The sequence below is a fragment of the Stegostoma tigrinum genome, chromosome 34 (genome assembly GCF_030684315.1).
Source record: "Stegostoma tigrinum isolate sSteTig4 chromosome 34, sSteTig4.hap1, whole genome shotgun sequence".
Classification (NCBI taxonomy): domain Eukaryota; kingdom Metazoa; phylum Chordata; class Chondrichthyes; order Orectolobiformes; family Stegostomatidae; genus Stegostoma; species Stegostoma tigrinum.
Window position 1 is genome coordinate 9,823,732 of NC_081387.1, and position 72,089 is coordinate 9,895,820.

The 72,089-nt window shown below is 43.4% G+C and overlaps 1 protein-coding gene across 5 annotated transcripts; it reads left to right on the forward strand.

The window, feature by feature from the left end:
- Positions 1–8,861: 8,861 nt before the first annotated feature.
- LOC125467684 (netrin-G1-like) lies at positions 8,862–56,611 on the forward strand. 5 transcript variants are annotated; one of them, XM_048563842.1, is made up of 8 exons: positions 10,268–10,724; positions 12,069–12,166; positions 13,448–14,042; positions 36,810–37,453; positions 45,177–45,349; positions 48,205–48,231; positions 51,319–51,384; positions 53,703–56,611. In XM_048563842.1, exons 3-8 carry the CDS (start codon positions 13,800–13,802, stop codon positions 53,930–53,932), a joined length of 1,383 nt encoding a protein of 460 aa, XP_048419799.1. In that variant the 5' UTR covers positions 10,268–10,724; positions 12,069–12,166; positions 13,448–13,799; the 3' UTR covers positions 53,933–56,611. The 5 variants fall into 5 exon arrangements, with proteins under 5 accessions (XP_048419798.1, XP_048419799.1, XP_048419797.1 ...); XM_048563841.1 differs by lacking the exons at positions 10,268–10,724; positions 12,069–12,166 and adding an exon at positions 8,862–9,175; XM_048563840.1 differs by lacking the exon at positions 12,069–12,166.
- Positions 56,612–72,089: the final 15,478 nt, after the last annotated feature.

Genomic DNA, 72,089 nt, shown 5'->3' on the forward strand with positions numbered 1-72,089 from the left:
GCCTATTCAGCCTCTGCCTAATATTCAAGCACTCAAATCCCAGCAGTATCCTTTTAAATCTTTTCTGCACCCTCTCAAATTTAACAACATCATTCCGAAAGAATGGCAACCAGAATTGTATGCAGTTATTTTTAAAATGGTCTAATCTGAACATCTCCTGTACAGCCACAACATGACTGCTCAAGTTCTATAGTCAATGCATTAGCCAATGACGGCAAGCGCACCGAACACTGCCTTCACTATCCTGTCTACATGCAACTCCACATTCAAGGAACAAAACATCTGCACTCCCTAGGTCTTTTTGTTGAACAACAGTTTCCAGGTCCCTAACATTAACTGTTTAAGTCTTGCCCTGGTTTGCTCTATCAAAATGCAACACCTTACATTATTTACCTGCCACTCCTCAACCCACTGGCCCATCTGATCAAGGTCCCATTGTTCTCTGAGGTAATCTTCTTCACTGTCAACTACACCACCTATTTTGGGTGTCATTATTAAAACTTCCTGACCAGACCTTCTATATTTACATGCAAATCACTTGTATAAATGATGAAAAGCAGTAAACCCAGCATGCTTGAGGCACCCTCTTGTTAACAGACCTCCAGTCTGGGAAGCAACCCTCTACTACTACCCTCTGTCTCCTACCTTCAAGCCAATTTTGTTAGTTGCCCATGGATCCCATGTGATCTAACCTTACTAACCAGTCTACCATGCGGAACCTTGCTGAACATGTTGCTGAAGTCCATATAGACAGCGACTACCACTCTGCCTTTATCAATCTTCTTTTTCACCTCCTTAAAAACCTCAGTCAAGTTAGTGAGATACTATTTCCAACACACAATTGTCCCGAATCAGTCCATGCCTTTCCAAATGCATGCAAATCCTATTCCTCAGAATCTCCTCTAACAGCTTATCCATCACTGACACAAGGTACACTGGTCTGAAGCTCGCTGACTTTTCTTTAAACAATGGCACCACATTAGCAAACCTTCAGTTTTCCAGCACCTTCCCCATGGCTGTTGATGATACAAATATCTCAGCAAGTTGCCCAGTAATCACTTCCCTAGCTTCCTACAAAGTTAATCAGGTCCCGGGGTCTTATTAATCTTTATGCTTTTTATGACACCCAGTACCAGCTCCTCTGCAATATGGATACTTTTCAAGATATCACTGCTTATTACTAGAGGTCCTGTGACTTCCACTGTAAACACTGATGTGAAATATTTGTTTAGTATCTCACCAATGTTTTGTGGTTCCACAGACAGATGGCCATGATGATCTTTAATGTACCCTATCCTCTCTCTGTTTACTCTTTTGCCCTTCATGAACATACAGAATCTCTATGGATTCTCCTTATCTCTATCTTCCAAAACTACCTCTTGACCCCATTTGCCATCCAGGTTTCCCTCAAGTATATTCCTACTACCTTAACACTCCTCTAAAGATTCACTCAATCCCAGCTATCTTACCTGACAAATGCCACCTTCCTTTTCTTAACCAGTGCCTCAATTCCTCTAATTCATCCAGCATTCTGTACAGCTACCAGTCTTGCCCTTTATATTAACAGAAACATTTTGCTCTGGACTCTCGCTATCTCATTTCTAAAAGCCTCCCACTTCACAACTATTTCTTTATCTGAAAATAGCTTCCGCTGATCAACTTTTGAAAGTTCCTGTCTAATCCCATCCAAATTAGCCTGACTGCAATTTACAACTTTAGCTTGTTGGTCAGTTCTATCCTCTTGCATAACTATTTTAAAACTGACAGAATTTTGATCACTTGCCTGGAAGTGCTCCCCCACTGTCAAATCAGTCACTCACTTAGCCTTATTTCCCAATAAAAGGTCAGGTTTTGTTCCTTCTCTCAGAGGTGCACCCACATATTGAGTAAGAGAGCTTTCTTGTGCACATTTTGCAAATTCCTCCCCATTCAAGCCCTTAACACAATGACAATCCTAGTCTATGCTTGGAAAATTTCCTTACATATTTACGTCTCAATTACCCGCTGACTATTTGCGGGCCTATAATCCAATCTGAACAAAGTGATCATTCCTTTTCTTATTTCTCAATTTCACCCATATAACTTCAGTGGATGATCTCCCAGGAATATCGCCCCCTAAGATCAGCCGTAATGTTATCCCTAATCAAAAATGCCACTCCCTCTCCTCTCTTTCCCCCCTTTCTATTCTTCATAAGTCTTAAATCATTTAAATGACTAGATCCCTTTGCATTTTTCTACTGCCATTATCTGCTGAGGCAACACTCTGCTTTGATATTCTTCCTCACCAAGTGCGCAATTTCATTTTTTTCTCTCATAATCCTCCATCTGCATATTTTTATTTATTCTTTCATATTAGATCTATCCTTCTGCTACTTTATTATGTCTTCTTCACAGCATACTTTCTTATTTATCTTTTTTTCAGCTGCAAATTGAACTTCCATGCCTTTTGCTCCCTTCTTCAAAGTCACTGATTGTAAGATGTTGAGGGCCCAGTCATGCATTCTGACAATCAGAAAAGGAACGGCTTATGCATACTCTCTGCTTTCTGCCAGCCTGTCAATGACAACTTCAGAACTGGAAAGCAGGAAATGTAATCCCTCTTTCCAAGAACGGAAGGAGGCATGTGCTACTTGGTGCAACATATTTTGATGCAGCACCTTAACAAATGCCTTCTGGAAATCCAAGCATAGTATCTCAACAGGCTTTCCTTTATTCATAGTTCAAGTTACTTCTTGAAAGAACTCCAATAAATTCTAGAAACAGGATTTTCCTTTCACAAAAATCCTTCTTTCTGACTAACTGATCATTTTTCCTAAATAACCAGCTATAAATTCCTTATTGAATAATTCTAAAACTTTCCTCATGGCAGACATCAAGCTAACCATAATCCCTTGAGTGTCTGTCACTGTTTCTAGTTTTTAAATTCACACTAATTGTGGCCTATATTTTCGCAATTTCTGGCTCCTGCACTTCTTGGGTGGAAGTGTTATGTTTGTTATTTTATTGTCAGATTGAAACTTTCCAGAAACTGTGAATTCTGGAAAATTAATACCAATTCGTCTATTACATCAGCAGCCATCTCTTTTAAGACATGAAGGAAATCTGAATCCAAGCTTGATTGCCCATAGATTTAATGGCCTACTTTACACCACTATTTCAGTGATTTTAATTTCACAACATTTACCTGCTGACTTCTGATATTTCTGAAATGATTTTTGTGTCCTTGATAGCGAAGACAGCAATGCAATATTTGATCATTTCATCCGCAACTTACTTATCATTTAACTCACCATTCTCACTCTTTGGAGGATCAACACTCATTTTGTTTATTCTTTTTCTTTATAAATAAACTTTTGCCATCCATTTTAATAAGTCTAGTTAGCATCCTCGCATACTTTAATTTCTTCTTCCTAAGTGACCTTTTAGTCAATTTCAGCCGTCTATTATATTCTGACCAATCACCAGTCACTAATCAGTGTGCATTTTTCTACTTTTCCATTTGTTGTTTGATGTTTTCCCTCATATTTATAGTTAACCACTGATAGTGGATCCTGCCATTAGAATTGATCTTTATTACCAGAATATGCTTCTTCTGAGATATCCATTGAATGCATGCCACTGTTGCTATATGTTTTTTAATTTGTTGCTATGATGCAGGCTTTGCTGGCCAGGCCAGCCATTGTTTCTCAGTCCTAATTGCACTAAAAAAGATGGCGTTGGGCTGCCTTCTTGAACAATTGCTGTCCATTTCTTGTACCCCCCAATGTTGCTTCAGGACTTTGACCCAATGACAATCTTGGAACAGCTGTATATGTCTACATCAGGGCATTGAATGGCTTGGAGTGACTTGCAGTTTGGTGACACTCCCCTATACTGCCTGCCATTGTCTTCCTAGATGGTAGTAGTGATGTACTTGGAATGGGCAATGAAAGGGGCCTTGCTCGATTTCTGCACCTGCATTTTTTAGATGGTACGCATGTTGTTACAAAGCATCACTTAAGGATGCATTGTCAATCAAGTGTGTTGTTTTCTCCTGGGTGGGATCACACGTTTTGAGTGTTGTTGGAGTTGCCCTCATATAAGTAAATGAGCAGTATTCCATTACATTCCTGGCTTGAGCATAGTCAATGCTGGACAGGTTTTGAGAATTCAGCACGTGAGTTACTGAGTGCCTTATTCCGAGCTCTGACCTGCTCTTGCAGCAATAGTATTTCTAATGGCTGGTCAGTTCTCTTTCGTGATTGATGGTGCTGCTTTCCAAATAATTCTTACAATTAGCCTATATCACAGATCACTTCATTTAGTTAAATTTTTATGTCCTTGTGTATGTACTTACTTAAGTTTAAAAGCTTTGCCTTGGACCCAGTTTTTGCCTTTTCAATCTGGATGTAAAATGCAATAGCAATGTGGCCACTTCTGCCAATGGTGTCTTTACATTGAGGTCATTCATGAATCCTGTCTCATTACACAATATCAAGTCTAATATAAGCTAGTTGGTTAGTTCCAGGTTCTGACATAAGAGCCCAGGGTAATGGAGATCTTCCAATATTGATTCCCTTTTGTATTGCGTGTTCAATAAATACAGGAGCAGAGAAGGTTTCAAGTAAACTTAATCATGATGATCCAATTCAGAAACAGGAAGACAAATATTGGAAAATAGACAGAGATACAGAGAGATATAGACAAAGGGAGACAGTGAGGTAGTGCAGCAGACAGAGTGAAGGAGACAGTGAGTGTCTAGTGAGAAGCCAAAAGAGGCAAAAAGGATGAGAGAGATGAAAATACAGAGAGAGAGACAGAGAGAGAGAGAGGAGTTTAGATGAAAAGAGAATGATTTGCTCAGAGATAAATAGGCAGATAAACAGAGAAAATCCACAACAGAGTGACAGAAATGTAGAAGAGGAAGCGAACTGGAGAAAAGGGGTGAGAAGTTGATGGTTGTGAGAGCATGGAATGCGTTGCCAGCAGCAGTTGTGGAAGCAAGGTCATTGGGGTCATTTAAGAGACTGCTGGACATGTATATGGTCACAGAAATTTGAGGGTGCATACATGAGGTTCAATGGTCGGCACAACATTGTGGGCTGAAGGGCCTGTTCTGTGCTGTACTGTTCTACTGTTCTATGTTCTATGTTCTATGTTCCTGTACTGCCTCTCTTATGCTGTATGGTTGGGCCTGAGTGCATTGAGCTATCAAGTACAGTTACTTCCCTCGATTGAAAGCTTCACTTCTGATATGGAAGCAACAGATCCAAAAACCCTTGTGAAAGATATCAGGGCTTCATTCCTTCAATCATGCTCCTCCTGATTGCCCTCAAAGCTGTGGTCTCTGCTGATCTAATTCCACATAGATAGGCAAAGAAAAAAACATGTCTAACACCCTTTTCTTGTCATATTACTAACCTGAAACATGCCACTCTGTGCTCATTGATACCACAGTGCCTCCTACATCTGACAAAACATTTTATATGACCATTTATTTCACTCGTGTTTGAGAAATTGCGTTGTGTGCACATTGGCTGCCACCGTTGCTACAGTGGCCAAAGTCGAAAAATAATCGATTGGCTCTGAGAAGCTTTTGGAAAATCAATGTCCAGTTCCTCAGGAAAAGCATGAGGAGGCAGTAGCACAACGGTCATGTTGAGAGATAAATATCCTGAACACCAGATTAATGGTAATTAGGACATGGCTTCAAACCCAGCAATGACACATGGTGAAATTTGTAATTCAGTAAGACTGTGGAATGGAAAGTCAAATAAAAAGGCAAAAAAAGATTGTTGCAGAAATCCATCTGATTCACTAATGCCCTTTCAGGACAGGAGTCACTTGCCGTTGCTTTATCTGGGCGACATGTGACGCCAGGCCCAAAACAATGCATTTGACTCCTTACTGCCGTCACAAACCGCTCATATCAACAGGCAACTATAATGTGTAATGGCTATTGGCCCAGCCAGCAACATCCTCAAAGATAATTTTCAAAGTGAAGAGTTAACTTGAGCCAGATTGGGAGTTCGAACAATCTCTCTGAATGAGGGACAACCAATCAATACCGGCTTTGTTGGTAACGCTCACGTTCCCAGAAGGAATGCTTTAAAATGCCTTAAAAAGTAGAGGGGGAAAAAAATCACATACCGAACGCTGGTGTTAATAATTGATTCTGATTACCAATGGTCTGGAATATATAAACAATGCTTACGTTACCATATAAATTGCTCCTTCATTTCAATGTTTGGTGAATTAATGTGGTGTGTGAGAATCTTTAATCAGTTGACAAGGTATAAATATTTAACACCAAAACCTCAATATTCACTTTAACAGATGGCTGAAAACAAATGTGGTTGTGCAGGTTGTAAGAATGAGCTGAAATGTTGAAATATCACAGGCTGGAGGGAACCTGGGCCTTAGTTTTATGTCTTGTCCAGAGGCAAGAAAAAAGGCCCACTGTTGGTTTTATGGTTGGGAGGGAGCAGGGTCACTCTGGTGGGGAATGAAACAGAGCAGTCTGCTCTTTCTGAAGACAGTGTCAACAACTGTCCCACATATCATGCTCCTGATGCAGTTAGTGCAAAAGGGCTCTTGTGACACAGTGGTAGCATCCCTACCTTTGAATCGGTAAGCCTGCGTTCAAGCAGCACCTATTCCAGACACGTGTGAAAGCATTCCTGAACAGGTTGATTCGGACACAGCATATCGAAAAGTCAGTGACTAATGGTTAAACGTTTTGAGCCATTTCAGGAACAGGAGAGACAGCTGATTGAAATGTGTCTAGTCGAAGAGTTTCCGCCCCCAAACTTTGACTTTCCTGCTCCTCAGACTCTATCTGTCCGGCTATGCTTTTCCAGTTCCACGTTTATTGATTGAAATGCAACTTTATCCGTTCCTGAGTCTCTCAGGGCAAAGTCTCATTGATGCAATGCTCATATTTAACTTTCAGACCAAATACATCATCTTTTGAAGATGCAGGTCCTCACATCTTCCATCAGCAATTTGCTGTTAGTACTTCCTACCAGAACACTCAGAATTTCTGGGAATTGAAGGAATCTGAGCTGTCGGATGATTGGTACTGAGGGAGGGCTACATTGTCAAAGAGTCAGTACTGAGGGCGTGCTGCACTGTCAGAGGATCAGCACTGAGGGAATGCTGCACTGTCAGAGGGTCAGTACTGAGGGAGTGCTACACTGTCAGAGAGTCAGCGCTGAGAGAGCGCTGCTGTATCACTGCGTCAGTACTGAGGGAGTGCTACACTGTCAGAGAGTCAGCGCTGAGAGAGCGCTGCTGTATCACTGCGTCAGTACTGAGGGAGTGCTACACTGTCAGAGAGTCAGTGCTGAGAGAGCGCTGCTGTATCACTGCGTCAGTACTGAGGGAGCCCTTCTCTGCTGGAAGATCAGTGCTGAGTGAAGAGGTGCTGTATTATCAGAGGGGCAGCATTGAGGGGCATCGGAAATGCCATCTTTTGAATGGAATATCAAAGCATGGCCCTGTTTGTTTTAAGATCACACAGCTGGTATTTTGAATAAGACTATTGGAAATTTCCCTCGTAACCTGGGGCCAAAGTTTCTATTCCCAACAAAAATCACTCCAACACATCGTTTTCACTGTTAAACATTCCTCAACCAACTCACTGTATGGTGTTCCCTGATCAATTAGTGAAAGGTTAAAATATTATGATGGAGAGAAAGGTAGCTGACTGGATAATTATATGATTTGATATATTCTGGAATACAAAATCACCACTATAGACTGTGAGCCCAGTGAGACTGTGGGGAATAAATTTAGAGATAGAGCGAGTGGTAGAGATGATGCAGTCAGGGAAAGTAAAGCGGAATCTGATACATAACTGAGGGTTGAAATGGACATCACCCCGCACGGGATGTAAGAGAGGTGTAGCTCACAGGAGAGGCTGTGCACAGTACAACAATTATTATTTCTGAAGGTATGGGATGGCCTGAGGGTGTGTAAAAGGCGCTGGATAAATGAAAGTTCTTTCCGTATTTTGCGACGACAGAAATGGGCTGGTCTCAAGTCTGCCTCCTGTTCAGTGTAACTCTGTCTATGTGTCCTGGAAGCAGAAAATATATGATGCCTAGATATACAAGGTGTAGAGCTGGATGAACATAGCAGGCCAAGCAGCATCGGGGGGGCAGGGAGACTGGCTTTTCGGGCCTAGACCCTTCTAATTCCGCTCTGTCCAACAGTCCCACGCCGTTTCCCTTCACCCACTCGAGCCTCGGTCTCAACTGATGTTTGTCCTCATGCCCCTCCGCTCTGATTGACTTTATTTGAATAGATCGGCTGTCGCCGAGATTCATCAGCTCGGATTCCCGGTTTCCCTTCACCCCGACAGGAAATAAGTCATACGCGAGGGATGATCGACTTGGAGGGGAATCACAAGCTTATTAACAAGTTCACAGGGTGCTGACTGTGCAAACGGAGGCAGGAGGACCCAAATGTATATTGGCCCTACAACGAGACTGCACACAGAAATCGATCAACTTGTCCACCCCCCACCCCCAACTCCTCTTCACCTTGCACTGTCGGAAATGCCATCTTTTGAATGGAACATCAAACCATAAACTTCCCATCCCCACAAATACGCACAATGCTATCTGGGCGGATAGAGCATCTCTGCCTCTGCTCCCACACATAGGACTCTTGCCCGTACTCATTGCCCTGGTGGAAGCCACCCTGTAACATAAAAGGAGATTTCTCAGGGGTCAGTGAGGAGAGGGGCATTTATTTCAGAGTCCACTTCTCCGCACTGTCCGCATTCCTGTCTCCTGCATCGCCCAACCCCAAGAGGCAGTGTTTGAGCTCGAGTGTGTGTGTGTGTGTGTGTGCAGAGCTTTCCCCAGTCTCAGTACTTCCACTGAGCGAAAGGGATGTGAGCTCCCCAACCTGCCGGTGACCGCTGGCTTCTTGCGATTGACTCAGCGCCGACTCTGCTGCTGCTGTTGCTCAGGATCCGGGAGCTGAGGACGTGCCGTGCTCTGGGGAGGAGGGAACCTTCGGCCCGTCTCCAGTGACACACACACACACACACACACACTCACGCAGAGAGACGCACACGGGGTCTCAGCAAAGGCGACCTCTAACTGGGAGCTTCACAATGGAGCTGGCTCTCTTCAATCGGAGGGTGCAATCATTCGGACCAGGACACCCACTTCAGAGCGAGCCGGTGAGTAGGAAACGGGGGGAGGTGGGCGGGGGGAGAGAGAGAGCGAGAGAGCAAGGGAGAGAGAGAGAGAGGCGTTGGTGGGAGGGGAGAAGGTTTCTTGTGAATAGATTACTGCAGCCCGAGATCAGTGAGGCAAATCTGGGCCCTCCACGTGGACTATACGAAGTTACATTCATATAGCGCCTTTAACGAGCAAAAAAAAAATCGCCCCGCGTCGCTTTCACGCGCCAGAATTGGAGGATCTCAGAAATTCTTGTTTTTTTTCAGTAAGAGTAAACACTGTTTGTATTTCTGTGTCCTCAGATATCTTTTAAATCGAATCTGGGAGAAATTTACAGAACTTTTTCGACATCCCAATAATTCCCGAGTTATTGTTGCTGTTGACATGGGCTTTGGAAGGACTGACACTTTTCCCTGAGGAATGGTCACTGGACCCCGAAACGTTCACTCTGATTTCTCTCCACTGATGCTGAGCTTTTCCAGCAATTTCTGTTTTATTTAGCTCTCTCATTGTCCCCTGTTTAATCCGGGATGGGGGACGGTGCGTTTGAGGTGGCCGGGGGATGGGAGGCCTGGAACAGAGTGTGGGGAGACAATTCACTCCACTGGTAATTTTTTTATCCCAATCGATTCCAACCTTATTCCCATTTCCAGTCGGGGTTGAAACCTCTGGAATGTGAACAATTCGGGAGCTGGGAGGTGCTGAGGGCGGTGCGTTAGGAGACGGGAGCTGCTGTGGGCCTCTTTAACACACGTTTTCCTGAATAGGTGCGGCATTAGTCAGCTGTTCGGAGTGGATGGCAAATAAATCGCGGCAAGGCAGGTTAGGCAGTTCAGGCACCTGACCTCATCTCTTTGGCCTTTCTCACCGTTATTATTCAAACTATATGACTTCACGTTTTGTAGATGAATGCTGGAGAACACTTTCCACACTATAACAGCACGAAGCATCTCAGACAGTTTTGATGAGCCCACGTTTGAAGTCCGATAGTGAAGCAGGACTTTAGGACCATGCGGAATCCTCAGATAGGCTGCTTCCAGTCTCTCTCCAGGATTTACATTTGAAATCTCAATGTGCGAGTCTACGGCGCCGGGACCGGCTCCCGCTCTCTTTATCGCCTTCTCTCCATTTCTACTCTCTCTCCCTGCCTCTCTATCCATTTATCTGCCTTCATTTCTATCCGCATCTTTCCGTCTCGATATCTTGATCTTCATATCTATCTCTATCTCTCCATTCACATTACTTTATCTTCCTCCCCTGAACTTCATCCCTATCTCTCTATCTCGATCATTCCATTCATTCCCAACTCTCTCTCTGTCGCTGTCTAATTCTATCTGTCTATGAAGCTATCCATCTATATCACTCCATCTTCTTTCTCGTTTTGTTTTGATTATTCCAATTTCTCTTTGCTTTTCCATCTTTCTTTCTCCCAATCTTCCTTCGGTTTGTTCTACCGTCCTTCACATCTCTTTTTCCACCACTCTCATTGTCCATCCTCTTTTCCTCTCTTCCTTTCCCCACCATAGATCTCTCCTGCCTTTGAAGATGGTGAGTGTGTGTGTTGGGGGTTCGAATTGTTGAGTGTCTTGCAGTTAAGATATGGTGAGTGTGTGTTGGGGGTTTTGATGTGATGAGTGTAATGGGGATTTGGCAGTTGTGAGTGCATCTTGGTGGTATGGAGATGGGGAGTGTGTTGGGGTTGTGGGAAATGGTGAGTATGTGTTGAGGGTTCAGATTTGGTTAGTGTGTGTTAGGGATTTGGAGAAGGTGAGTGTGTTGGGGGGGTCAGGGATGGTGAGTGCATGTTGGGAGTTTTGATATGATAAGTGTAGTGGAGGTTGGTAGTGGTGAGTGTGTGTTGGGGGTTTGGAGATGGTGGTTACGAAAGTATTTTGCATGTTTGCCTTCATTGTTCACACACTTGAGTATCGGAGTTGAGACAATAAGTTGAGGTTACACACAATGATGGTGAGGCCTGTTCTGGAGTACTGCGTCCAGTTCTTCTCTCCCTGTAATGGTAAGGTTCTTATTAAGCTGGCGAATGTTCAGAAGAGGTTTATAAATTGTTAGGAAAGATGGGTTTGAGTTATAAGGAGAGGCTGGATAGTCTGGGACTTCTTTCACTGCTGCATAGAAGGTAGATGGAGTGATCTTATAGAGGTTTATAAAGGCATGAGAGGTATAGATAAGGTGAATGAGAAGTGTCTTTTCACCAGTGTGAGAGATTTCAAGACTAGGGGGTATATTTTTAATGCGTGAGGAGAAAGATTTTAAAAAGACGTGAAGGGCATATTTTGTTACACTGAGAGTGGTTCCTGTGTGGAATGAACTTCAAGACAAAGTGGATATGGGTACAGTTACAACATCTAAAAAACATTTAGCTAAATGCATGAATAAGAAATTTTTGAAGGGATATGGGCCAAGTGCTGGCAGGTGGGACTGGTTTAGTCTGCATTCTGGTCAGCATGGACTGGTTGGACTGAAGGGTCTGTTTCTGTGCTGTATGACTCTATGACTTCATGAATGTATGAGTGTTGTGTCAGGGTTTGGAGATGGTGAGCACATTGGTTGTTTGAAAAATGTGAGTGTGTGTTGGTGGGTGGTGGGTGTGGGTGGAGTTGCTGAGTGAGTGTCTGAAGTTTGGAGATGGTGATTGTGTGCTCAGGGATTTGTGCAGTGATTTTGGGTTCAGAATGTGACTGTCGTTTATGATGACGTGAAAGCTGAAGGGGAATGTGGGAGGAAGTGAGACATTCACTGACTATTTCTGCACACACAGTAGCAATTTATAAAGGCTCATAGTATTTATTCTTGAGGATGAGCTATAAATAATTGAGTTACTAATCTTGATATCAGTCACAGCTCAGAGTAACACCTCTTGTTGTAAAATAGGATATGGAAATGGTCACCACACAAGACAAAAGAGAAACTCTTAAAGCTTGGAATGAGATTCACTTTCCTTTTTCATTATCAAGAGGAATTGAAATAAGGTAAAAAAAACCTCAAATTATGCATTGCTGGCTAGGTCAGGATTTATTAGGATGAGAGCAGTTAACAGTCAGCCAGATTACAGTGTGTCTGGAGTCACACATATGCAAAACCAGGTAAGGATGACTGATTCTCTTCTCGAAATGACATTTCTGAAGCAGATGGGGTTTTATGACAATCAGTGGTGGTTACAATGCTTGCCTTTATGGTAGCTTTTTAAATCCAGATTTACATTGTATCTAAGTTTCACCACCTGTCATGAACACATACCTGCAGACCATACAACTGAGTTTCTGGATTATTAATCCAATGATATTACCACCATGCCATCACCTCCCTAACAAGGCTGGGAAAGGGAGAAAACATTATTTTGATTCTTTCACCTGGTTATTCCTAATGCCTCCTGATGGAGCTGAATCAAACTCAGTCCAGGGGTTCGAACCAACAATTAACCTGGCACGAGTCCCAGTGTTGGTTTAACAGAGTGTGGCACCGTCAGGAATTATTTACACTTTTGTGGGATCTTGCTATTGCTAGTAAAGCTAGTTGTGTTGCCCATCCCTAATTGCTCCTTTCAAAGTCGTGTCTTGACACCATTTCAAAGGGTGATTAATAGTCAACAACTCCTGTAAATCCGGAGTCACATGAAGGCACTGGCAGGTTGGCAGTATTGATGAGGTGTTATTCTGTCAGAGGGGCAGCATGGAGGGCATTTTGCACTGTCCAAAGGTCACTGCCTAGGGAGTGCCACACTATCAGAGCACCATCATTGAGGGCTTACTTCACTGTTAGAGGGTCAGTACCGAGGGTGTGCTGGTCTATTGGAGGGTCAGTATTGAGGGAGTGCTGCTGTCAGAGGGTCAGTACTGATTGAGTGTTGAATGTCTAGCAGCTCAAGACTGATAGTGTTGCAATGTTAAAAGTGTCACCTTTGTGATAAAACTAAGATGCTTTACAATGTGTTTGGATGTAAAAGATTCCATGATGTCTATTTTGACAATAAAGTGATGACGAATGCTCCCCAGCATCCAGACTAGTACTTCAATACAGTCACATAATCTAACTATGTAAATAGGCACATCATTCATTGGTCTTATATTGCATACATTAAAATTGCAAATATCTACTTCCAAGTGAATGCTGTAAGTGACAACTGCCATCTATGCCTGTAACATTGCATTTCAAGTGAGGTGTGGAGTGTAAGGGTGGTCTGTGGTCGAAGGCTGAAATTCAGAGGCACTGCTTGTTCTTAAGTCGACGTATTTGATTCATTTTTCCAACAGGCAAATGATTTCTGAAAGAAGCAATGGACAATGGGGAACAGGATTCGACCTGATCAATGTCTTAATATTGGCTTCATGTACTAACTGATCAGACAGGCAGAACATCTGCCTGGCACAACAAACAGCTCTGGGAGGAAAGCAATATTTTGAATAAAAACAACTCTAACACTGGAATCTCAACTTGGAACATTTGCACAAACACAACAGAAAATAGAATGAGCCCCAAGGCTGGGAACATCTGCCCGTATTGAGTTGCTTCCTGAGTGAGGGTCGTGCAAGAGCAGAGAGTCTCCTGATTCACCCCAAGAAGGATTGAGATTCCTGCCTCTCTAAGGGGGATACAGTCAGAGTGATGCATCTATCCAGCCTGCTGCCCCTTCACACTCTCTATGTGACCCTGTCACTCTCTGCACAGCACTTCCCATCCTGGGGTCACTATGACCTGTGTAAGACCCGTGTCCACTGGGATCAATGGATGAGTTGGGATTACATGGCCTGCCAACCTGAGACCACCCTGCTCACCAGGTTCCTAAAGATCACTTTGGATCCTCCCAACAGCACGTGTGGACAGATCCCTGAGATGTACTGCACCCTGGTGAGTACAACCTGTTCTGAAACAGCCTCTGTTGTGACTCACTGATTGGCCTTTGTTAAAGTGAATTTTATTCACACTCCTATCTTGGATTCATTACCAGATGCATGAAGTACAAAAACCAGGAAGTGATATCAAACTTTTAGAAATCATTGGTTAGGCCCAAGCTAGAGGATTGTGCCCATTTCTGGGTAACATTCTGGGTGATGGTGAGAGTACTAAAACCAGTTACAGGAATTACACCAGGGATGAGGAATTTTAGTCAATGTGGACGGTCTGGGATTATACCTCCTGTCCCAATACCGTTTCTGGTCATTGATGTTTATAATGTTCAAACTTCTCAGTGCTGCTGTGAAACATTTTCATTTATGAAGTCCTGCTTTCAGCCAAAACACTGGACTGGATTCCTGTGGGAGTTGGCAAAATCTCAGTGTCTGACCATATCATTTGATCTGGTTCGTATCCCATAACCAAGGCATTGAAATGCAAATTCTTGATTGTTTTTACATGTTAATTATCCTGTTGTTAAGCTAATCATCTCCTCAGGGTGACTAGTTTGTATATCATTGTTTGAGGGGAAACTCCTGATGTAGTAATCAGCCATATAGTTTGACAATAATTGAAAATGTATGATATATTTCAGAACATGTTATTTATCACAGGGAATTATACTCGAAGTCAATCAGTCACCTGCCATTTAAAAGAAAACTAATCAGACCTTTGAAACAAAAAATAGAAATTGCTGGAAAAGCTCAGTGGATCTGCCAGCATCTGTGGAGAGAATTGAGAGTTAACATTTCAGGTCAAGTGATCCTTCCTCAGATCTTTGTACCACATCTTACAGGTTCCATATTGCAATGTTGGAAGTGTGTCTGAAACCTCGACTGACCGCAATAAGATCAGATTCTAACTGAGAGCTCTAGGGCGTTCCAAAGTGCTTCACCATGAATGACTTACTTGATGAAATGTGATCACTCTTTCAATGCTGGGGGCTTATCAGTCAATTTGTGCAGAGCAACACCCCACAAACACAATCAAAGGTTGCCTGTTAACTTGCGATTTTGGTTGAGGGCTGGTTATTGACTTCGCATCTGCAATTTTGAGAGGTTTAATAGCCAGAACGGTGTGCCCAAATTTCAACTCTTTTAACCCATAATTTATATTCTGTTTCTGTAACATCATTTTTTTTAAAAAAGGCACATGTCCTTGCTCCTTCTTTTCCAATCTGTTCCATCTCCTGAATTTTCTTCTCTGATTCTGTATGCAGTGTGAGTGGGTGAGTGAGACGGAAAGACTCCAGGGTGAGAATGTATTCAGACTGTGGCTGTGACGTTGGTGCAAATACACTCATTCCTAAACAGATGCTGTGCTGATATTATGTATGGGGGTTTGGTCATGTAGGGGTTTGTATTACTGGAGCAACAATCCAGGGAGAGCAAGAGTTCTTAGGCTTTGAGACGGAGCTGAGTAAGAAACTGCTTTTGGGAGAGTCGTAGAGATGTACAGGATGAAAACAGACGCCTTGGTCCAACTCATTCATGCTGACCAGATATCCTGAATTAAACTAGTCTCATTTGCTAGTATTTAGCTCATATCTGTCTCAACCCTTCCTATTGATGTACTCATCTGGATATCTTTTAAATGTTGTTACTGTACAAGCCTCCATCACTCCCATTGGTGGCTCATTCCATACACGCATCACCGTCTGCGTGAAATTTTGCCCCTTTGGTCTCTTTTAAATCTTTCCCCTCTCATATTAAACATATGCCCTCTAGTTTTGGACTCCCGTACTCCAGGGGAAAGACCTTGGCTATTCACCCTATCCATGCCCTTCATGATTTTATAAACATTCATAAGGTCATACTTCATCCTCTGATGCTCAAGGGAAAATAACCCCAGCCTATTCAGAGAGAGTAGGAACTGCTGACGCTGGAGAATCTGAGATAAAATGGCGTAGAGATGGATGAACACAGCAGGCCAAGCAGCATCAGAGGAGCAGGCATGCCCTCCTCATTATGAAGGAGGGCCTAGACCCAAATGTCAACTTTCCTGCTCCACTGATGCTACTTGGCCTGCTGTGTTCATCCAGCTCTACACCTTGTTATCCCAGCCTACTGAGTCTCTCCGGACAGTTTAAACTCTCCAACCATGCAACTTCTTGTAAATGTTTTATAAACCCTTTCAAGTTTTGCAACATCTTCCCTATAGCAGGAAGACCAGAATTGAATACAGTTTTCAAAAAGTGGCCCAACCAATGTTCTGCACACCTGCAACATAACCTCCCAATGCCTATAGTCAATGAGGGTCTCACTGTTAATTTTCCTCTTGCTGCCTTATCTGAACACATTTCACCAGAATCCCTATGCCCTCGGCAGCACTGGCAGAAGCTTAGAAATAGAGATATCGGCCTGTCCCTCCCTCTCATACCCATTAGATCAACACACACACACACACACACACACACACACACACACACACACACACACACACACACACACACACACACACACACACACAGAGAGAGAGCGATGAGTCAAATAATTGCCAACAGTGTTCAATAAAAGAGATCGGAGGAAACAGTGATCCAGTGTCCCAGCTATTCACATTAGGAGAAGTAAAACAACCAAAGCTCAAGAAGATTAATTCATCATTGAATGTTTGAGTCAAAATGGAATAGGATGAATTTAATCCACTTTCCGATTCAATAGATTTTGTTTAAACTGCAAATTAGATGAAATGTAAATGTTAATTACATTCAGGAGCACAGCGGTTAGTTACAGAGCGAATAATCCCAGAGACGTGAGTTCAAATCCCACTGTAACATTTGTGGAATTTCCCACAAAATAAATCAGAACTAAAATGAAAGCTTGTCTCGGTAATAGCGACTATCGAACTGACAGAGAAGAAGAAAATGCCATTTGGTTCATTAGCCTTTCTTCGAATAGGAAAGCGTAGTTATATGCCAGATCTTGTTTTGCCTCTTCCATGCAGCCCCAATGCATTGTGTCTGTACCTCAACACAGAAGAGACACTCAGTTGTCGAGAAGACAACTCACCTCCATGAACAATATGGGCATAAAGGAGAGGTTGTTTGAGGATGGGTTGAATTATTCTTCTAATTCCAATTTCGCTGTTATTCTTTCACCCTGTGACTTGTTGCTGTCCATTCTTTTTCTGGGGGCAGAGTTCACCTTCCGCTCTCTTTAGTTGGAGGATTTTGAGAGTATTTCAGCTGGTCCAAAGAGGGAAACGGGAGAACGGAGTCAACCGCCCATTCCATGCTTATCGGCGTTTCCTTTTGCTTACAACAACTGACACGGGTTAGATTGACGTTGGCGGAGTAAAATGGACTGCACGTCTCTGTATTCAGACAACACTTCCACGTTCAACGAGAAAGGAAGTTATTAGTAAAAATGACCAAAAACGTTGCCAAATAAGTCAGTGGGAATTAGTGTCTTAGGAGGAGGGAGGGGTAAAATTAGGGAGGGAATTCCCGAATTTAGGCAGCTGAAAGCAGGATGTTCAAGAGGTTAAAATAAAAGTAGCAGGAATAAATTGGAGAGTTTAGGGATAGACATTACAGAGACAAAGGAGTTGTTACTCCATGGAGGAAAATGAACACAGAGTGAAAAAAGGTATGTGGTTTGGCCAAACTGGGTTGTGACAGCACGAATGAGACGTGGGTGCGAGGGAGGTTAAAACATTGTTCGACTAGTCTTCTGGAGGTGGTAGATCAAAGGTGAGGTTTTCAGCAACAGATGAGCTGAGTTGGGGGTAGATCTGTGCAGTGTTATCGAGGTGAAAAAGGCAATATAAAGATGATCATTTCTTCATCCCTCCAGACGGAAAGAAGTCCCTTAATTCTCGTCAATGCCAGTGTTGAAAATGGAATATTCCACAGATTCTGTAATCCCCGACTGGATTCCTCTCTCCCAAGAGCTCAAAGTATTCACATGCAATTCCATTTCAGTGACAGTTTGTTCATTGATCTGAGATTTTTTTTTTGCGAGCTACAAAACAAATTTCATTGAGACGGTGCAAGTGATAAATTGGATACTATAAGCAGTTTGGGGAAAAAAAAGAGGTAGGACACGGGATGCAGTTAGCCACAATGTGATTCACAGACAGATGGGACTCTATATAGTGAAACACAATGTGACTCAGAGGGAGAAATTGGATATTAGGCATAGTGAGGCACAGTTGATCTTGATCTTTTCTGACTAAGTATGGCAATGTTCTCAATAGCAGGAGATAATTCTGCCCTGGGAAGAGTTGAGATAACAAAGTGTGGAGCTGGATGAACACAGCAGGCCAAGCAGCATCTTAGGAGCACAAAAGCTGACGTTTCAGGAAATATCAGCATTTGTGCTCCTAAGATGCTGCTGGCCTGAATGTGTTCATCCAGCTCCACACTTTGTTATCTCGGATAATCCAGCATCTGCAGTTCCCATTATCTCTGGGAAGAGTTGAGTTGTTCTGAGAAATTACCTGTTCCTTTGTAATCAACCTGTTCAGAAATGCTATTTTACACCTCTGGAGCAGGTAGGATTATGTGTTTGGAAGTAGAATGGCAACTTTTCCTGGCCAGAAGTTCTGAAACCCACTGGGACCTTCCAAGATTCAACTTCTAGTGCCATAGGCACCTGGACAGTATCTCACTGTCTGAAAGCCAGAAATAGCAGTCAAACTCTGTGGGCTGCATCCACTCACCTCCAGAAGATGTCTTGACTCCAGGCAGAAATGAGATCCATGCTTCAGCAACGCCATCCTCAGTTTTCTCCTGTAGGCTGTCTGGAGGAGAAAGGATGTACTGTTTCCATGGAAGGCAAACAGGAATCCAAGTGCCGACAAAGGCAGCCTCGATGCAGGTCAGTATCTATGGGTGTTTCAAGAGCCAGTGGATCCAGTGCTGTCAGCCAATGAATGATCTGCTGTGCTAAATTGAGGGTAAGCACCATTGCCTGCTCAGTGCTGCATGTCCCCATGAGAATGAGTTAGCATGTTGGTTTGTCATCGCATTATCAAGATGGCTGCAAGGTAATTTCCATCAGACTCCTCAAGTACCCTCAATACAACAAGAACCATGTCTCATATTTGTGCCATGGTGGTACTGCGACTCGCACAAACATGCAGAGAGTATAGGAGCAGGACAGGGCTATTCAGCCCACTTTACTGCATAGTATGTACATGGCTGGTGGCGGATCTCAGCACCATCCTACATTCTCCCCACACTACTTAATGCCTTTAGCCTATAGAATTCTATCTATTTCTTTCTTGAATATATTCAGAGATGTGATCTGTACAGTCTTATTTAGTAGAGAATTCCCCAGGTTTGCCACACCCTGCATGAAGTAATCTTTCCTCATTTCCGTCTGAAATGGCCCACATCATGCCCTTAGACTGTTACTGCCTTAATTGTGACCATACAAGAGGAGACATCTTCCCTTTCATCCCTTGATTCCAACCCGGTCCTACATTTCAATGAGATCGCCAGGGTTTGCAGTTAAAGCAAAGAAGGTGCCACAACATGCAACAGCTCACTCACCATCTGATCACTAACTTTTCATGTCAGAATGTGCAAATCTAATACGCTTTCATTGACAGGTTGTCTTGGACGAGAACGCAATACAAATAGTGGCTTCAGGCAGAACACCTCAGAATTATCTTAGTTCCATGTACCATTAAAACATTACTGTCTTTCATGTACTCTAGCTCCTTGACAAAACAGAAGCACCATTCATTACGGTCCTTACCTCCTCAGATGTCTTTCAGCACATACTTCTTGATAATGATGGTGAAAATCAAGTATTCGTAGCTCTGGGGACTGGTATCTCAAATTGTACCTGTGAAAGCAGGGCATGTGTTCATGTCCCAATGTTAATTTCTCTGAAGGACACTCAGTTATCACAGGAGAAGAACATGCACAATGAGTGCAAATGTGTGCAGGCAGTCATGGAGCTATACCTGATGTAAGGTTCCTGAACCACCGCCACCACCCTTCTCCCATTTCAGTGTACAGGCAGTGGAGCTGGCAGGCGGGTAAGGATCATCATCTGTACTGAACAGGAGTTGTGAGATGTGCACCCATCTCATGAAATTAACAAAAAAAAGCACACTACTACTCTCAGCTGTTTAAGAAATAGCAATGTCTTAAACAAAATAACTCAGCTCACAGAAATAAGAAATTAGAGAGAGTGCAGAAGAAGTTTACAAGAATGGCACCGAGAATGAGAAACATCAGTTGTGAGAAGATATTTGAGACGTTTGGTTCATTATCTTTGAAGCAGGGCAAGAGGAGATCTGTAGGCATTTTCCAAATCATGAAGCTGGATAGAATATGTAGGAATAAATAGTTGCAAATAGGATTGAGAATAGGAGGTGTTACAATACTCTGGCTTTGAGAGGCCCATTTTGTCTTTTTTGCTGGATAGAATATGTAGGAATAAATAGTTGCAAATAGGATTGAGAATAGGAGGTGTTACAATACTCTGGCTTTGAGAGGTCCATTTTGTCTTTTTTGTGGGGAAGAGAAGTAAGACTGAGGTATCAAGTGGTTAGCTTCAGGCCAATAAACTAAACAGCTTGAGAAGGCTTGGGGTTTTTTTTGTTGAAGTTGGAACAATAGAAGCAGCCTGATGGGTTGTGGTCCAGCTCCTACAGAATGAGAATTTTTAGTTTAGCTTTCAGTAGATGTTGGGGCTCTGAAAGCTGTTATATCTGTCTCTCTTTGGTACAGATAAAAGCCAGGGTTCTCCCACTGCTGCTAGAGTTGCTTGGGAGACAATCTATTTTACTGACTGCCTTTGCCAAGCATTTGTTTATGGAATATTACTGCATTGGACCAGTTGCTATTTAGTAGTTGAATAATGTATCATTCTGTTAAATTTCCAAAAGAATTAAGTTATTCCAACCCTTTCTTTTGTTTGTATTTTAATTATATTATGTGAATGAAGTATATTTTGCTTAAAGGCTGGTAGTTTGACCAATCAACTTTCATCTGCAATGCAATATCTGACACTTGCCTTTAAAATAAGAAAAAGATAGGGTCTAGATTATTTCCTTGATATAGAAACATAGAGATACATAGCACAGAAACAGACCATTCCATTGAAATTATCCATGCTGACCATATCCTTAATTATTCTAGTCCCCTTTGCCAGCATTTGGCCCATATTCCTCGAAACCCTTCCTGTTTATGGACCCTTCCAGACGCCCTTTAGAAGTTGTAATTGTACCGTGTCAACAACTTCCTCTGGAAGCTCATTCCATACACACACCACCTCTGAGTTTCCCCTTAGGTCCCTTTTGAATCTCTCCCCTCTCACCTTAAATCTGTGCCCTCTGGTTTTGGACTCCCCTATCTGGGAAAAAGACCATGTCTATTTACCCTGTCAATGCCCCGCAGGAATTTGTAAACTTCTTTCAGGTCAATCCTCAGCCTCCGACACTCCAGGGAAAATAGCCCAGTCCATTCTGTCTCTCACAATAGCTCAAAAACACCAACCCTGACAACATCCATGCAAATCTTTTCTGAAGCCTTTCAAGTTTCACAACACAGCGGGAGACCAGAGATGCATACAGTATTCCAGTAGTGGCCTAATCAACATACAACATGACCTCCCAACTTGTACACTCAATGCACTGACCAATAATGGCAAGCTTGCCAAATGCTGTCTTCAGTATCCTATCTACCTGTGACTCTACTTTCAAAGAACTATGAACCTGCGCACCAAGGTCTCTTGCAACAACACCACCCAGGGTCTTAACCAATAAGTATATAAGTCTTGCCCTGATTTGCCTTTCCAAAATGCAGCACCTCACATTTATCTAAATTAAACTTCTTCTGCCACGCCTCAGCCCATTGGTCTATCTGATCAAGATCCTGTTTTACTCTGAGGTAACATTCTTCCCTGTCCACCACACCTCCAATTTTGGTGTGATCTGCAAACCTACTGACTGTATCTCCAATGTTCACATCAAAATAATTTATAGAAATGATGAAAAGCAGAAGAGCCAGCACCTGATCCTTGTGGCACACCGCTGTTCACAGGCCTCTAGTCTGATTGTTTTCAGAGTGTTTGGTCTGATCCACAACAAGGGCACAGATTTAAATTGATTTGCAAGAGAAGCAAGTGTGGGGTGAAGGGAATTGCTTTCAAATGAGTCTGGAATGCACTTCCTCAAAGTGTGGTGGAGGCAGGTTCAAGTGAGAAATTTAGGAGGGCATTTGGTAGAAACAATGTGAAAGGTTATGAGGAATAGGTAGAAAAACAGTACTCGTGTTATAATGCTTATTTGGTGAGGTAGCATAGACACGATGGACAAACTGTCCTTCTTTGACACCATAACAATTCTTTGATCTGTAAAACCTTTATGTATTTCTGAACAGCCTCTGGATATCACTCCCTATCTGTGAGAGCAAAAGTAAAGCCCCATCCTCCAGGTACATTTCTAACACTACCCTGAGCAGCACCTCTGAGATTGAAGAGTCAGCGCCTTCAGAGGCTGCACCTTCTTCTCCAACTTCCACCAAATGCAGAGGCACTCATCCACCTCGAGGGAGCTCAGGGTCACAATCTTCAAAGGAGAACATTACCATGTGTCCACAGCTGCAAAAGAAGGTTACAGCTGAGATCTCCAACACTGAAGAACTTCTTTGCTGAACCCACTCCAGATGATGAACCTCCAGATTCACCCATTAATGAGCACTTGGACGTGCATATGTAAACATTAATGTCAATTAGAGAAGGAAATATGCCATTCTTACCTATGGGAACCCAGTGGGTCAATGACTAGCACTGTTGCTTCACAGTGTCCGGAATCCTGGTTCGATTCGCAACCAGGTTCGATTCCATACTTCTGTGACAATCTTTGAGGGGTTTGTGTCAGTTTCCCTTGGTCCATAGATGAATTTAGGTGAATTGGGCATGCTAGATTGCCCGCTGTGTTCAAGGATGTGCAGGCAAGGTGGATTAGCCATGAGAAATGCAGGGTTACAGGGATAGCCAGAAAGGTTGTAGGCCTGGGTGTCAGAGGATCGGTGTAGACTTGGTGGGCCAAATGGCCTGCTTCCACAGTGTGGGGATTCTATGATTCAACCTGGTCTGGCCTACATATGATTCCAAACACACAATGATATGCCTAACTCATAACTGCCATCTGGCCAATTAATGTTGGGCTAGGCAGAGATGCCCACATCTCATGAATTAGTGAATTTATAAAAACAGGGGATCATTTGGCAGAGGTGTCAGAAAAGTGTAGAACAGAGACTAAGTGCCATTGGGTATGTGAACAGATGGCTGCCTACATGCAAGGGGTGACAGTCAATGTACAGAGCCAGAGTCTGCTCTATCACTCAGTTTGTGGATACATTCATTCCGTGACTGGATTTCAGGCACTTTGACTTTTCTCCAGGTGCCCCATCTGCTTAAATGATGAGGTAGGTGCCATTGGGTATGAACAGGGAGAAGGAGTAAACGCTAGCCTCTCAAGGAGTCCAGTTGTGGTATGTCAATGTGCCTCCCCTCTGGCAGGGACTCAACCACCTCTGCCTGGTAACTCATAGAGTCAAAGAGCTGTACAGCATAGAAATAGACCCTTTGTTCCAACTCATCCATGCTGACTAGATATCTTAAATTAAAGCCAGCGTTTGGCTCATATACTTCTAAACCATTCTTATTCATTTTTCCATCCAGATGTCTTTTGAATGTCATGATTATCCCAGCCTCCACCATTTCCTCTGGAAATGTGTGAAAATGTTCCCCCTCAGGTTCCTTTTAAATCTTTCACCTCTCGCCTTAAACCTATAGCGTCTACATTTTGGATTAATCTACCATGGGAAAAAGGCCTTGGCTACTCACCCATCCCTCAGGAATTTGTAAACTTCTTTAAGGTAACTCCCTAGCCTCTGATGCTCTGGGGAAAAACAGCCCTAGCCTATTCATCTGCTCCCTATAGCTCAAACCCTCCAACTCTGGCAACATCCTTGTAAATCTTTTCTGAAGCCTTTCTAGTTTCACAACTTCCTTCCTATAGTAGGGAGGCCAGAATTAAGAGCAATATTCCAAAAGCGGCCTGACCAATGTCCTGTACAGCCACAACATGACCTCCCAACTCCTATACTTAATGCACTGGCCAGTAAAGGCGAGCATACCAAATGCCTTCTTCACTATCCTATCTGCCTGCGATTCTACTTTCAAGGAACTATGAACCCACACTCCAAGGTCACTTTGTTCAGCAACACTCCCCAGGACCCTACCATGAAGTGCACATGTCTGGTCCTGATTTGCCTTTCCAAAATGCAGCACCTCACAATTATCTAAATTAAACTTCATCTGCCACTCCTTGGCCCAACCTATCTGACCAATGTCCTACTGTATTTTGAGATAGCCTTCTTCGCTGTCCACTGCACCACTAATTTTTATGTAATCTGCAAACTTGCTAACCATACTTCCTATGTTCAAATCCAAATCAGGTAAGCCAGCACGGCAGTCAGCAGGATATCCTCAAGGTCAGCTGTTGAGGAAGCACCCAAATGTAATGAAAGGACAGGAAAGTTTAAAGAACCTTGAAAGCACACTGAGTGTGCGGACATCAGTTATCATACAAGGCTCATTTTTTATTATTCATTCATGGAGTGAGGGTATAACTGGCTAGGTTAGCATTTTTTGCCTCTCCCTAAATTGGCAGAGTGCAGTTAAAATCTAACCACATTGCTGTGGGTCTGGCGTCACATGTAGACCAGACCACAATCTGTAAGGACAACAGTTCCCTTCTCTGAAGGACATATGTGAACTAGATGAGTTTTTCCTCACAATTGGCAATGGTTTCACAGTCATCACTGGACCCTTAATTCCAGATTTTGTATTAAATTGGTGAATTCAAAATCCATCATTTGCCATGACAGGATTTGAAACCAGTTCCTGGCAACATTACCTGGGGGGCCTGGATTAAGAGTCTACCAACAATACACTGGACCATTGCCTCCCCATTGCCTCAGTTATCAAATATGGCACTTTTAAATTCAGTATTGTGGTCCTTTGCTATCAGAAGATGGCTTTCAATTAGCTCTGAAAAAAACACAAAAGTTGGTGTCAAAACTTAGCAGCACGTGGGGGAGAAAAAAGAGATAACATTTTGAAGCTGGGGCTCATTATCAAATGTGACCATGTGCATCATGTGATGTTGAACTCAGGCAATAGGCCACCAGTCTCTGTTTTCCTTTGGGAAGAATGTGACTGCAGGAAAAAGCAATCTTGACCTAAATATGTGGCTTTGGACAGGCACTCAGTATTGTATGGACTCTCTAAATCCCTGCCAGAGATAAACGTCCCTTGCTCGATGACCATTCAGACATTAAGAGATGTAATCCAGCATGTCACCAAACTAATGCTCTAGGCAAAATACTGAACAGGAAGTCGAAGCTAAAAAAAAACAACACATGCCGGTAATGGAACATAAAGTTCTGACATGCATGCTAGGAGTGAAAGATTTCTTCCATGATAGGACTGCTTCTCAGGCTCTTTGTACTCTGTGTTCACTTATTCAGTTCAAAAGCATTCAGTTTCTAAAGTAGCTGCTACTGGGTTCATGTACCCTATCTACCACATTACTCTGGCTTCTTCAATGGCAGCATCAACAGCTTTGCCTGCATCAGTAACTTCATTAAGCTGCTTCTCTACCTTGTTTGAGGAGATGTATTGTCGGTCCATTTCCACTTCTTGTTAAATTGCTACCCATAGTTGAGCTAAATTGTGCAGGCAGCAGAAAAAAATCCTGATTCTTGAGCCTCTGTCCAGCGAGTACTGGAATACTCCAGGCAACAGAAGCACATCCTCAGGAGACCAATCATTCAGTGGTGGCCCTGATGGATACATAGGCAGTATTGTACTACCGAATCTTCTAATGCACTCTGTCTCCCCATCATGCTTTAATCTCTCCTTGCCCTGATTTATGATTTCCCTTGACTCTCCTGCGCTTCATCCAAGCCCTCATCTAATCAGCCCATGCATAGACTTGTGGCACCTCTTGCCAACTTGCCTGTTCCTTCGTCCGCACACCTCATAGTGTCATACAGCACCAAACAGACATTCCGGTCCAACCAATCCCTGCTGAGCATAATCTCAAACTAAAATAGTTCCACCTGCCTTCACCTGGTCCATATGCCTTTAAACATTTCCTATTCATGTACTTATCCAAGTGTCTTTTAAACATTTTAATGGTGTCCATATCGACCACTTCCTCAGGATGTTCATTCCACATATGAACCACCCTCTGTGTAAAAAGAAATGTCCCTCATGTACATTTTAAACCTCTCTCCGCTCACCTTAAAAATGTGCCCTCTAATCTTGAAATCTCCCATTGAGGGAAAAGTCAATTACCATTAACTTTATCCCTACTGCTTATATGTTTATAAATCTTGATAAGGTCACCTTTCAACCTTTATGTTCCAGTGAAAAAAGTACCAGCCTATCCAGCCTTTCTCTTCAACACAAACCTTCCATACCAGGCAACATTGTGGTAAATCTCTTCTGGGCCCTCTCCAGCTTAACAATATCCTTATTATAACTGAGTGGCCAGAACTGGGCACAGTACTGCAAGAAGAGTCCTTCTTAAAGTTCTGTATAACCCCAACATGATTTCAAAAACTCCTATACTCAGAGGACAAAGCAATGAAGGGAAGTATACTATGGCTCCATTGCATCCTCTGTGCTCAAAATGCTACACGCACCTTTCCTTGGCCCTATATGGTAACTTTTCCCTATGCCTCCCAATGGCGGATCTCCTTCTGGCACGCCTAAACAACCATGCCTCAGGGCAGGGGGGTGAGGTTGAGAAAATTTAACGTTCACAGTGACCTCAGCCAATACAGGAATTGAACTCATGCTGCTGGCACCACTCTGCATTGCAAACCAGCCATCCAGATTGTTTGGGCTTGGATCTTCTGCAATGCCCTGCTCTGTGGGTGCAATTAGTTATCTTCCTGAAACCAGTGTAGAGAATGTCCACTATCTCCTTCCATTACCTGATTCGTCATCTCCTCAATTAAATTTAAATCAGGAACCAAATATGACTCCAAATATGCTGACTTGAATTCACACGTTTCCCAAGATGTCACTCATATGATGTCTCAGAAAAGTTTCCAACTCATTCCCAACAATGGAAGAAAAGCTTGTAGTTCTATGATTCAATTCCTCATTGTCCCCGGCCTGAAGTTAGGAATAACATTGATGGTAGTTCAGGTCCCTGGGATTTGGTTTAAGTCTTGGGAATTCCAAATATTCTCCTCTGAAACCTCTTGGAGTTGCTTGAGCCATAACTCAGTGAATTCTCTATGTGATGTGAGGCTCACTTGCAACAGGAGGATCATCAGTACTTCTGTAGAAACACAGTCTGACTTATACAGCTAAATCTCTGACAGCCAATTATTTCTGAATCCCAGCAGCAACTCTAAAAAATCCAAGTGAGTCGTGACAGATGATGAATGTTAATGTCGAGTTTCTGGGTTTCATCTTTAACATTAAGGCTTGCTTTTGCAACCTTACAATATCCCAAAGTGCGTCATTGCCAGTGAAATACTTTTCAAAATTCCGTCACTGTTGCAAGCGCAGTATCCAATTTCAGCAGAGTAAGATCCTCAACCAGGTGAGACAATAAACATTGATATCCCTTTCTTTACCACCTGGTTGTAGTGTCTTGCAACACTGAAAGCTGCCATTTGTTCCCATGCAGGCTTGTTTGAAAGAGCCATCCGGCTAGTCATAATCTGTTACCCTTTCCTCAATAGTCCGGCAATTGTTCTCCTTTGCAATTATATCTTTCCTATTGATGTAAGTGACTTTTCTTTGACCAATTTTGATTGGTTCCTCAGAGTCAGCACAGGTACAATGCCCTGAATAGTCTCTGTGTGTACTGCATGAGTTATCAATACTTTCCACTATCTTCAAGGAGTGTGTTTGAAACAGGATTGACAAATCAATGGGGTTTAGTTGGTCAAGCCAAACATTTGCTTTGTAATATTGCAGTCTTTCTTCAGTGACTAAATCTTAGACACTCATGTAGAGGGTCTGGAACAGACAGCAATAAGTGTGTTAAGTTTGGTGCCAGAGACTTTTCTCCTGTTAATCCTCACCCTGACCAAATTCTCACTCAATGACCACTGATCCAGTAAATTAGGCTGCACATTAAACTTTACAAGCCTCTTTATTCCTGTATCAGACCTCCCTCACTGCATTGTTCCCTCAGGGAATGTTCTGTTCACTTTAGCAGCTTAGAGGGAGAAGCTTTGAAGAATTATTTATTGGCTGATGTGACAATGACTGACTGACCCCAGACCCAGTCATCAGTGGTTGGATTTATTTATCGACCAGTTTGAATGATGAGGAGTCTCAGTTCCATCTCCTGTTATTCTGTTTCTCATTCTCTGTAATACCCACACGAAAATTTAATTATAAACACAGATAGAAAAAGACAGACAAGGTCGAGAGTTCAATCGAGATGCTTGCAGTGTGGTTCTGAGTTCTCCTGTGTCTCGAGAAATGTTATCCCTCTACATTTCATTGCTGTTTGTGGGATTGTGCTCTGCACAAGCTATAAGTGGTTCTGTACCTCTCTTTCTTTCATCCCTTTTCCACCTTTCTTGCTCACCAGAAATGCTTTCTCTTTTGTAGATGTTGTTGAGTTCTTGCTGGTATTGCATTCATCCCCTCCTCTCCAATAGCCTACTCAGCACTGGAATAGAAAAGGCACAGGGATTAAAGCAGTTGTTTTATTCCAGTTTAACAATGAGCCCATGGGTTATCTGACCACTTGCTCACAGTCATGAAGCTCAATGAGGCTGAGTCCTGAGGAGATTAGTTTGAGGTGAAGGCCGTTTATTCGAGGCACTTTATTAGAAATAGGTCACTCATTGAGTGGGGGAAGGGAATTAAATTAGAAGTGCAGCATCTAGTCAAAGGTGACTGTGCTTTATAAAGACTGACCTACAGAGCGTCCTGGCAATAATGTGGGATTCACACTACTGTTTGGAGGAGATTTACTGGAGATGTTCATTCTTTCTCTAATGTGCTTTCTGTTCACTGAATCCTCCGTCTGGTCTTCTCACGTCTGAAATGTTTGGATGCAAACACCAGGTGCAGAGTTCTGAGTTTCATTAACTTGTGCAAACATTCATCTCTGTCAGCTCACCTTCTTCATAATTAAATTCCAGAGCTTAGATTTCCATCGAGCTCCTTCACAAGACCTTGGCATCAAATTGCTCTTCCTTTAGGAAATCCAGTCTGTGGGATGTGGGAGTCATGGCAATTTATTCCCATGCCTTGCTACTGTGAGTAGATGATGCTGGGCCAGCTTCTTGAATCACTTGCTGAGTGTTTGGTGACATGTTTTACCACTTCAGAGGGTGTCCAAGTGTCAGCAGTCTTGTGTGGGGATGAAAACATGGAAAGAGAAAAAAAAGGATCAGGGACAGGCCATTTGAGCCTGCCTCATCATTCAATATTATCATGACTGATCATCTAACTTGCCACCTGGTCCCACTTTCTCCCCATACCCTTTGACCCTAAAACTCTAAGAACTATATCTAACTCCTTAAAAACATTCATTGTTTTGGTCTCAACTATTTTCTTTGGCAGAGAATTTCACAGGCTCACACCTCTTTGGGAGAAGACATTTTTCCTCATCTCAGTTCTAAATGGCTCAGTTCATATCCTTAGACTGTGACCCCCAGTTCTAGGCTCCTCAGTCATCAGGAACATTTTTTCTGCATTTAACCTGTCAAGTCCTATTAGAGTTTTATTGGTTTCTTTGGAATCCCTCTTCACTCCTCTAATCTCCAGTGAATATCATCCCAAGTTGTTCAGTCTCACCTCGTGCAAAGTCCTCCATCCCAGGAACTGGTATGGTCAACACTCCCTCTATAGCTTGTATATCCTTCCTCAGATAAAAGCCAAAACTGCACACTATTTTCCTGAGGTGGTCTCACTAAAGCCTTGTACAATTGCAGCAAGATATTCTTGCTCATGTCCTCTAATCCTCTCGCTATGAAGGCCGACATACCATTTGCCTTTTTCACCACCTGCTACAACATGCATGCAGCGACTGGTGTACAAGGACACCCAGGTCTCCTGGCTTTGGTGGCATGCATTGCCACTTCAGAGGCTAGTTGAGAATTAACAGCTATACTGGAGCAGCATATTGTTTGAGACAGGGTAGCAAATATGCCAAAGGCAGTGTCTAATGTAAAGTGACTGTCATCTTTCAGGAATAGTGTGCACAGGGCCCTGTCAATAATATGGATCACACTGCATATCCATCTCAAATCAGCAGGGACCAAGTGTCAGTCTGATGGATCTTCCAGTTGTAACCTGGGAAATCAAAGACTGCCAAAAACAGGTTTCCCTTCCTGAAGGACATTCATGTGCTAGTTGGAATTCCATTGCAATCTGATGTTTACCGCTTCCTGGAATTTTAAAATTGAGATCAAATTCTCAAACTGCCCACTGTGGGATTTGAACTCAGTTTCTCTGGATTCAGAGTATTAACTCTTCTGCTGCAGTCAATATTTCTTAGTCTGCAGTACCAAACGGGCTTGCACTTGTTTCAGCCAAACACAACAAGAGCTGTGACAAGTTGAACAGGCTTTAGTGATGGAGGGCTTCAAAATGATGAAGGGGTTTAATGAGGTGAATACAAGAAGAGGTATTCCCGATTGTGGGGGAGAACTATGTAAATAATGACACTTATTAATAAACCGAACAGGGAATCAGGAAGAAAAACAAATCCATGATAATAATGACAGTGAGGAACTCAGCAACGCATGGAGTCAATGAGGCTAATAAAAGTGAAGTTAACAAACAAAAATAAGGGAACAAATGATGGAGGAAAATTAAAGAAATCATACATCGATCGGATGAAACAGAAGGCTGGTGTGGTGAATAAACATCAATATACATTGGTTAAGCCAACTTGCCAGTTTGTGTGTTTTTAGGAACTCGACTTGATTGTAGGTACCAAATGGAGCGAGCATCTTGTGGCAGCTGCTGAGCATCAGTGAAACTGAAAATTTACACAGTGCTATAAAAAATAAACGTGCTTTTCGACAGCACGTTTCACAAGCACAGGCTGTGCGAAGTATTATATCGTAACGTCGCCATACTCCCAGGGTAAACAGGTTGACAAGCTGGATGAGCACAGCAGGCCAGGCAGCAATCAGAGGAGCAGGAAAGCTGACGTTTCAGGTCTGAAGAAGGGTCCAGACCCGAAACGTCAGCTTTCCTGCTCTTCTGATGTTGCCTGGCCTGCTGTGTCCATCCAGCTCCACACTTTGTTATCTCAGACTGCGTCTTCGGCAGTTCCTGCTATCTCATAGTCCCAGGGTTGCTCTCTCCTTTTGGAACACTCCGGGGAGTGCCTATTCCGAGTCTTTACATCGCTCGTCGATGTTTGACTACCCTCTAGTGTCACCACAGACCAAGGACCAGATGATACTGGTGTTATATGAGGCAGGTTGTTATCATCATTATCAGTGGGGCCCGTGCCCTGGCTTTGCTCACTTGTCACTGGAGAGCCGTCAAGTGTCAGTGACAGAGTGAGTCTTTATGTCATATACTGGCTCGATAACAACTTACTCCATGAAGGCAGTTGCATCAGATGTTTCCTCGCCAGTCTCAGTTCTTTTTGTCTCTGCCCAGCGCGTCGATAACTTTTGTTGTAGAAGGTTTGGGTGGTACTGCTTATCTCAACCGCAGGGTGGGCTGCCCTTACAGTGCCTTCTTCAACGTTATCTATGTCATCCAATACAGGGTGAGCCGGCATCTGTCAGACCGAACTCAGCTCCATGTATGTCTCTATGTCGCTGTCTCGATGTGGACCTGGACCGAGATGGACCTTGTTGCGGATGTTACGCATGTACAACCGAATGATTTATCACAGCTTGCCGCTGTGGACGATGCTGCGGGGAGTTTGTTTATCTGGGACGCTTCCCAACCGGACTGCTCCAGTGGAACTGGAGACTCATACAGTTTTTTTGAGTGTTGGTCTGTATCAACCACGGCCATCTCGTACTTTTTCTAGTCGTTTGGTCACCCAGCAGCCGGGACTGCTGGGCTTACCAGTGGGGCCAACGGGGAGGCACGACACACACTATGCGCCAAAAATACGTCAAAACGTCATAGTGGGCAACTAAGACAGCTTAAGACATACTATAAAACACTTGGCCTTAAGCTTGAGAGCCATACATTACGGAGAGAGATGGCTAGTGGTGAGTTGAGACCAAGGGTTACTTTGCAGCAGGCCGAGGAGAGATGTTGAGAAAGCGGGACCTTCATGGCAAGCTCAGAAAATAATATAGAGCTGCACCAGCACATGCCATCACTCCATCCCTATTCATCACTAGTCCTAATGCTACTTACGGGACATAGTTCCATTCACCTCCTCTTAATTCACGCCCCTGTGAATCACTTTGGGATATTTGCTGCTGTATAAATTAATTCGAACAAAGGACAAATTACTCGCTGCTTGGAAGTAACAAGATTCTGTGGGAGTGAACTTTACGGAGACAGTAACTTTCGTCTTTAATAATCTGGCTAATGAACATCATTAGCCGGGGGAATGAACCGTGCTGACAGTGTTAGTGAGAGCGACAGGATCTTAGTCACACGACACGTTGTAAATCCAAGATAACAGCACTTAAGCTCTGAAATAAACGTCAAGGGGTGAGTGGATTTGTTGCAGTAACAATGATTGATAAGACCCTGCATTTACACTCCACTGTGGCAGGAACAGTCTCTGAAATATATGATCCTTCATATTAAAATCTCTTCCTTTCCTGTGCTGACGCAGCCAGAACCCATTGAGTCCCTGGCTTGGTTGGGTCGTGATGTTAGATTCCTGGTTCAACAACTACTTGTGTTTATATTACACCGTCAACAGTAATTATACATTACCAAGGTACTTCACGAAGGATTAAATCAGACGAGAATTGACAACGACAAAAACAGAAGTTGCTGGAAGAGCTCAGCTGGTCTGGCAGCATCGGTGAAGTTAACGTTTCTGTTTCGGTGGCCCTTTCTCTGAATTACTGAGCTTTTCCAGCAACTTCTGTTAGTGCTTCTAATTTACGGCTTCCGCGGTTCTTTCGGGTTTTAGTAAAAAAAAATTGACAGCGAGCCACATCTTGGTACGGGTGATCCTGTCTTCTGTCAGGCGGATTTTTTTTGCCCATGAAGTGTGGCTGAAAGGAAGGGAACCGTTTCCTGATCCGAGTGCTGTGAGGAGGAGCCAGCAACTGCGGAGTGATTTGAAATGGGGCGAGACTCGAAAAGGCCAGAGTTGAAGGAAGACAATAATCTGGGACTATTGTCGACCTGGAAGAGTTTAGAGAGAGGCCAAACTGTTGAGGGACTGGGATTTGAACGCGAGGATGAGAATTTTGAAATTTTAGCTGTTGCTGTATTGGAGTCCGGGTCTAGGCCCGAAACCTCAGCTTTTGTGCTCCTGGAATGCTGCTGGGTTGCTGTGTTCATCCAGCTCCACACTTTGTTGTCTCTAACGTAGGCCAGCGAGCACTGGGTGGAGAAATGGCACTCGGTGGGAGCAAGGTTGGAGAGAGCATAGATTTGTGAGAGCGTAGTTGTGCAACGAGATGAAGGTTACAGAGGGAGGGAGATCGATAAGCAGACATCTGAAATAGCCCGGAGGTGAAACTGCCGCAGAAAGAACGAGACATCTTATTGCAAATTGTGCCCTGATTAGGGATTGAGGATGAGAGATAATGCAAGGGATTGGTAGAGTGAGATTTCCCTCTGTGCCTCTATTCATTCCTACGGTGATTTTCCACTGAACTCCCAACAGTGACTAACACTCGTGAATCCTAGCTGGTGGAAGAGCAGGTGTAGGACTGGGACATGGAGCTGTTAATGATGTATCGAGGATACAACGATTCAGGAGCACTTAACATCTGCACTGTTCAATTATTCATTTATTCTCCACACAGCTTTTGGGTTCTGTTACTAATATTCACTTAATTTGACTTACATAAAGGACTAAAAATATTTTCCACAATCTGCAGCTTAATTTCCTTAGTCAATACTGTGACAATTATAGATTAATTGTTCTCGATTCTCTGCGTGTTACTACGCTCAGTCTTCAGCTCACACATTAGTTTGTTTAATTGCCACAAGCATCCACTTTAAAACAGATTTCACTCGAACATAGTCAAGAGGTGGAATCGTTTTCGAGAAGTCATTGGGCTTTATTCAATATTGCTGAATTCAGGTAGCGCCGCGGTATGCCCAGTCAGAAGGCCTCACTGCAGCAACTCTCCCAAATCTGTGCTCCCATCAATAACGCATGACGGCTGCAATCTGTATCGAGTTCGCGATTCACCGCAGCAATCCATCAGAAATCTTTTATCAGCACATAAACTTTACTCCTTCCACCACCAGCTCACGGTGGCTTTAGGTGTGCCGCATGTATGGGATTCATTGCAGCAACTCACCAAGGCTCAGCTAACAACATGTTCCAAATACACTCGCTTCATAAACTAGAAGACTCAGAGAAGGCTGGGAGTTTAATTTCGATAAATGTGAGGTGCTACATTTTGGTAGGGGAGAACTTACACACTTAATGGTAAGGCCCAGGGGAGTGTTGCTGAACAAAGAGACCTTGCAGTGCAGGCTCATAGTTCCTAGGAAGTGGAGTCACAGGTAGACATGATAGTGATAAAGGCGTTTGGTGTGCTTGCCTTTATTGAGTATGGGAGTTGGGAGGTCATGTCACGGATTTACAGGACACTGGTTAGGCCACTTTTGGAATACTGCATTTAATTCTGGTCTCCTTGCTGTAGGAAATATATTGTTAAATAGAAAAGATTTACAAGGATGCTGCCAGGGTTGGACGGTTTGAGCTATAGGGAGAGGCTGAATAGGCTGGGGCTATATAAAAATCAAAAGAACTGCAGATGCTGCAAATCAGGAACAAAAACAAAGTTGCTGGAAAAGCTCAGCAGATCTGGCAGCATCTGTGGAGGAGAAAACAGAGCTAACATTTCGGGTCTGGTGACCCTTCCTCAGAACACCAGTTCCTGCAACTTTGTTTTTGTAGGCTGGGTCTATGTTCTCTGGAGCAACAGATGCTGAGGGCGGAACCCTATAGAAGGTCATAAAATTATCAAGGGTTTGGATAGGTGAAAAAAAATACATATGCTGGAGATCACGATGAGTCAGACAGCTCAATAGATGGACAGCAACCTAATGTTATGATTCTAGATGTCTCATCATCAGAGCTGATGATGCTTTGATGAAGGGTCATCTAGATTCAAAATGTTAGCTTGCTCTCTCTCTACGGGTGCTATCCAACCCACTGAGATCTCTAACATTTGTTGTTTTCAGAGCAGATTCGAACATCTGCATTAATTTGCTCCTGCATGTGGATAGGGTGAATATTAAAGACCATTTGCCCAGGGTCAGATAGTCCAAAATTAGAGTGCATCGGTTTAAGGTGAGAGAAGAAAGATTTAAAAGGGACCCGAGGGTCATTTTTGTCACACAGAGGTAGTTGTGTGTTTGGAATGAACTGCCAGATGAAGTTTTGGAGGCTGGTACAATTACAACATTTAAAAGGTATCTGGATGTGCATCCGAATAGGTTTGGAGGGAATGGGCCAAATGCTGGAAGATGGGACGAGATTAATTTATGACATCTGATTTATGATATTGGCATGGATGGATTGGACCAAAGTGTTTGTTTCTGTGCTGTACATCTCTGTGACTATAACTCTGAGCTTATCAACAGCAACACCATTGCTTCCATGTCTCTCTTTAAGACACACACCAACCTGATTTACAATCACAAAACTCAGCGGATTATATCACCCAGAATGTGGTCATTCAACCCTTTTCACTCATGCAAGTCCTTTGGAAGATCTACCTAGTCCTCGCCCCCCCCCCCCTGTTGTTTTCCCACAATTCAGCAGCCGACCCTAAGAATAGCATTTGTTTTCCAAATCCTATTTTGTTTTATAATCCATGGATGTAAAAATTTTGGTGATTTGAAGCTATTTTTAGTTGGATAACAAACATCATTCTTCAGCACAACAGTGATATAATTATCCTGCTGTCTAACTGCCCAATACAGTGCAGCGTGATGGAGCACTGACAGACTTATGAAAACCTTCTCCTGGAGATAATTGGACTGTGAGGATATTCCTACGTTGCATGTCAGCGCAGAGGGTGGAATACTCCATATGTAACCAGTGCTGTACCTGAAATGGCAATGTTTGATGGAGTCTGTATAGAGATAGTTTTACTTTCAGCTTAAATGAGTAGATGGAGCTTGCTCTGTATCTAACCCTGTGCTAAACCCGTCCTGTAATAATTTAATAGGGATATTGTACAACGGGATTTACTCTGTATCTAACCTGGTGCTGTACCTGCTTTGGGAGTATTTGACAGAGACAGTGCAGAGGGAGCTTTATTTTTGTATCTGATTTGGTGCTGTGCCTGCCCTGACATACTTGAAAGGAAAGTATGGGGGAAGGTTTACTCTGCATTTGTCCGAGGGGTATTTGATAGGGATAGTGCAGATGATGCTTTACACAGTATCTAACACTCTGCTGAGCTCATCCTCAAAATATTTCATGGAGGCAATATAGACAGAGCTTTACTCTGTATTTAACCCCACATTGTACCTGCCCTGGGAGTATTTGATGGGGACAATGTAGAGGTAGCTTTACTCTGTATCTAACCAGTGTTGTTGCCCTCTCTGCTTCCAGGAGAACCCGTACATGTGCAACAATGAGTGTGATGCTCACACACCTGAGCTGGCCCACCCTCCTGAGCTGATGCTGGATGATGAAGGCAGGATACCCACCAGCTTTTGGCAAAGTGTGTCCTGGAGGAGTTTCCCCAGGCCCCTGGTGGTCAACATCACCCTCTCCTGGGGGAAGAGCATTGAATTGACCGAGGACATCATCATCACCTTCGAATCAGGACGGCCAGAGCAGATGGTCCTGGAGAAGTCTCTGGACCATGGGCGGAGCTGGCAGCCCTATCAGTTCTATGCAGCCGACTGCCTCAACTCCTTCGGGATGGAGCCAAGGAAGGCTCGGGATCTGAGGCCGGCCTCGGTGCTGGACATCATCTGCACGGAGGAGTACTCCAGGGGCTACGTGTGGAAGATGGACAAGACGGTCCGCTTCGAGATCCAGGAGCGCCTGGCCCTGTTCGGGGGGCCCCGCCTTGGGGACATGGCCTCATTGTACGGCCAACTGGACACCACCAAGGAACTGAGAGACTTCTTCACCCTGACCGACCTGCGGGTCAGGCTGCTGCGGCCGGCTACTGGACCCACCAGCGTCGACCCCAACAATCTCTCCAAGTACTTCTACGCCATCTCCAACTTGGACATCCGTGGCCGGTGAGTGCTCTAAAACCCTTTCTAGGCAGGGTCACAGCCCACTCTTCAATCCAGGGAGCACAGGGTCACAGGACCAGTAGAGTATCAACATCTGGAGGGGAACGAGCAAGGAGGGCATCTGAGTGATACTATTGAGGGGCACCATGAAAGGAAACATCTGGAAGTGCCATCAGGGTCAACATCAGGGTTATCATTAGGGCCAATGTCTGGTTCGCACATTTGGGAGAAAATATATCAGGCCACAACCAGGAGAACATTTGGGAGCACCATGACAATTGGGGTTCATCATTAGAGTTAATTCCTGGGGAACATAATTGAGGGGCACCAACGCAGAACATCTGAAGTGTACTGTTTGACTCAATCATATATCTGCATTGTGGCTAACATCTGGATTAATGTTATCTGTGCAAATGTCGGGTTCATTTTATCTGTACGAACACCTGGGTTTACTCTATCTGCATTAACATCTGGGTTCATATTGTCACGCCAACATCGAGATTTATGCTATCCATGCTAACATTTAGAATCACTCTGTGCGTGCTAACATCTGGATTCATTCTATCTGTTCCACAATCTGGCTTCATGCGCTCTATGTGCACATCTAAATTTATGCTTTCTGCTAACATTCAGATTCACTCTGTCTGTCCTGAGATATTCTCACTCTCTGGGAGATTCTCTGAAGGTGGGAGCACCTTGCTGCTTCTGCTCAGAGTCACTGATATGAGTTTCTGGTAACTGGCAAGATTGTGTGGAGATAGGTTGGGATCCCTTACAGCCGCTGCCCATTCAGCGCTGTCAGCTGCCCATGCCAATTGTGAAGCCTTTGCTGAGTGTTTGAGTGACAGCCACACAGAGCAGCTCTGTGACATCTCCTCTTCCCCCTGCTGATGAGCTTGGCTGTGATCTTTTACAGTTCTGTTGACCTGGATCACCTTGAGAATGTGATTTTGTGTTCAGTGAGAAACAAGGCAATCTCTAACCCATTCTTTTCTACACTGCAACTCTGTGTTGCACCAGGATTTAGAGAATACAACAGCACAGAAAAGTGGTCATTCAATCCATTCTATCTGTGCAGTCTCTTTGAGCGAGCTCACAAAATTTTTCACTTGCCCCTGTCTCTGCTCAGTGTTCTTATTTACCTAATTCTCTTTTGAAATATGTTTTTACTTCAGTCTCCCTCTCCCTTCAGGCTGCAGAGTCCAGATCTCAACAATTCCCTGCATGATAAAGAATCTCCTCACCTTCCCCTTTGTTTCTTGAATCCATTATCTTCAATATGTATTATTCACCTGGTTACTGATCTTGGTGTCACCAGAAAGAGTTTCTCCTTACTTACCCTGTCAAAACTGCTGATGATTTTTTAATTATTCCAACTGACCACTTCTCTTGTCCTCAATCTCTGTTCAGTTTCGATCACTGAACTCTCATTCACCCATCACACAATCTCCAGAATTTGGAACCATTAGCTGGATGAGCAGGTGAGGCCTGAACCAAGAAGGCAGCATTACCTGGTGGAATAGCTGAAAGGGTACTACTACAGGCAGTTAGCATCATCTGGAGGAATGGGCCAGCTGGGGACTCCTAAACAGACAGTCAGCATCATGTAGGGAACAAGCACATGAGAAAGGATTCTGAGACAGGGATTCAAAACCACATAGAAGAGCAGGCAGGAGGCCCTTACAATAGATAATTGTAATTGGCAATTGGCATCAACTAGCAGTCCCAAGAATGGGAGTCAGTATTACCTGGAAAAGCAGAGGTGAGGAGGACTTTGTGACAGGCAATCAGAGACAGACCTAGAATCAGTGGAGCTGTTTGGAATTGGTTCTTGATGTACTACAGAGAGAGGAGCAAATAGTTTAGTTCATTTCTGGTAAGTGATCAAGAATTTTTTTATTCTTAAGCTTTAATATAGCATACAAATTGGCTGTAAGTGAATAAAATATGTAAAAGTCAGCATAAGTAAGTGAATATGTAAATAAATTTAGAATGGAAGGATAGACGGTGTTAAAGCTGTAGCATGTAGGTGTTCCTGGATGCCATTGTGATCTGGGACAGACAAGCATGCAGCAAGATTTCGAAGCTCAGACAGCTTCAGCTCAGAGTTTATGAGCTGAAGGCTGAACTACAGACATCAGAGTGGGAGAGGGATTCTTTGTATCAGGAGGCAATCACACCAGTTAGATAGGTTCTTGGTCAGAAGCCATGTATAGGAAAGTATGACTACAAGTGAGACTGATAAGATTAGCCAGAGTGCAGAAATTCCAGCACTTACAACTGTCCAGTCAGTTTTAGGGTCACTCAGCCTGTTTGGAAGAGGGTATTGGATTATGGATGGATGAGCTACCACAGCATAGTACTATGAAACAGGAAGATGTTCAAATGGGTGGGCAACAAAGAAGGTTGTATTGACAGGTGATAGTCTATTTAGGGGATTTACAACATTCTCTGAATCAAAAGGGGTGAGTCCAAATGATTGCATTCTTTACAAAGTGTCAGCATTCAGGACACTGGCTTGCAACCAATGTTACAACATAGACGGAACTGGGAATTATGTTCTGCATAACGTCTGTGAAGAGATAGGCACTAAATTAAAAGAAAGAAACAGAACTTCAAAAGTTAAACCTTTGGATATTTATCTGTGTCACATGTAAGTTGACAAAGGTAGGTTGACATCGGATATATGAAATTAAACAGTAAATACGTGGACCAAAGTCTGGTGTGGGAGAAAATGGTTCTGGTTCTTGGGCCACTGGCGCTAGTACTATGGAAATTAAGTCTACACCATTGGGATAGCCTATATCTCAATTGCGTTGGGACCAATGTTCTTAAGAAGTGTATAAATAGAAAAATAGAGAGTGGGGGCAAGGGGTCAAACATGGATGCATGTGATTTATCAAAAAATAGAGTCAAAGTAAGAATGGAAAATAGTATTATGAGAAATGAAGGCCAAAGATTGGCAGGCAGGGGCAGACTGTGAAAACTTAGAAATACACCAAATGATTAGTCAGGATATAAAACATGACAAAGAATGCCACAACAATGCTACCCGAAGGTTGCAGGAACAGCAACTCATACTCCGTTTGGGAGCCCTGCAGCCCAATGATACCAATGTGGACTTCACAAGCTTCAAAATCTCCCCTCCCCCTACCACATCCTAAAACAAGCCCAGCTCATCCCCACCTCCCTAACATGTCACTCCTCCTGTTCCCTCCTCCCACCTCAAGCCCCACACCCATCTCCTACCTACTAACCTCATCCTGCCCCCTTGACCTGTGCGTCCTCCCTGGACTGACCTACCTCCTCCCTACCTCCCTACCTCCCGACCTTTATTGGCTTCATCCCCACCTCTTTGACCAGTCTGACTCCTCTCCACCCATCTTCTCCTCTATCCATCTTCTATCTGACTTCCTGTCTCTCCCTATTTATTTCAGATCCCCCTTCCCTTCCCCCATTTCTGAAGAAGGGTCTCGGCCTGAAACTTCAGCCTTCCTGCTCCTCTGATGCTGCTTGGCCTGCTGTGTTCGTCCAGCTCTACACCTTGTTATCACAGAGAATGACTAACAGGTTAATCAGGAGGAAGAAATTACAGTATGAGAGGGAGCTAGATAGTAATGTAACAAAGTAATGACAGGTATTTCGGGCAGCATGGTGGCTCAGTGATCGACACCAATGTCTCACAGCACCAGGGGCCAAGGTTCAATTCTACACTCCGGAAATTGGCTGTGTGGCCTTCCTCAAGGTGTTCCAGTTGCCTCCCACAGTCTGAAGATGTGCAGGCTGGGTGGATTCCCATGAGAAATGCAAGATTATAAGCTAGGAGTCGGTCTGGGAGGGATGCTCTTTGGAGAGTTGGTGTGAACTCAACAGGCAAAATGGCCTGATTCCATGCTGTAGGGACTCTATAATTCTGTGGAATGTCTAAAAACGCTAAATTGCAAAATAAAAGAGTGTTCCTCCTCTAGAGGAATTACTGGTAGATAATGAACAAATATTTTGTTTTGTCTTCACTATAGAGCAACAAGAAAAGACACCAGTAATAGCTATAATTCAGGAGGTGGAAGGGAGAAAGGAATTTAGTAAAAGTGCAGTCATGAGTGAAGCAATCTGAAGCAAACTGATAGAGCTGTGGCAAAAAGCCTTCATTGTGTGATAAAAGTGATGGCTAATGAATAGGTATATTAATTTTCCAAACTGTCCTAGATTCAGAAAGGGTTCCATAAGATTCGATAGTAGTAAGTTTAAGCCCTCTGTTCAAGAAGATAGAGAGGCAGAAAATAGAAAATATAGGCACATTAGATTGATATTTAAAAAGGTTATAGCTGCAATTTTACAAATACTCATGACAATTCAAAAGACTCAGCATGGTTTAATCAAGGCAAAACCAGGTTTAACCAAGTTTTTTTGGAGTTCTTTAAAGGAGATTGTACACTGAATAAAAGTGAGTTTGGTTTTCTACGACACTTTTGATAATGTGGCACATCAAAGTCTATTGTTGCAAATAAATAGGGTAACACATTGGCTTGGATAGAAAATTGGCCTACTGACAGAACGCAGAGTATGCATAAATAGTTCTGTGTCTGTATGGCAGGATATGATGGATCAAGTGCCTGCATTGACGATTTAGCTTTTTACAATTTACATCAAATAAATAGAGGAGCAAAGGTATGGGAGTTACACTCACTTTTATACAGATAGGTAGGAAATTATGTTGTGGAGAAAACACAAGAGGATTTCAGCTGGATATAGATTGTGTGAGTGAGTGGACAAATATGTGGTAGAGAGAGTTTAATGTGACAAAAATATGGCTAGAAGAATGTAAAAAGCAGTGTAAATTAAATGGACAGTAACTGCAGAGCAAAGAGATTTTGGGTGTTTTCATGAATCAGTTAGATTAAATTATGCAGGTACAGCGAGCAATCAAGAAAGTTAATGGGATGCTACCTTTATTATGAGTTGAAAAAGAAAGTATTACAGTTATGATTTATTTTTATCGTCCAGTGCTGAGACTACATTTGGAATACTCTGTGTAATTTTGGCTTCCATAGTAAGGAAGGATATAAATGTATTGGAGATACTTTAGATGAGGTTTACGAGATTGATACCTGGAATGTTTAGATTGTCTCATCAGTAGGTATGTTGGACAAATAGGCCTTATTTGGAAAGCTCAGGAATAACTTGATGGAAATGCACAAGATCTTCAATGGTCTTGACAAGGTGCACCAGAAAAAGATGTTTCCCCTTCTGTGGGTCAGTCAAATGGTGTTCAAATCAATGGTCACCCTTTTCAGACACAGATGGACAGATTCGGTTTTTCTCCGAGGTGTGTGCAACTTTGGAACACTACTTCAGGAGGCAGTGAGGCAGGACATTAAATATTTTTAAGGCAGAGTTAGTTAGATTTTTGTGAGGTAAGATTACTGGGGGTTCATGGGAATGTCAAATTTGAACTACAAATTGATCAGCCAAGAATTTATTAAATGGGGGAAGAGATTCATACTGGTCTAATTCTGCTCCCATTTTGTAGGCATGTCTGTATCTATCACTTGGCTTCTCTGAGGCTCACTCATGCTTTTAATCAAGGAGAATCTTCAGTCACTAATTAGAGAACAGGAGCCGGAAATTGTTTACGCTGCCATTCATTTGTCTCTGAGGAGCTGTGTGGATATTGCTTACTTTCATAAGACGTGCCCAGAACTGTCAATTTAAACATCATGCAGTGTATAGTCTGCAGATTAGGAAGCTTTGTCTTGATCGCAAATTAAGCAGTGGCTATGTGCTGTTAACACAGAATCAGTGACAGCATTGTCCCATACTTATTGGCAGGCAGACCATCCAAACAATTTAAGATTTTCCAAATCTCCAACAATAACGGTTTGCAATTATGTAGCACACAGTGTATAAACAAACATCCGAAGGTCATTTATAGGAATATAATGTTGAAAAAAATTGACACCGTGTCAGGTAAGGAGGCTAACCCAAACATTTAGTCAAACAGGCAGGTTTGAAGTATTGGAAGAGAAGAAGGGCTTAGCCATTGAGTCATGTAGCTCAGGAGAGGCCTTTCAGCCCACTGAATCTGTGTTGGCGTATCTAATGATATTGTGCTTTCTGTACTTATTCTATAGCTTTGAATGTTGTGAAATTTCAACTACTCATCCACACGCCTTTTAAAGGTGTAGTTTCTAGCCTCTAACCCTAAAATCAGGGGTGATAGAGGTTTCATAGATTTGTTGCTAAATGATTTATCCAGAAGCACAGGTAATGTTCTGGGGTCCTGGGTTCAAATCCCACCAAAGCAGATGGCAAAATTTTGGTAGGACAGTGGCTAAGTGGTTAGCACTGCAGCCTCACAGTGCCAGGGACCCTGCTTCGATTGCAGCCTCGGGTAACTGTGGAGTTTGCACGTTCTTGTCTGTGTAGGTTTTCTCCCAGGTGTTCCAGTTTCCTCCCAAAGTCCAAAGATGTGCAGGTTAGATGGTATGGCCATGGTAAATGTCGGGTCACAGGGAAGGGATGAGTCTGAGTGGTGCTTCTTGTGGGGTGCGGTCAGTTGCCTTGATGGGCTGAATAGCCAGCTTCCACACTGTAGGGTTTCCATGATTCTGTGATATTCTCCCAGGCAGTGCATTTCAGACTCCCACAACCCTCCAGAGGATATTTTTTCCTCTCAAATTCCCTTTAATCCTCTGGCCTTTCATAAAATTCTGCCCCCTTCTTATTTGCTCTTCTGACCAAGGGGAACAGCCACTTCCTATTCACACTGTCCATGCCCCTCATAATTTTACGCATCTCAATCTGACTTCAGTCTTGTCTGAGTCTTATCCAACCTCTCTGCAAAGGAATAATGCTGCATCCCAAATAACATCCTGTGAATCTCCTCTGCACCCTTTCCGGTCCAATTACATCCTTTGTTTAGTGGGGTGACCAGAAGTACATGCTGTACACCAGTTGTGGCCTGCGGAACTGCTGTACAGCCCCAACTTAACTTCGCGGCTCTTGTAATCGCGGGGGAGTCTAGCTAAGGGTCTCTACAGCCAAACAGCTGAAGACTCACTCACCAACTGGCAATTTGCTGCACTAAATGCCGCAGGATGTTTTGATGCCTTAAAAAGTGTTATACCGTGCAAGGTGGGGTCATTTTTGTGGTGACTGCTGGGCCTCCAAAAGTGCATTTCTGCCAGATAACAGTTTGCGAGGGGTGGTGAGGGGCGCTCTTGCAGACTCAAGTCTATATCTTTGTTGCTGTTCAGGATCTGATCATCAGTAGGTGGAACCCCAAGGAGACCCACCTGGATGAGCACAGCATCAAGCAGCATCAGAGGAGCAGGAAAGCTGATGTTTCGGGCCTAGACCCTTCTTCAGAAATATTTCTAATGCTGCTTGGCCAGCTGTGTTCGTCGAGCTCTACACCTCGTCATCTCAGATTCTCTAGCATCTGCAGTTCCTACTATCTCCTTGTATTGACGCCTTGTTTTGAAATGCAATGAATGCAACACAGCATCAACCAGCATCAGAAATATTTCTGAAGAAGGGTCTAGGCCCGAAACGTCAGCTTTCCTGTCCCTCTGATGTCTATTTCCTTGTACTGAAGCTTTGTGTTGAAATGCAATGAATGGGGTGACAATTGTTTGTTTGTAACTTGGGTGGTAGAGCGAACTTCGGAGAAAGTGAACTCTGACAGAGCTGAACGGATCTCTTTTTTGCCGCTGTGTGTCGTCAGGTGTAAATGCAACCTTCACGCTAACAACTGTGTCACGAAGAAGGGAAAGCTAAGCTGTGAGTGTGAGCACAACACGACGGGGCCGGACTGCGGCCGATGCAAGAAAGGTTTTCACGGCCGGAGGTGGAGGGCCGGATCGTACCTACCGATCCCCAAAGGGACAGCCAATATCTGTGAGTGATGAGCGTTTCTCCGGCCTGGCCTAGTGCTGGAGGATGTTTCACTTCATATTTCATCCGCATTCTAAACCCCGATAACATGGTGATTCTAAATCCCAAATGAATGGATGTTTGTGATTGTGTTAGTGTATGAACAGAATAACGCAGTGACGGGTTTGTACAGATTCATCATTAGAGAATCAGACAGCACGGAAAAGGCCATTCAGCCCATCAAACCATTGCTGATTCCTGGAAAGTGCTGTCAAATTAATCCAATTTTCCGTGCTTTCCCGATAGCCCTGCAGATTTCTCCTTCACAATTTTTTTTATCAATTCCGTTTGGAGAGTTCGAGATAATGGGAACTGCAGATGCTGGAGATTCCAAGATAATAAAATGTGAGGCTGGATGAACACAGCAGGCCAAGCAGCATCTCAGGAGCACAAAAGCTGACGTTTCGGGCCTAGACCCTTCATCAGAGAGGGGGATGGGGGGAGGGAACTGGAATAAATAGGGAGAGAGGGGGAGGCGGACCGAAGATGGAGAGTAAAGAAGATAGGTGGAGAAGGTGTGGGTGGGGAGGTAGGGAGGGGATAGGTCAGTCCAGGGAAGACGGACAGGTCAAGGAGGTGGGATGAGGTTAGTAGGTAGCTGGGGGTGCGGCTTGGGGTGGGAGGAAGGGATGGGTGAGAGGAAGAACCGGTTAGGGAGGCAGAGACAGGTTGGACTGGTTTTGGGATGCAGTGGGTGGGGGGGAAGAGCTGGGCTGGTTGTGTGGTGCAGTGGGGGGAGGGGATGAACTGGGCTGGTTTAGGGATGCAGTGGGGGAAGGGGAGATTTTGAAACTGGTGAAGTCCACATTGATACCATATGGCTGCAGGGTTCCCAGGCGGAATATGAGTTGCTGTTCCTGCAACCTTCGGGTGGCATCATTGTGGCAGTGCAGGAGGCCCATGATGGACATGTCATCAAGAGAATGGGAGGGGGAGTGGAAATGGTTTGCGACTGGGAGGTGCAGTTGTTTGTTGCGAACTGAGCGGAGGTGTTCTGCAAAGCGGTCCCCAAGCCTCCGCTTGGTTTCCCCAATGTAGAGAAAGCCGCACCGGGTACAGTGGATGCAGTATACCACATTGGCAGATGTGCAGGTGAACCTCTGCTTAATGTGGAATGTCATCTTGGGGCCTGGGATGGGGGTGAGGGAGGAGGTGTGGGGACAAGTGTAGCATTTCCTGCGGTTGCAGGGGAAGGTGCCGGGTGTGGTGGGGTTGGAGGGCAGTGTGGAGCGAACAAGGGAGTCACGGAGAGAGTGGTCTCTCCGGAAAGCAGACAGGGGTGGGGATGGAAAAATGTCTTGGGTGGTGGGGTCGGATTGTAAATGGCGGAAGTGTCGGAGGATAATGCGTTGTATCCGGAGGTTGGTAGGGTGGTGTGTGAGAACGAGGGGGATCCTCTTGGGGCGGTTGTGGCGGGGGCGGGGTGTGAGGGATGTGTCGCGGGAAATGCGGGAGACGCGGTCAAGGGCGTTCTCACTCACCGTGGGGGGGAAGTTGCGGTCCTTAAAGAACTTGGACATCTGGGATGTGCGGGAGTGGAATGTCTTATCGTGGGAGCAGATGCGGCGGAGGCGGAGGAATTGGGAATAGGGGATGGAATTTTTGCAGGAGGGTGGGTGGGAGGAGGTGTATTCTAGGTAGCTGTGGGAGTCGGTGGGCTTGAAATGGACATCAGTTACAAGCTGGTTGCCTGAGATGGAGACTGAGAGGTCCAGGAAGGTGAGGGATGTGCTGGAGATGGCCCAGGTGAACTGAAGGTTGGGGTGGAAGGTGTTGGTGAAGTGGATGAACTGTTCGAGCTCCTCTGGGGAGCAAGAGGCGGCGCCGATACAGTCATCAATGTACCGGAGGAAGAGGTGGGGTTTGGGGCCTGTGTAGGTGCGGAAGATGGACTGTTCCACGTAACCTACAAAGAGGCAGGCATCTGCTTTTACCGCACTCTGAGGCAACGTCGTTCGGATTGTAACTGTTGGATGCGATGACCTCATCTTCCAGGCTCTGGTTCCTTTTCCAATTATTTCTAAATCTGTGACCTCTAGTTTCTGACCTTCCCCCGACTGGAAACAGTGTGTCCTTACTTATTCTATTGAAACGTTTCTCTGGATTTAAGCCTCGATCTGCACAACGTCAGAGTCAGTGAGCAAGCTGGTGCTGCTAATACTATGCAGCAGGTGAGATTATAATAGCAATAAGAGTCAAATGTGACAAATTTTCCTCCCGGACACGCATCCAGACGCAGAGGCAGCGGTGAGGCGGAGACTGATGTGTGAATGGAATGTTAATAGCTGGTTAAACATCTGGAAGCAGCTGGAAGTGGCTGAAAGGAGAATCAGCCCTGACGTAATCAATGTGAAACTGGTGAAGAAGCGTAGGTCGGGGAGGAGGGATATCTGTGGCCATTGTTGTGAGCACACCCTCCCAAAATCAGCCATCCAGATAGTGACATGAATGTTTAGTGGGGGTGTTGGTGGAAAGAGATGGAGAGAGTAAAAGTGCATGGGAGGAGAGCGGGAGGTGTGGGTACTCGATGTCTGTTTCTGCCGCTACTGCCACCTTGCATATTAACCTGTGCACTAGTACCTTAATTACACACAGTGGGAATACACTTACGCAGACATTTCACACATTTCTTGGGCAGGATTGAGGACTGGCGTGAATGCTTTGAGAATGTAACATGCCTGTCACTGTTGAGTTAATTGCTCATGAGTTTGAAATCACGAATACTCGATATAATAGATCCTACTCTGGCATGTAAACATTTATCAATATTGTTAATCAGAGATCACAGTATTTTTTTTTCCTCTTCTTTTCCTCTCCAGGCCTGCCTGACACCATCTCCAGTGGCTGTAAGTAGAAACGACCTTTTCTGACCTGTGACCTGCTAACCCAAAGCCTTTGTTTGAATTAGAACTGAACCACTCCCTGCAAAGCTGCACTTTTCATTCAGGGTTAAGCGTATGAGTGAGCAGGAAGCGGGTGTGGAATAGGTTTCAGAAAGAAAAACTGGAAAGGACTGTGTAAAAACAAGTGTAGGAGTAATCATGGAGTTAATTTAGAATGCTTCTAGGTGTGAATAGGGAGTGAGAGTGAAACTGATTGTAGGTATGAAGAGACTGAGATCTGAAGGCTGTTTGTTTGATATCACTGGATTAAAATGCTATCTCCTCAATTGTTGTAATATGGAGAAGGAAGTTACAATATATACAACACATGATTAGCCTTCCAGCCGTGAACCATTTTAACAACCCCTCCCACTCCCTTGGTGACATGTCTGACCTGGGCCTCCTCCAATGCCACAATGACACCATCAACAAACTGGAGGAGCAACACCTCATGTTCCACGCAGCATCTTCGGAGGTGGAAAGCTGACGTTTTGGGTCTTCACCAAAAATGGGGGAGGGGAAGAGGGTTCTGAAATAAATAGGGAGAGAGGGGGAGGCGGATTGAAGATGGAGAGAGAAGATAGGTGGGGGGGAGACCGACAAGTTAAAGAGGCAGGGATGGACTGTTTTGCAGAACTAATACACTCAGTTCACAATAAACAGCTGCAATTCGCAGTCGCGAACCATTTCAACTCCCCCTCCCATTCCTCAGATGACATGTCCATCCTGGGCCTCTTGCAGTGCCACAATGAGGCCACCCGAAGGTTGCAGGAACAGCAACTCATATTCCGCTTGGGAACCCTGCAGCCCAGTGGTATCAATGTGGATTTCACAAGCTTCAAAATTTCCCCTTCCCCACTGCATCCCAAAACCAGCCCAGCTCATCCCCACCTCCCTAACCTGTTCTTCCTCTCACCTATCCCCTCCTTTCACCTCAAGCTGCACCCCCATTTCCTACCTACCAACCTTATCCTGCCCCCTTGACCTGTCCGTCCTCTCCGGACTGACCTATCCCCTTCCTACCTCCCCACCTACACTCACATTTACTGGCTCCATTACAGCCTCTTTAACTTGTCTGTCTCCTTTCCACCTATCTTCTCCTCTATCCCTCTTCTGCCCACCTGCCCCTCTGTCTCCCTATTTATTTCAGAATCCCCTTCCCCTCCCCAATTTCTGATGAAGGGTCTAGGCCCGAAACAGCAGCTTTCCTGCTGCTAAGATGCTGCTTTGCCTGCTGTGTTCAGCCAGCCCCACACCTTGTTATCTCGGATTCTCCAGCATCTGCAGTTCCTCTTACCTCATATTCCACCTTGGGACCCTACAGCTCGATGGCCTAAATGTGGAATTTATCAGTTTAAAAATCTTCCCACTGTCTCTCAGCCTCATCCCATGTCCAACCCTCCCTTTCATCATGACCTCTTTGTCCTCACACAATCTGTCCATCTTCTCTCCCAACATCCACCTCACCCATCTCACCGACCAATCCCCACCCTCCCTACCTGTATTTGCCTATCACCATCCCACCTACATTCTGCAGTCCACCCCTCTTCTCTATTTATTTCACAGCTCCCTTCCCTGCCTCCCATTTCTGAAGAAGGGTCCGGATGAAACATTAACTTTCTTGCTCCTCTGATGCTGCCTGACCTGACGAGCTCCACACTGAATTGCCTCTGACTTCAGCTCCTGTAGTTCATGCTATCTCTGAATGATTTATAGCCCACTCACTAAATGAAAGGTGCTTAAATATGTTTTTTGTAAAAGCATTTAAGGGAAAGGGCAGCTCAGCAGTTAGTACTGCTGCGTCACAGCGCTGGGGACCTGGGTTTGATTCCGTGGTCAGGGGACTGTCTGCATGAGGTTTGCACATTCTGCCGTGCAATCTTTGGTTTCTTTTGCGATCTATGGTTTCTTCCCACAGTCAAAAGGTGTGCAAGTTGGAGTGATTGGCCATGGAAGAATGCAGGGTTACAGGGATGAGCGGGTCTGGCTGGATGCTCTTTGTGGTGGGTTGGTGTGGATTCGATGGGCTGAACAGCCTGCTTCCACACTGTAAGGATTGTAGGAAATGGATGGAATACCTGTGGAAAATTTGGAAACCAGGATTAATGGGAACCTATTGCAATCTCATTATCCCAGAACTCGAACAGTCTGTCCAACTGTAATCTGTTCACCTGTGCTCCCAGATTTAACATTTCTTTATCCCCCATTATGTAAGTACTTTCAAGCTGCTTGTGCCATTCTGATTAATCTATTATATTGGGCCCTCAATGCAGCACCAACTGATATTTCACACACCAACTGAGAGTGTCCATAACTCTCCAACCTGACTGGGAATAGGTATACCTTCCCATACTGATCAGGAATGACCATGACTTCACACAATGACGAAGGTGAATGACTCACTATATTTCCTGAAATTGACTGTAACTCTCCACCCTGACAAAGAGTGATCACTATTTTTCATAGTGACTGATAAAACTGAGTATGTCTGTATTTCCCCTCACTGACCAGGAATGATGTCAATCCCCACACTGATGAAGGATGACCATCACTCCCTGTAATACCAAGACTCCCTTCACTGATCAAATGCGAGCTTCACTCCCCTTACCTACTGGGAGTGCAGTAACTTCTGGCACTGATCCACAATTACTTTACCTGAATCTACTAACCAGGAGTGCTGTGACTTAGCAAAGTGACTACAAGTGATACTACAGCAGAAACATCTATAGAAATTAGGCATTCAGCTGCCTGGGCACTGAATCTTTGAACTTCTTCCCTAAATCACTGTTTCTCAGGTACTGCCTCTTCTTTGAAAAGCTTACAATCTGTCGCATCATGTCCTACTATCTCTACTATATCGTGGTGTTATTTTTATTGAGGGTGAGATGGAGATGGAAGTGATTGTGTGTGTGTGTGTGTGTGTGTGTGTGTGTGTGTGTGTGTGTGTGTGTGTGTGTGTGTGTGTGTGTGTTTAATTCACATATTGTATCTTGATCTTGCATTGTACTCCCATTGGGAATAATAACTGCTGATTCCCTTTCATTCATGCAGCCGACGCAAAGCTGATTCACACACGTCCAACTATCCCATCGTTCGATGTTGCAAACCCAAAGCAAGGTAGGAGCTCGCAGACTCTGTGACTGGTTTCAAGCAGGAAGAACGTCAATTGAGACCCAATCCCTGGTTTATTCTCCAGCTTGTTAAGTCCTTAAATTTTCATCACCCTTTCAGATGTTGCCCCACAGCTGCTTCTTGTCCATTTGTTATCTTTTCACTTCGACCGACTTCAAGTGCAATTGTAATTTTCCAGGTGTAAGATTACTCATTGTCTGCAGAGCTGCAGTAAAATTTTGCTCCTTTTCTAATCTATTGGTTTCTGATAACCTACAATATTCTATTTGCCTGATCTCTGATCCATCTGTACCACAATGTTCTGCAATTTCTTTCCATTTAAATTTTAGATATTTTCAATCAACCTGTTCAGACTCATTATGACATATGTCTGGGCAGATAGAATTTGAATGTGGACCTCTGGCCTTAATACCCTTCTATTCTTCCTGCCAAACAGACAAGTTCACACTTCCTGTGTTATACCGTTTGCAAAATTATTGACACTGGCTGAAACTACTGATACCTTTGCACAGATCCTCTATTTTCCCTTGATGTCTTCCTTTCTGAACTATGGCAGTGTCTTTGCAAATTTAGCTACCATGTATCAATCACATTATCCAAGTTATTAGTATATAATTGTTAACAGTTGAGGCTCCAGGGCTGATCTTATGTCATTCCATTAGTTGGCACTTACCAATGCAGAAAAGACCAACTTAACATTACTCTTTATTCATCAAACCACCTGCACCATATGCCCTTATGCATTTATCTTTGAGGTCATACATTATTAAAAAGCCTTTTGGAAATCCAAGTGCAAGAACTTACAGAGATAATGGGAACTGCAGATGCTGGAGAATTCCAAGATAATCAAATGTGAGGCTGGATGAACACAGCAGGCCATTTGTGCTCCTGAGATGCTGCTTGGCCTGCTGTGTTCATCCAGCCTCACATTTGATTATCTTGCCAGAACTTACAGGTTCCTTTTGGCCATCATTTCTCACTAAAAAGCTTTAACAAGTGAGTTAATTGCGATGTCCCTTTCAAAAACCATGCTGATTGCCTAAACACTTCCAAAAGCTACTCCCCTTGCCCCATATATTCAGTGGTGTAAAGGGTTCTGGGGGTAGAATGGGCAAAAGCTTCCAAGTAAAAATGGGGAGGTGATCACATGGTGGCAATGCCACTGGGGCAGTAATCCGGAATCCCAGGCTAATTTTGTGGCACATACATTTGAATGCCAACATGACAGCTGGTGAAATTTGAATTCAATAAAAATCTGGAATTAAAAGCTAGTACCAAGGTGATCGTATATTGCTGACAATTGTTATATAAACCCATCTGGTTCACCAGTCCAGGGAAGGAAATTAATGCGACTCACGACCCACACAACGAAAGTGTTTGTCTCAGAATTGACCTTTGCACTATTATTGGTGGACTTGAACAAATAAACCATTGGGGGGAAACAGGTTGATGGGCTGAATGGCCTACTGTTCAGATTTTGTTGCTATCTCGTCTTTACAATTCGTAATTGGTTTGAAAGATAAATCAGAAAAATACTCAGCGACCATGCTGTTTCCCTTGCTCTGTATAAAATAAAGGCTCACACATACTCTTCCTGCTGCTGTCTAGCTCTCCCGTTGTGCTCTATTTCAAAGGCAATTGGCTGGATGGCTGGTTTGCAATGCAACGTGATGCCAGCAGCATGGGTTCAATTCCTGCACCGGATGAGGGCGCCATTGAAGACTATCCTTCTCCACCTCTTCCCTTCCCTTGAGATGTGATAACCCTCAGGGGAAACCACCCGTACTCATCGCTGTCTAATGAGACAGCTGCCTTGTGGTCCTCTGGCACTTCCGTCTGTCTACATTTGCTTTAGAATCTGCACAGATTGTTCTGTGTGACGTCTGCACATTCTCCCTGTGTCTGCGTGGGTTTCCTCTGGGTGCTTTGGTTGGCTCCCACAGTCCAAAGATGTGCAGGTTGGTTGGCTTGGCCAAGCTACATTGCCCACAGTGTCCAGGGATGTGCAGACTCAGTGAATTAGCCATGTGAAATGCAGGGTCCCAGGGGTGGAAGCTGGTGGATCTGGGTGGGATGTTCTTGGGAGGCTCAGCGTGGACCCAATGGGAGGAATGGCCTGCTTCTGCACTGATAGGGATTCTACGATTATATTGTTCGTGTCGTCATTGTGTATTTTGGTGACTGGTTCTTTTCTCGTCAATACAAATCTTGCTGTAAAGGTGAAACTCTGGGAGTGGTGATAGTTTATAATGTGGGTAGATTTCCAGTGGCCTGATCTTGCTGTGTTTTGTTTTCTTTCGCAGGGGGAGTGTGTGATAACCTGCTGACACGGTGTGAGAACGGAGGAGTGTGTGAGGAGAACGGGAGGTGCCGGTGCCCAGCTCCCTACGCTGGGCTCCTGTGTGAGAAAGTCCAGTGCAGGAAGGGAGCGGGAGGCTGCGTCTCCCAATCGGCCCGGGAGCCCTCCCTGCACCAGGCGCTGCTCTCGCTGACCGCGCTGCTCACTGCTGCCCGTGGCTGCCCACTGCTCTGAGCCGCTTCCAGCACCACCCGAAAGCTGAGGAGAGCGGCAGGACAAATCCAGCGTTTACTGCGATGCCGTTCAAACACGCACCACCCCTCCCTCTGTCTCCTCCCACACCTCCGCATTCCCGACAAAGGATAACTGCAAGTGAGGTCTGAACCCGCCCAGTCACCCAGGCTGATTGGATCTCAGGAAGGAATGGACAGTCAGTGGGGAACTGGACTCTCTGTGTCTACTCACGGGATTCAGGCAGCTCCCCATAATTCATTCTCTCAACTGTCAGTTGAGTATTCCATGTTCTACTTTGGGACAAGTTAAAAGGACTGAGATTTCTACACAATCTTTCACCACCTCAGGACCTACAAAAGCACTTGGCAGACATTGGGAATTTTTTTTTGTAATTAGCATTGATGTGATAATATCCAGGTAATCTGCTCTGCTGATATTGTCTGTGGGCGAAATACTAGTGTGAACACATGGTGACTGTGAGATCTTTGACAGGGTCTTGACTTAGTGTCTCATCCAGTTGGTCGTATCTTTAAAATGCCGCATTTATTTATTCTGTGCCTCACACTCAAACCATTTCCCCACACTGATCTGCAGATTTGCATTGCTATCTACTATCTTTTACTGTGTGGGGCAGAGTGGTGGCTCAGTGGTTAGCACTGCTACCTCACAGAGCGAGGGATCCGAGTTTGACTGCAGCTTCAGGCAACTGTCTGTGTGGAGTTTGCACATTGTCTCTGTATTTATGTGGGTTTCATTTAGGTGCCCTGGTTTCCTCCCAGAGATGTGTGAATTAGCGGGAAACTGGCCACGCTAAAATGTCTATTGTTTCCAGGGATGTATAGGTTAGGTGGATTAGCCATGAGAACTGCAGGGATAGAGTTGGTCTGGGTGGGAAGTTCTTTGGAATGTGGGCTCAATGGGCCAAATGGCATGCTTTGACACAGTAGAGATTCTACAATCTAGCATTCCCTTGTTCATCCTTCTCATGGTCTCTTACTCCCTCATTCTAACACCTTTGCTCCATCTCGCTCTGTGTCCAATAATCCCCATCTCACCTTCTCCTAGTCTTCCTTGTTCCCTACTTCGCTCTCTCCCTGTGTGACCCTGGTGATAGGGAGCCAGGCCTTTATGACATGACCGGACGGAAATCTGAGGGGCAGGTTTCAAGAGGCCCCTGTCTGCCTGGCCTTCAGCGAGGTGCTGCTGTCTGACTAACACTGGTGACTAGGGTTTGCAGAATCCTATCTCCCCTTCTTGCAAAATTTCGCTGCTGCCTGGTCATGAAAGACTGGGTCTTGTGGTGCAAGTGATCACGTAGCGTCAGTGTGTTTAGCGATTGTTGTGGATTAAAGATCTTGTGGTTTTCCTGCAAAAAAAACTGAATGAACTGCAGATGCCGGAAAGCAGAAATGAAAACAGAATTTGTTGGGAAGAACTCAGCAGGTCTGGCAGCATCAACGGAGAGAAATCAGAGTTAATATTTTGGGTCTGGTGACTATAGTGGGCGACCGCTTTGCACAAAACTTGCGTTCTGTCTGAAAATAAAGGTCCCAAGCTTCCAGTTGTGTGCCTCTTCAACACACCATCAAAAGCCCCGCCAACATCCATCTCAGGCTTGTTGCAGGGGTCCACCATAGCTCAGTACAAGCTGGAGGAACAGCACATCAATTTCTGCTTGGGTACCCTGCAGCCTTCTGGACTCAAATTCAAGTTCAATAATTTTAGGGTTTGAGTACCTTCTGCCATGCCTTTACCTCTGCCCCCACATACCAGACCTTGACATCACATATCTATTACCACACACAACACATTGTCAGCTCCTAATAGACCCCATTAGCCGCTATTCATTCTCCCAGGCTGACAATTATGCACTCATTTGTCTGTTCAACTATCTCTTTGGGCTCTATCTCCACCTATCATTTACTCCTCATCCCATCTTTTGCATAATACTAACCTTTTCCTAGCTATCATCAGTTCTGAAGAAGGGTCACTGCATCTGAAACGTTATCTCTGATTTCTCTTCTCTTCTTTTCCAGCAGTTTCTGTTTTTGTTTCTGGTTTTCCTGCAGTTTTCCACAAGATACCGCATAGTTTGTTTTATTTTGTTTTGCCTGTGTAATGGGCTGTGTTTGGTGAATATATCTGTCATTGCTAAACTCCTCCCAGTCATACCAACAATGGGCCTGTTTCCGTCACCTGATTTCTCTAGTGCTCAGATTTCTCTGCAGCTTCAATTTGCAGCATCGGAGTTTTCGGCAAAACACTCGTCCCTGAGCAGTTGGCAACTAGCAAACATTTTACACAAAGTGACCTGGCCTCAGGGGCAAGTTTCTGATTCAGTAAGATTCTGAGATATACAAAGATTGAGGGAGAAAGGGGGTGGGTGTGGGAGACGGACAAACTCAGGGAGGAGAATAGGGAGAAGAGGCGCACAGGCAACACGGTCGGGGGGAGGTTGGGTTGGTGGTGTGGGCAGTCAGCTGTTTTGATCAATCATTGTTGTGTGGGATCTTATTGTACACACATTGACTGCTGTGTTTCCTACGTTACAGCAGTGACTACACTGTGAAATGTCCAATTTCTTGTGCAGTACTTTCCCATCTGCTTATGTCTGCTTGTGTTGAACTTATTTTGCACAGAGGATTCAAAGCTTTGACAATAATAAAACAGAGGAAATATGGTGACCTGAAAACAATTCAGTTAATTGCCTCCTAAGTAGGTGCATAAATCATAGTGTTTTTTTTGCTCAGGAGAACCTCTTCCTAATCTGTCTCCGGACCTTGTCGAGTATTTTCTGCTTTGAAGGAATCATGGCCAAAGCTTCTTTTATCTAACATTTTAGATGATTAAATTGTGAAAAAATTTACTCAGCAGATTCAAGAGTCTCCACTGAGCACTTGCATCAGGATTTAATACTCTGCACTTGATTAGCGAATGGTTTAACAGTTTATAGACAGATGTAAAATCTGCTTGCTACTCAGGAATAAAAATTGCTGCTAATTGGAGCCACGCATTTGAGTGGGAAAAGAACCCAGTATTTGGGTGAAATAACTACCTTGGTGTGTTCCCCCTCCTGTCGATACAAAAATAATGGTATTGAGCAGGTAGTTTTTACCCTGATTCCTTTGCCTTCCTGCTTAAGAAATCATTTTTGAGAAATGTTGCTCCTTGCTGAACTCTAAGAATAATTTGGAGCTCGCTTATCACAGTTAGCTGCCTGGTTAGTTTAACAAGATAACAAGATGTAGAGCTGGGCGAACACACCTGGCCAAGGAGCATCATAGGAGCAGGAAGGCTGACGTTTCGGGCCTAGACTCTTCATCAGCCTTCCTGTCCCTGTGATGCTGCTTGGCCTGCTGGGTTCATCCAATTCTACACCCTGTTATCTCGGATTTTCCAGCATCTGCTGTTCCTATTATGTTTGGTTAGTTTTACAATGCAGGTTCAAATCCTGCATTGGCTGAGGTCTTCTTGAAGGACTGACTTTCCCATCCTCTTCCTTTCACTTGAGTTGTGGTGACCCTCAGGTTAAACCTCCTCCAGTCATCTCTAATGAGAAAGCAGCCCTCTAGGACTATGGTGACTTTACCTTTAAGAGTCGGTTGGGCCCGTACTCATTCAGAGGTGGGCACTTCAGGGGCTGGAGTGCATTATTTCATCCTCCACCTCCATTCTAATTTATACCTTCTGTCTCTTCCTAACTTCCTCTATTCTGTTAGTGTTGCATTGTCGTTTGGCTAATTCTTGTTCATCGGCACTTTACCTGATGGCACTGGTAATTTGGTGGTGGTTTTGTAAAAAAAGAGGTTGAATTCCTTTGTGGGGAACATTGGTTAATTAAAAAAATAAAAGTGCTGGCTTCTTCCCTAGTGTCTATTGGGCAGGGAAAGAGTTGAGATGGCAAAGGTGGAAACTGGCATTTGTGCTAAATGATAGATTTACAATAAAACCTCTGTAAGTCCCCAAAAGGCTTTTGCTACCCAACTCAATGTATGGATATTTGTTTGGTAAACATCTTCCACTTCGAAGTTTTGGATCCTGAGGTGACTAAACAATGCCACTGCTCGATGGGAGCTTCCTCTCAGTCAGGGCTGACATAGATGATAGAATTCAGTATTGCACCCAATGTGTCTGTGCAATCTTTCACCATCTGAGGAGCAGATATTCTTTGCAACAAGACCTCAAACCCAGCATCAAGCAAATGGTCGACAGGACAGCAATGTTTCCCCACCCTCCTGTGTGCATGGGCAATATGCATGCAGCATTCATCTCAAACTCAGCAAGAGCTACCACCAGCAATGCTTCCACAAAATGCTGGAAAGCTATTGGAAGAATAGATATTCCACTATCAGTGTCCTATCTCAGGCTGACATAGAGTCACTGCTTACATTCAATCAGCTGCATTGGGTGAATCACGATGCATGGAACAACTCTCCCAATAATACTCTACAACTAATGGCAGATAACATCTGAGCTTTTGCCCATATCAATAGATTTTTTGGAGTAAATATCTGTCAGAAGGTGGCTTTCACTACATTATCTCATGCTGATCCAATGGTGATACATGACATTCAATGTGGAAAAGTGTGATATCATGCACTTTGAAACAGTGAATGTCAAGAGACAGTATAAAATAAAGGGGATTATTCTGTAGGATATGCAATGGCAAAAAACCTGAATATCTATGTTTGAGGATCATTAAAGGTGCCACAACAGTTAAAGAGAACTGCTAATAAAATATGAAGTATTGAAGATTTCATAAATAGGACATAGAATTCTAGTGGAGGGAGGTTGTGACAAGCCGACATAAGATAATGGCTGCGCCTCCGTTGAAGTATTGTGTACAGGCCTGTGCATCACATCATAGGAATAATGTAAATGAATTGGCCATAGCAGAAAAGAGGTTTACAAAAAAGGTTCCTTGGATGAGAAACTTCAGTTATGAAGTAAAATTGGAAAATTTTTACCTGTTTTCCTTGAAGGGAGGCTAAGAGAAGTTGTGAAAGAATTTTTCAAGATCGTGAAATATCTGAATAGAATGGAGCCTCTCCTTGAATATGAATCCATAAATAGAGAGTACACTCTTACAAAAGAAAAAGTACAAGATCAGAATTTTTTTTCACACAGCTTGTAGTTAGGCTATGGAAGTGTGGTGGATGCAGGTAAATTGAGGAATTCAAGAGGGTGGAGTCAATTAGAATTGGGGAAATGTCTCCGCTGGCTGTAATCAAACCTGACACAGAAGAAGCTGAGTAAAGTGTTTGGAGGTCAGTCATCTCAGCTTTGCAACATCTCTGCAGGAGTTCCTCAGGGTAGTTCCCTAGGCCCAACCATCTGCAGTTACTCCATCAATTACCTTCCCTCACTCAAAAGTGGATTTTTTCACTGATAACTGCACAATGTTTCATGCCATTTGCGACACTTTAGATATTGAGACAATTTTTTTCCAAAAGCATCAAGACCTGGACAATGCCTAAGCTTCAGCTGATAAATGGCAAGTGATCTTTGTGAGATGCAGGTGCTGGGGAATAAAGCTCTCCAACAAGGGAATCTAATCATTTTTTCTTGAAATTCAGAGCCGTTATCATGGCTGAATCCCCCACTATCGACATCCTGGTGATTATTACTGACCACAAACTGAAATGGATCAGCCATATAAATACTGTGACTGTGGTCAAGGATCTAGCAAAAGAAACCTAATGTGGGAGTATATGTGGGGAAGTGCCTATTTTGCTAGGAAGCAAAGAAAAGAAAACTGCATATTATCAAAATGATGAGAGCTTGCAGAGCTCTGAGAATCATTGGGATCTCCCTTTCCTTCTGCCTCCATCACAAAATTGTTACTACGCAATTACAGCAAGTAATCGGAAAGCTAATACGATAATGTCACATCATGAGGAGAATTGAACACATAAGTTATGCTTCAATGACATGGAGCATTGATGGAAGCACAACTGAAAGACTCTGTACAGTGTCGGTCTTCTTATTTAAGGATGGATGTAAAAGTTTTGAAAGCATTTTGGAGGTTTATGGGAATGAGTGGATTGTCTTATGAGGCAAAGTACGGCAGGCTAAGCTTGATGTTGGAGATTAAAAAGAGTAGAAGACAACTTGAATGAAGCATATAAGATCCTGGAGGGCCTTGACAGAGTAGATGTGGAGAGGATCTTTCTTTTTATGGTAAAATCTAGAACGAAGTGTCACTGTTTAAAAATTAGGAGTGGCCTATTCAAAACAGAGTTGAGCAAATATTTTTTTCTGGGGGTCATGAGTCTCTTCCTGATGGATTCTTTTAAGGCAGAGGCTGATAGGTTCTTGTTAAGCAAGTGAGAGGTTCTCAGGGGGTAGGAAGGAATATGGATTTGAAGTTACAATCATATCTGCTATGATAATATTGATTGACAAAGCAGTTTTGAGGAGCTGAATGGTCGACTCCATTCCCTATTCCATCCCTGGTTTGATTTGAGAAGGTTGTGGTGAGGTACTAGAGAAGGACAACAAATATTACCACAGCCAGTGATACACACATCTCATGAAAGAATTAGAAAATATAAGTACGACAACTAGCTTCCATCAGTCTCCATGTAAGGATGACTGCTTCATATATGGACATCCACTTGTTGTGGTAGACAGTAAAGGACTTTCAGCAATTTACAAAAGTTTTATTGTAAACCTATAGCATTGTACAGGCATCAGTTTCCACATTTTCATTCAGAATCATTTCCTTGTCTGGAAGGCAATGTCAACTGGGGAGGAATTCAGGTTTTCTTTTTAACTTTTAGGATATAATCTTCCCACTGAATGCACATAACACATAATGAACAAATAACAACCTCTGCCCACCAGGGGCAGTTGTAACAATAATGAAAAAAAAGGCTTAAAAAGGGTCAAAAGTGTGACAAAGATTAATTAAAATGGTACTAGTGTGGGTGATAATGTACTCCAGGCCCCACAATGCCCACCATTCTCAAAAAGATTTGAGATGACTGATACACTCCGCATAATAAGAACCTAGCCCTTTTTGCTAATTGTCCTCCAAATTAACTAATCATCCAATCACCCACCCTACAAACACTGGTCACCAGTAGACCAATAACAAAAAAAGTTGCGAAATGGAAGAATAGATCAAATAAGCAATCTTTGATAGTTGGCATGGTAACAATTCCTGAGACACAGTTCCATTCATTACTTACTGAATTTGAACGTCAGCAGCTTCTATAATGGGATTTGAACCACATTCTCCCAAAGCATTAACCAGTACCTCAATATTATGAGCTCAAGATCATCACCACTATGCCAGGGGCAGAGTCCACCTCTGAAGTGCAAAGTTCAATGATAACCAGTTGCCCTCAATCATCTCTGAACCTGATTTGTGTGATCCTTAAATGACACACATTACTAACTCTGGCAATCCTGACCAGTCAAGAGTATCAGAACACCTCTGGTATGTTCTAAGCTGACAATTGCTGGTTACATCTCTGCCATCCCTCCTCACTGTCACTTCTGTTATTCTTTGAGAAAATGGGACATCAGGATGCATGCCATGGTCCACTAGCTGCTTCTCACCTCGCCATTAAAGCCTAGGCAATGGAGTGAACATTTTGAGAAAAGTGCTGAATGTTCTGCTGGATCTAATTCTTGTCAAATGCCATCATCTGGCCTATGGAGGCAACCACGTGCTTGCATTCCTAAGCCATAACATCAGGCAGTACTTGAGCAGAGTTCTCTATACTTCATTTAAGTCTGCATGTGAATCCCTCCTCCTTTCAGATGCACGTTTTTCTTGTTGTGTGTGGTCCATTTTCTGGTACAAATAGTTTCTTTTAAAAAAGTCAAAGTATATGTATTTATCATTCAAATTTGTCTTATTACAAATTAATATTTGCAACAGGTCGAAGATTGGATATTATTCTAAGCAGGAAAGCCAGACACCACCAAAAGGACATGTTGTCTACTTTTGGTCAATATTAGCAAGAAGGGAATAATTCAGTAGTTGTGGTTCATGTAGGTATCAATGACAATGGTAAGACTAGGAAACAATTCTGCTGAAGGATAATGAGCATCCAAATTAAAAAGTAGAACTAAAAAGGTAACAATGTCAGGTTTACCATGTTAGCCAAATTAATATATGTTACATCACATTAAAATGGTAAATGACTGGTTTGAAGATCAGAGTGGGAGAAATGGATTCAGAATCATGGGACATTGGAACCAATATTGGGAGAGAGATCTTCCATTGAAATGGGTTTCATTTGAACCGTACTAGGGTTAGTGTTTTGATGAATCATACGACTAGTGTTGTCGATGGGGTTTTAAACTAATTATTGGGAGAGGGATGGTGGATGATTTAATTGAGATGTTAAAAAAAATGAAATGCAAGCAGAGGTGCAGTGTAATGAAGAGGGACTGCAGGGAGGGACAGGAAATATAAACAAAAAGAGTGCAACAGATATGAGAAACAGAAAGGTAATAATGGTAAATATTCAAAACTAAATGCTCTTTATCTGAATGCACACATCCTTTGCAACAACAGAGATGTGCTGATGGTGTAAGTAGAAATAAATGAATATAACTTGATGACTATTACCGAGGTGGGATATGGGAACATTGCAACAGACCCAGGATAGAAATACGAGCATGAGAGCAAGGTGTTTTATTAAAATGGAAAACAAGCAGGAGGTCAGGCTCATTTTTTTGGACTAAGATGCCTAAGATGCTTTGTAAAGTGATCACGCAGTCTGGTTTTGTGGTTGCAGTATGACCAAGACAGGGCACTCAATAACCAAATGTATTTGATGTGCCAGAATAATAAGCAAGATAAAGATGGAAAGTATTTGGATGGTAATGAGTAGTGGTATGGATGCAAGAGATCATGATGTGGAATCAGTTTGGGTAGAAATAAAGTAGAGAAAGGAAAAGATTTCAGGATCCGGGTCAATCCAAGGAGTTGTGCCATCATTGGATAAAGTAAAAATCAAGAAATAATGGAGTTGTGTAAGAAGGGCACAATAATTATCATGGGTGACTTTAATCTACTTATTGATTAAATTAGTCAGATGCATTAGGGGAACGTGAAAGGCAAGTGTACAGAGTACACGAGGAATCGTATCTTACAGCAGTGTGTTGCACAAGCTACCTACAAAATAGGCTACTTTAGATCTAATGATTTTTATTAAGGTAGCATGAGTAGGAGAGCTCACAGTTAAGGAGCTTCTAGGGGCTAGTGACTGCAACATGGTTTCAAATTCAGCTTGAGGGAGTGCAACTCTGATCTGAAACTCAAATGCCTGTAACTGCAGAGACAGGAAGAATGAACTGTCCCAAACAGGCTGAGCAAGTACACTCAGGATAAGGTAATGGATGACCAGTGAGAGCCTGGTATTTCATTTCATTAAGTAGGTATTTCATAATTGTCAGCAAAAGGTTATTCTGGTCAAAAAGCATGACTCACTCAGAAGGCTGCTAATCCATGGGTCACAAAGGTGGTTAAAGAAAGTATTCAACAAAGGAATAACTAAGGAATACGAAGTGACAAAAACTACAGAGATTATGAAGGCATTGATCAAAATATTCCAGAGCTCACTGGATTCCAGGAGAGGTTCAGCAGATTGAAAAACCACCAAAGTGCCACCTCTGTTGTCAAGAAGAGAAGGAGGTAGAAAGCAGGAAACTGCACACAGACAAATAATGGTCTTCTTGTGCTTGAAACACAATAATTTAACATGTAGGTGCAGCATCTAATTAATGATTATAATTAAGGTAAGTAATTTGTTTGTAAGTAATGATTATAATTAATTTGGCAAAATGATATTTTGGCCTTCTTTAATAGGGGGTTCAAGTTTAAAATTAGAGTCATCTTTTTTACGACCATGCAGTGTGTTGGTGAGGCTGCACCGAGAGTACTGAATACAATTTTAGCCCTCAGTGCAGGTGTTTAAGAAAGGATATATTAACATTGCAGGCAGTTCAAAAGAGATTCCCTCAGCTGGTTCCTGGGATGTGTGGTTTGCCTCATAATTAAAGCTTAAACAAGTCAGGCTTTTATTCATTTCTATTTAGAAGAACAAGTGGCGATCGTATTGAAACATGCAATAGGGCTTACAATAGTAGATTTTGAGAAGTTGTTTCTATCAGTTGTGGTAATCTAGACATAGGGCATACAGAATGCAATCTCAAGATGAGAAAACGCCCTCAAACTCATATTGTGTTTGGTGGAGTCATTCTCCTACATGCTTTCATAAAAGTATGAAACAGACCTGACCAATTTAAATGTTGTTTGAGCCTTTGTAGTGAGAATCACTCCATATTTTGCCCAATCTTTCTATGTGCTGTTCTTGACGCAATGCACCAGTGATTGGTGATCCTGGAATTCTCAAATATCCCTTGCATCCATGGCACTGCAAATAGGACATTGTGTTTCCAAGTAAGCACTGTCAATCAGAAATTCACCAAAGGTCCTTAGACAGCACCTTCCAAGCCAATAAGCGCTTCCATCTACAAGGCCAGCGGATATATGGGAAAGCCACCACCTTCAAGTTCCTCTTCAAGCCACTCAGCCATCCTGACATCGCTGTTCCTTCAATGTCACTGGGTCAAAATCCTGGAATTCTCTCCATAATGGCATGGGGGGTGCAGGATCAACTCACAGCAGGTGGGCTGCAGCAGTTCAAGAAGGCAGCTTACCACACCTTCTCAAGGGTAATTAAGGATGGGAAATAAATGCTGGTCCAGCCACCGATGCCCCACATCCCACAGATGAATCAAAAAAAAAACTGGATCTACCCTCTGCGTGGTTCCTGAAATTTGTCCTGGACAGGGAAAACAGGGCAAAAACATCACTTTGTGTTGCGGATATCATCTCACCTTTCTGCTGGGCATCATCTTGGCCTCCTGCTGGCTGGGGTAGTGCACAGGTGGAACTTTTCAATGACCAGGACCATTCGTGGAGGTCCTGTCACCAGACTGTGACATCCCGCTCCATGGTTGCCACCAAATTCAAGGCAGTCAAGGAGGAAATGTTTGCACTGTAGGAAGGTAGTCAATATTCTTCTCCATCAATATCTCAATCACCCTGGTCCACACTCCCTCAAGCGTTCTTACTATGCCTGCCTTCCACCAAGGATCATGCTGTTCCCCTCTTACTATGGGTGTAACATCCTCACCACTCACTCTTATCCACCACAGACTGGAATAGTGTTCTCCATGCATGCCCTTTGTGCCACCCACTTTCTTCATCATTAACACTTGCTTTATTCTCATTCCAAGAGCTAAGCAGCCCATAATAGGGCAGAAAGAGTCAAGATGATTGGGATACTGCGTATCATTCAGCTCCTCATCCTGTAGGATGAGTGAATTCTGGCTCAAAAATCCTGAGCAGGGCCTGGAACCTAAGCGGTAACTTTTTCATGCAGAGGGTGGTGTGTGTATGGAATGAACTGCCAGAGGAAGTGGTAGAGGCTGGTACAGTTACAATATTTGGATGGCTTTATGAATAGGAAAGGTTCAGAGGGACATGGGCTAAATGCTTGAAAATGGGATTAGATTAATTTATGATATCTGGTCAAGTTGAAGCAAAGGGTTTGTTTCTGTGCTGTACATCTCTATGACTCTATGATTCTGGTTGAGGAGGCAAAGGCAAGGTGAAGTTACGCAGGGCAGGGATGCTGTAATCATCCGGGTCGATTCAGAGTGACTGAGAATTATGACAGTGAGCAAAGCTGCCCAGAGATGCAGTCTGGGTCAGTTCATGAGCTGTCTGTGCCCCTGAGTGCACAGTGTCCTTGCTGCAGTGGTTCGATGATAGCAGCCCTTACAGCCTGAGGTGAAGCATTGAAGTGCAAAAACATTATGGTAGCGGATCAAAGATGAACCATAAAGTTTCATAGAGGATGCCATATATTTGCATGCCAATGTCCATGCATGTGGCTGGTGCCCAGCACATGTGTCCAAGATGTTGGTAGCCCAGTGTTCAACATGGAGCCCTTTTAGAGCAAGCAGCATTTGAACCCTTTAAGACCCCACGCCAGGTTCAGTATCATATGTTCTCAATGGCTATTTTGTGCAGTGGGTTGGTTTGTCAACAAGCTGCTTAACAAATAATAATGTGTCAATTGGGAACTCAACCTCCCTGGAGAGACTCTTACCATGATTCTTGATCAAAAGGGGGATGTTGCAGCGAGGTGCTCTTGGCATCAAGATGATCATCTCACTCAATTCCAACACTTGCCTCTCTATAGCCCACATGACTCAGAGCGAAAGATTCCTATTGTCAAAACAGAATAAGAGGTCACTCATTTAAAACTGAGATGTGAAGGAAATTCTCCTTCCAGGTAGCGGTGAATGATTAGAATTCTCTACCTCAGAGATTAGTGAAAGCTTATCAATGAAAGTAAAGAGGTCAATAGATCTTTTAAAGACCAGGGAGTTGAGGGCTATGACAAGCTGGCAGAAAGGTTCAGTTGGGGCCTGGATAGCCATAACATGATAGAATGGCAAGCTTGAGGGCTGATTGGCCAACTCTTGCTCCTATTATATTGTTGCATAAAGATTTAGATCCCTTGTTTACGCAACACTACCAGGGAGAAAATATTACTTACAATACAGCAAAGGTTTCTTTGCAATGGCTTCAAAAAATATAATCTCTAATCATCATGAATTTAACAAGGATATTATTTATACTTATGTTTTTTTTAAAGGGCATGCATGTGAAATGTTGGTCAGCTCAGTTGGCTTGGCAGCTGGCTTGTGATGCCAGCAACATGGGTTCAATTCCCACATATGCTGTAAAGGGCATACTCATTACCTGAGTTGTGGTAATATGGCAAGCCATTATTGGCCACCTCCCTGTAATGGAAGAACAGGATATGATGACATTGTCTTTATGCTTATACATATATTCCTTCTGTTTCTATGCTTGAATGTCATATCTGTAAAGCTCCAAAAGGTTAACTCAGTCAAAAGCAGGTACATGTAACAAGTAGTAATAGCAGAGTTTAACTTCTAAGCATTATAGCATTAATATAACTTAGTGCTGACATGTTTTTCACACACTTTCTTTAACTCCACAACTAATTTCACTTTTTGCATTATTAAATAAGGTGAAATGCATTCCTCAAGGACTAACAATTCCTCTCTGTTCTGATCATAAAAGTCATTTTGTCTGTTTCAACAGTGTTCTTGAGATGCGTTTTATGTTCAAATAATGTGTACTATACTGCTGTTGGCTTTGAACTCTGATCGTTTTGAAATCTTTCATTTCCTTCTGGTCCCATTTAAATAGGCTTTATTTAACTCGTTGAGTGATGTTAATACTTCCTCATTGTTGACTTTTATTTATTTTCCCAACAATTTCTGTTTTTCTTCCAAACTTCCAGCATCATCTTCCTTGTTGCCCAGATTGCATCAAAGTTTAACATTTTCATTGCACTTTACATGAAGAAGTTTTAGCAGTTTGTCAGTTTTGTGCTCAATTACCTGTTCATATTCACAAGCAATTCTGTCTCCTGTTCAATCATTTTATAAGAGAATTTATAGAGACTTCTGAATTCATGAAATGTGTCATGTTTAGCTGAAGATCTAATTTTGTGGAAGTCATTTCCAGTCTTCGAATTAATTCAGAGATTGTCTGACCAAACTTCTTTGGATTTTTTTGCCTACTTTTCTCTTCTTCCTAAATCATGTCTTACATAACAGGTTTTGTTGGTTCATTGTTTTGGTTCTCATCAGATTAATAAATTTGCAAGGAGGGGCTTCCGCTTTCTTTGAGCAAGCTATTTTCTTGGTTTATCCAAGAGATGTGCCAAAGCCTTCTAAGCCTTAATTTTCTTTACACAGACACTTCCAAAGTGCAACCTTCAATTACAATCCTTTCTATAGCCTACAAATATTTGTTTTTTCTCTTATTCTTCAATTCACTTTCAAGTTTGTTGATCTTTTCAAAAACGCTATCCACTGCTAAGTCAACAAAGTTTGAAGCTGGATGAACACAGCAGGCCAAGCAGCATCTTAGGAGCACAAAAGCTGCAACTTTTGTGCTCCTAAGATGCTCCTTGGCCTGCTGTGTTCATCCAGTTTCACACTTTGTTATCTCCGATTCTCCAGCATCTGCAGCTCCCATTATCTCTGACCGCTGCTAGTTGCCTTTGTTTCAGAGTCATCTACACAACCCTGACTCAAGTGGTGCCACTTTACATACACATTCCAGTCACTTTAGAATTTTTCCTCCATGGTTACTGATTGTTTTTCAGTAAAATTCATTCTAGCTGCCTTTAAAATCGGGATCTTTTCTCAACACTGCAAACTTTATCTTTGCCATTGCTCCAATTGTATCAGAGTTTAAGGCTTTCATTGTTTTTTTATTGATAAAATTACAATAGTTTGTCAGTATTGGTTCATAATCCTCACTCAGACAACTGTTATGGTTCATTAGCAATTCTCTTTCCTGCTCAGTGTATTTTTTAGTATACATTGTCGAGACTTCTGATATGCGACATTTATCAAGTGCAAACTGCGCATCTCCTTTTGTGAAATTTACTTTGACAAATTTAATATTTAGAAGTTTTAAGTCCTCAAACCACATTTTTAGTTCTTGCGACTGATGTTCAAGTATGCCAATCCATCTCTATCCTGAGTAAGTTCATCTTTCACTTGCAAAAGTTGTTTTGCCATATTGATCAGTTTTTCCTTGACTTGCTCACTGTTGAGGCAATGCAATACGAGGCCATACATTCTATTGAATATGCGGTATCATATAGTAACATACTGGTTGATTAAACATTTCAATGCCTCTTATACACCTCATCCCCATAACCTTTTATGCCGTTGTCAATCAGAAGTCTATCAATCTCTGCTTTAAACTTACTTAATGACTGTACTTCCACTGGAACTTTCTCATGTGTGGCGACAGCAATTACAGGGGGTTTGGTAAGTTCAGTAAGATCAAGCAGCTGTGACAAATCAGTCATCATGTTACTCTCAATGTGAGTCAAATCATTTCCCACCTTTGAAACTGCCCTTTGGGAGCTCTAGTGATGCAGTGGTAGTGTCCCTAAACACTGAGTGAAAAGACCCAGATTCAAGACTGATATCTTCAGTGTTGTGGAATAGCTTATTTGTATGCTGAAAACCTACCCTTCAAAAGATACATCACAGAATAGGCTCTACTTGCTAAATCACATTATATTGTAACTATTTACAGAGATTATCAACTGAATCATCAGCTGCCATCAATGCCTGAATGTTCCCAATGCTCCTTACAATTTTAATATGTTCATATGCTTTGTTGGAATATTTCTTCCTTAAGTACAAAACCTCCATAGCTTCCCAACTTATTTTTTTCAATATTTAAGGGAGAATTTCCTTGTTTATTCTAAGATGCATTCTCCATTCTGGCAGATTCAGACACAACATGTTAGCATTAACATTAGGTCATCATTGTGTTTCCAACAATCAGTTGTATCTCAATGTAATGGTAATTTTTCAGCTTTCAGGCCTTGCTCTTGCTTAGAGGCCCTTCTTTTTGGCCTAAGGAGGGGATCTTTTTCATTCCCAGTGATCTCTTCTTGACTCTTGTGGTGATTGCTGGAAGTAATCAGTGTAGACCCAACAAATCGCTTCAAGAGTTTCTCAAGGCAGTGTCCTGCACCCAACTTTGCATTCGCCAGATGGCCAGAACTGGGGAAGTTTAATGATAACTGGTATCTACCACCATACTCTGCTGATCATATACTTGAAAAACTTGTATCCACAAGCAGAAGTGAGTGCTCAAAATTCAGACTTGGGATGTAATTTGCAAGTGATAGTCATGTCAAACAAGTACCAGTCAATTCAATGACCATCTCCAGGAGGATAGATTCTGGCCATCTCTCCTTGACATTCAATGGCATTACCATCACTCGATTCTCCAATATCAATATCCTCAGTAGTTGCCATTAACTATAAATGTAACGGGACCAGTCATATATAAAATAAGACTCTAGCATGGATGAAGCCAATGAGTAACTCATTGCTTGACCCCCAAAGTCACCTTGATGGCACAAATACAGACTGTGATTAAAAAAAAACCCTCCAGTTAACTGGATGCTCTAACAACATTCAAGAAATTCAAAAATATTCAGGTTGGCCTGCCATCCACCACCTTGAACATTCATTCGGTCCATCAATTGTGCACTTTGGCAAGAGAATGTACTATATACAAGATGCACAACTCCTTCAGCAACTCCTTTCAAATTCCAACCGTTACCACATGGAAGAAGAAGGGCTTCAGTGGCAAGATACATATTAGAGGTGAGGGTCTGGTGTTTCAATAATAGTGTTCATACCTGTGGGTTAATCAACCTGGATTTAGGCCTCACCCGCTCCAGTGGCATACCATAATATGTCTGTCCAGACTGATTAAAAATATTTACATAGTCCGTGCCTAATCCTTGTGGACCAGTGTCTAGGGCAAATCCAGTATCTCATCTACCTCATCTTTTAAAGGGCTCTTTTGGTTTAATGGTAGTATCCCTCCCTCTGAACAGGAGACTTGTGTTCAGGTCTGACCTGTTCCAGAGTTGTATAATAACATCGCTGAATGGAAAATGCATGTAAAATAGAAGGTCCCTGAACATAGAGCTCAGTTCCAAAAATTGCTAACAGAACAAAGAGAACAATCATTTTTTACAGAAAGATATGAATTCATTTAACAGAATTTACAAAATATGCAGCACAAGTTTTGGTGTAATTGGTGTTCCTGGTGTGTGGCCACTGGATTTAAATGAGAATAGCTAGCTGCTCTGACTCTACTCTGTGACCGATAATGTTACATACTGCTCCATTGATATGAGCAAAGACCCAAGCAAAAATACCATTTTGGTAAATTTGCAGCTAAGTCAGCTCAGGAAACTCAAAAGAAATGATTGTACTGGGACTATCTACTGCCATTGAATTGTAATGCACTTTTGTCACTAATCCTAAGAAGTTAGTTCTATTTTGATACTGCTATTTGAAGTGACTGATCTTTCTACTCCATGGATCTGTCGCTGCTTCTGAATATATAATCAATGGCCAGAGGGAGTATTTGTGTTGTTGGTTGAGAATGCCTGCCAGTTAAGGTATACAGTATAATATATTGATATTGCTTCTCTCCGCTTAAATTACACGAACAGAAACTGATGTTAACCAGTTACTGACAGATAAAGACCTGGGTAGCACTGTTACTGTATTCAAATCCTTTCGTTAATGACCTCCTCAGGTACCAAGTATAGTTATTGCAAATACTTTAGTTGCTCTGTTGCTGATTAATCCTGTTAGCCAACACAGTCCAAAGAATTGGTGGTCATTAAAATATTTTTACAGTCTACTGTCTTTCAAGAGCTGTACATTGTCCTCATTTTTGCAAGGACTGCAACTTCCCTTCCACAGTGGTTGAAAATGCCCTCGACCGCATCTCTCATGCTTCCCGCAACTCATCCATCACACCCTGTCCCCTCAATAACAACAAAAACGGAATCTCTCTCGTCCTCATGTACCACCACACCAACCTCTGGGTCCAATGCATCATCCTCTGGCACTTCCGCCACCTACAATCTGACCCCACTACCAAAGACATTTTTCCCTCCCCACCCCTATCTGCCTTCTGGAGGGGCCGCTCTCTCCATGACTCCCTTGTCCGCTCCACATGCCTCACCAGCCCCACCACTCCTGGCACTTTTCCCTGCAACCACAGGAAGTGGTACAATTGCCCCTACACCTCCCCCTCCCCCTCACCCCAGGTCCCAAGAAAACCTTCTATATTAAACAGATGTTCACCCGCACATCTGCTAATGTGGTATACTGTATCTGCTGTTGCCATTGTGGCCTCCTGTACATCGGGAAAACCAAGCGGGGACTTGGAGACCACTTTGTGGAACACCTACGCTCGATTTGCGACAAACGACTGCACCTCCCAGTCGTGAGCCATTTCAACTCCCCCCCCGACTCCTTGGATGACATGTCCATCCTTGGCCTCCTCCAGTGCCACAACGATGCCACCCGAAGGTTGCAGGAACAGCACCTCATATTTCACTTGGGACCCCTGCAGCCCAATGGTATCAATGTAGGTTTCACAAGCTTCAAAATCTCCCTGCCCCCGACTGTATCCCAAAACCAGCCCAGCTCATCCCTGTCTCCCTAAACT

Bases quoted from the DNA above. Each gene is read 5' to 3' on its own strand.
- LOC125467684 (XM_048563841.1), top strand. From the start codon at position 13,800: ATGCATCTATCCAGCCTGCTGCCCCTTCACACTCTCTATGTGACCCTG. The intron at 14,043-36,809 runs GTGAGTACAACC...CTCTGCTTCCAG, and splicing joins CTGAGATGTACTGCACCCTG to GAGAACCCGTACATGTGCAA. The intron at 45,350-48,204 runs GTGAGTGATGAG...TTTCCTCTCCAG, and splicing joins CAAAGGGACAGCCAATATCT to GCCTGCCTGACACCATCTCC.